At 35.4% G+C, this 72089-nt stretch overlaps 2 protein-coding genes and 2 pseudogenes across 5 annotated transcripts in view; 3 read left to right on the top strand and 1 right to left on the bottom strand.

Moving 5' to 3' along the window:
• LOC112745201 (UPF0481 protein At3g47200) overlaps positions 1–7259 on the top strand; it is a 10249-nt gene extending 2990 nt beyond the window's left edge. Inside the window, exons 2-3 of the mRNA XM_025794854.3 lie at positions 2159–2832; positions 6686–7259. Of these exons, the coding sequence (XP_025650639.2) occupies positions 2159–2832; positions 6686–6843 (832 nt within the window). The 3' untranslated portion in view covers positions 6844–7259. The remainder of the gene's footprint in view (positions 1–2158; positions 2833–6685) is intronic.
• Positions 7260–23745: 16486 nt separating this feature from the next.
• LOC140177021 (uncharacterized mitochondrial protein AtMg00810-like) lies at positions 23746–24978 on the top strand (annotated as a pseudogene).
• A 1365-nt stretch (positions 24979–26343) lies between these two features.
• On the bottom strand, positions 26344–30851 carry LOC112725882 (GTP cyclohydrolase 1-like; annotated as a pseudogene).
• An 18356-nt stretch (positions 30852–49207) lies between these two features.
• LOC112745154 (kinesin-like protein KIN-7O) lies at positions 49208–70671 on the top strand. Of its 4 annotated transcripts, none has more exons than XM_025794850.3 (33): positions 49208–49527; positions 49619–49708; positions 49820–49938; positions 52896–53009; positions 53099–53180; positions 53319–53386; positions 53468–53539; positions 53712–53857; positions 53938–54040; positions 54330–54410; positions 54718–54786; positions 54905–54964; positions 55039–55200; positions 56833–56889; positions 57971–58213; positions 58289–58357; positions 58440–58622; positions 59335–59439; positions 59920–59988; positions 60139–60288; positions 60423–60536; positions 60613–60699; positions 60790–60993; positions 61110–61274; positions 62363–62569; positions 62691–62780; positions 62863–63003; positions 63612–63709; positions 69349–69424; positions 69498–69647; positions 69721–69840; positions 69916–69987; positions 70144–70671. In XM_025794850.3, the coding sequence occupies exons 1-33, from the start codon at positions 49404–49406 to the stop codon at positions 70366–70368; spliced, it is 3915 nt and encodes a 1304-aa protein (XP_025650635.1). In that variant the 5' UTR covers positions 49208–49403; the 3' UTR covers positions 70369–70671. The 4 variants fall into 4 exon arrangements, with proteins under 4 accessions (XP_025650635.1, XP_025650636.1, XP_072074207.1 ...); XM_025794851.3 differs by having other exon boundaries at positions 49225–49527; positions 58292–58357; XM_072218106.1 differs by lacking the exon at positions 60790–60993 and having other exon boundaries at positions 49225–49527; positions 58292–58357.
• Positions 70672–72089: the final 1418 nt, after the last annotated feature.

Raw genomic sequence — 72089 nt, 5'->3', positions numbered from 1 at the left:
TTAAGTTGATGTCTATTTTAGTAATTTTTTATCTAAAAGTGATTTTGAATAGTATAATCCAAACAACATTTATTTTACTATAATCTATTTTGATATAAAGATTGCGAAACATAAATCACCTTAACACAAACTTACTTTTCATTAAAATCAAGTTTGCAAAATTAATTTTATGCAAACTTCAGTTTGTAAACTATAATCCAAATACACACGAAGTAATTTGAAATTTTAGAGCTCAGACCACTAACCTTGACTTAGAGAAAAACAACGCCGACCATAAAACATTAATCAATTTGTTTATAATAGAATAATATAACTTTTTAAAACATAATAATCAAATTTTTTTTCTAACAGTATAATCAAAATTTTCATGATGATTATGAGTATAAAAAATCAACTACCACCACTATATTTTTTATATTTTTATTCATGTTTTGACTGTGAATATAGATCTAGTTTGTCTTTATTATTTATGAAGTATAATTATAAATATGAAAAGTTTGATTATATTACTTATAGAATTTGATTATAAATAAATATATGGTCTTGACACATTTTAATACGTATTTAATTTATATATCGGTTATTGATTTTTTTATCCACTGTAGCATGTTGTTTTTCTAACAAATATAGATGAGATTAAATGTGTGAGACGATATGAGAGAATAAACCTACCAAAAAGCATTAGAAACAAATGTTAGTTTGATGAATCTCACATTAATAATTTTATGTACACACTAATCTTCGGGGAGGTGTTTGTTTAAAAGTATATATTTAGAGAATTATTCAGAGAAAAGATTACTTGGTATAATATACTCACACATTTGCTTCAAGATTTAAAAAAGTTATCACGTGCATCAATTATATATTGTTCTTAGGATTCAAATTTTTACAATTTGAAGTGAGATTTTATTCATATTAAGAGATTGAGCATAAAAACTTTTATATAAAAATACCAAATATGCCTTTAAGCAATGATTTTTTAATTAAAAATTAAATAACTAATATTAGTTCTAAGAATTTTTTTAATATTAAATAAACAATTTTATTACAATCGAATATTTTCCAAATACAGTATTAATTACTAAAAAATAAAATTCCTGAAAACAATTTTTCTAACTAAAAGAAAGAACTCTTTATAATTGGTAAATAATAGAGGGTTTAATCATGACCGAGAATTATGATGCTAATAGAGGCATATACATACAGTAAGTGAAATTGTTGTCATCTATTTCCAGTCAAAAGATCTGTACGTTTGTTTGACGTCCAAGTAAGAGATATTTTAGTTAGAATAAGTATTATGAGCAAACACTTTTCAACTAATAAAGTAGTTAATAATTGTTTATTAAAAAACTCCAAAATAAAAATAATAAAAGCATATAATAAAACTCAAGTAAGTTCTTGAATTTGAAACAAAATATAACCAATTTAGGGATATAATCAAATTTTTAGGATTAAACTCTACCATTCACCCTTCACCCTTCTCCCTTCTCCTCCTCTTTCTCTATTATTGTTGGATCCTATTAAAAAGATAATAAATTATTTGTACAATGTGTATAATGGATTATTAATTTATAAAATAAATATATTTTATATTATCTAGAATAATTATTTGAGTACTATGGATAATAAATATCTTCTCAAAAATTTAAACTGATTTTGAAGTTCACCAAAAATTCTAAAAATTTCAGTTAATGAAAAAAGATAACACTAATGGTTATATCTCTAATACTCCATAAACTTCTATTGTATATATTGTACAAATATTCTATTGACTCCTCATACTTTTCTTTATTATTATTGATATTGCTGTTGTTAGTAGCAGTGGCGGCAAACGGTACAGGAGAAGGTATAGGTATAGGTGTGATGGTACAGGTAGATGATGATAATATTGGTCATGACAATTGGGGTTGGGTTTAGAGAAGAAAATATATTACTCTAAACCACTTAACTTTAGCGATAAAACTGAACTTATTTTAAACGTTTAAGATAAAAAATTTAATCAAATTGAAAGTTAGCAATTAATATCTCTTTTAAATGTTATGAGATACTTTTTTGTTCGTACACCTAAACCTTTTGAAAAAGAAGATATCAAATTAAATATTATTAAATTGAGTTAATGTGATAAGCATGACCATTTTTTTTGTTTGAATGACTTTAGGAAAGAAGGTCCTCGTCCAAAACCAAACAGCGTCAACTTGCCACAACAAGAGAGCACCAAAGTGGTAATAACACCACCTGTGCATCTGCTTGATTATCTTCGCAAAACCATCGTGGAGGATGACGGTTGCCAGAAAAAATTATCCAAATCCGATGCTAGTGTTAAGCAGTGCATCATCACACACAGAAACATCCAGGAGCTAACAGCATCAGGGATTCATTTGAAGAAACTCGATTCTCGAAATCCGAAATATATCAAATTCTCTTCTGGAGGAATATTTTCTTTTCGTGGCATCCTAGAGCTTCCTGAGATCACCGTAGATGACACAACAGCGCCTACTTTCCTTAACTTGATAGCTTATGAGATGTGTCCTGATTTTCCAAATGATTATGGGATTAGTTCCTTTGTGGCCTTCCTTGACTCACTTATCGATCAACCTGAGGATGTCAAGAAACTGAGATCTGCTGGGATTATGCGTAACGCACTTGGTAGCGATGAGGAAGTCTCCAAGCTCTTTAATGCCTTAAGCCAAGACTTGGTAACTAGCATTGAGAGTTATTCTCATGTTAGTAAAGATATTGAGAGCCATTACAAAAACAAATGGTTGAGCTGGATGACTGAAATTTGGAATAACCATTTTAGCACTCCGGTGGCTATCATTGCCTTGTTAGCTGGTATTATTGCTCTTGTTCTCACTTTTATCCAAACATGGTACAGTGTTAAGCAAGGTTCTGACAACCAATCACAATAAAGTTAGAAGTTTAAAAATATATTTTATACAAAAATTTATTATGCTATTACATTCCGTTTAACTCTATTTGAATCAGTTAATCAGATTTGGTTCTCAGAACGTTGGTGTTAAATAGGAAACACTAATGAGCATATGACTTCATAAACAATAAATGTTATATGTATGTGTGTGATTCATTGTTTGTACGTTGTGGTGTTTTATACTTGGATCTAATAAATCTATTGATGTATGTTTGAGATTCGATAATGAATAAACATTGAAGATTTTATCAACTTCTAAAGGTTTCTTTCAGGTAAATGTATGTCCAAATTTAAGTGCATTTGTGGATTCTAATTGATTAAAATTACTATTATCTCCATAGTTTTCAGAACTAGACTAGATCAAATGTTAAAAATAAATTTGATGGTTAAAATTTAAGAATGAATAGAAACCACAGTTTGAATAAGTTGTTTATATTTAGTTTTAATTTAAATCATTTGTTTATTAGGATGTATTAAATTTAGACGTCAAAAAAAGTAGAAATACATATATAATTATTTCATAAATAACAACATACAAATACATTCAATACATTTCTCTTCATTTTATATTCTTCATCAGTGTGTGTGCCTTGTTCTTTTATTTTCCAACAAAGTGGTATCAAAGCCACTTATAATATGTCTTCGTCTAAAGGAACTACTTTATCTTTTCAATACACACAATTATCTAAGCTTAACTATGACAATTGGGCAGCCCGAATGAAAGCAATTCTCGGTGCTCAAGGAGTGTGAAAAATGGTTGAGAAAGGCTATGTAGAACCAGAAAATGTGGAGAAGCTAACAGAAGCTCAAAAGGACGAATTAGAAAATAAAAGAAAGAAAGATCAATGTGCACTTACTATCATTCATCAAGACTTGGATGATGATATGTTTGAGAAGATTGCTGATATAACTCACGCAAAGAAAACTTGGGTTACTCTTCAAAATTTCGTCATAGGAGTTGAAAAGGTGAAAAAGGTTCGTCTTCAATCTCTAAGGGCTGAGTTTGAGTCTCTAATGATGAAGGAGGCTGAATCCATTTCGGATTATTTCACCAAAGTTTTGACGGTAGTGTACCAAATGAAAAGGCTTGGAGAAAAATTAGAAGATATTCATGTTGTTGAGAAAATCCTTTGTTCTCTCAACTCAAAATTTTACCATGTGGTGGTAGCCATTGAGGAGTCTAAAGATTTGGATACGATGTCAATTGATCAGTTGAATGATTCCTTACGGGCCCATGAAGAAAGAATGGATAAAGGCAAGTAAGAATGTGTGGAGCATGTCTTGCAGGCGAAACTTTCGTGGAATACTAGAGGAGAAACCAACGAAAGTGGAAGACAAGGACGAGGTCGAGGCCGTGGACGAGGACGAGGACGTGGTTATGGAAGAGGAAGAGATGAGAAAAATTATTCTCAAGAGAAAAGAAATCAAAATTTTTCTCGAGGTCGTGGAAGAGGAAGAACAGTTGACAAAAGACACATTGAATGCTATTCATGTGGAAAGAATGGACATTATTTTTGGGAGTGTCAGACATCCAAAGAAGAAGAAAATAAACTTATTGTGGACAGTGAAGATGTTGAAGAACCAACATGATTCCTTACACTCAAGGAAGATTAGAATTCCGAAGATAGTCGTAGTATCTTGACAATAGAGCTAGCAACCATATGACAGGTGATAGGAGTAAATTTGTAGCACTCGACACCAACGTAAAAGGACACATTTGTTTTGGTGATGAATCAAAAATAGAGATCAATGAAAAATGGACGATTCTATTCGAGCTGAAGAATGGAAGTCATAAGATTCTTTCCAATGTTTATTACATCCCAAAGATGAAGATTAATATCTTGAGTATTGGGCAACTTATGGAGAATAGTTGCAAGATAGTCATGGAAGATCGCTATCTTTGGCTTAGAGATAAAAATAAAAATCTTATTGCTAAAGTTTCTGTGACAAGAAATTGTATGTTCTTGTTAAACATGAGAAGCGGTGGAGCTATATGTTTGAAGTCATGTATTGAAGATCCACCATAGATTTGGCATATGAGATATGGACATTTAAATTTTGGTGGGCTCAAGGAATTGGGAACAAAGAAGATGGTAAAAGAAATTCCAACAATTGATCATCCTTATCAGTTATGTGAAGCTTGCTTACTTGGAAAATATTCAAGAAAGAATTTTCCAAATCAGTCCAAATCAAGAGCTACCAAGCCATTTCAGCTTATCCACGCGGATGTTTATGGACCTATCAAGCCTTTGTCACTTGGTAAGAGCGCCTATTTTTTTCTTTTCATTGATGATTATTCAAGAAAAACATGGGTTTATTTCTTGAAGCAAAAGAGCGAAGCATTTGAAGTATTCAAGAAGTTTGAAGCCCTCGTTGAAAAAGAAGGTGGCTATGAGATAAAAGCTCTCAGAACTGACAGAGGTAGAGAATTCACTTCAAATGAATCCAAGATGTTTTGTGAAAATCATGGTATTCGACGTTTCCTAACTGTTCCTAGATTGCCTTAACAAAATGGGGTTACTAAAAGAAAGAATAGGACAATTCTAAATATGGCAAGAACGATGTTAAAAAGTAAGTCATTACCAAAAGAGTTATGGGGAGAAGCAGTTGCACGTGCGCAGTTTATCTCTCAAACCACTCACCTATCAAGAGTTTGAGAGATATAACACCTCAAGAAGCATGGAGTGGTTTGAAGCCTAATGTATCACATTTAATGGTATTTGGATCTATTGCATATGTCCAAATTCCTGAGCAAGAAAGATCAAAGCTTGATGATAGGAGCCAAAAGCTTGTATTTATTGGTTATTGATGCGTGAACATCTTGTCTATCTTTTCCTAGTGAAATTGTACTTAAATTGCTGAGTTTAATTAAGAATTAATTATATTTTAGCCACTATGGATGCTATTTTGAGCTTTGTGCAATACTGTTTATTCTAGGTAGCATTCAACTAGATTTGATGGAGTTTCTGCAGCACAAGAATCAAAGAAGATGGTTGCGAGGAGCAACGCGCATGCGTGCCTGACGCGTGCGCGTGATTTGGAAGTATCCATGGCGACGCGTACGCGTGACTGATGCGTACGCGTGATTTGAAGATTTGCTCAGCGACGCGTTCGCGTGACTGACGCGTCCGCATGACTTGCGAAGGAGACCAGCGACGCGTACGCATGACTGACGCGTACCGTGACGTGCGCGATCTGCAGAATTTACAGAAATCGCTGACGTGGATTTTGGGCCGCCTTTTTGAACCACTGTCCAGCCCAGAAAACACATATTAGAAGCTGCAAAATGGACAAATCAAGTGGTCCCCACCCATCAGCGGAAGACTTGTTAATTAATTCGAATTTAAATTCAAATCTGATTTTTAGGAAAAGATATTATTTTTAGATAATTAGATTTTAAATTTATTAGGATTAGTTATAAATAGGAACTCGGTACATTTAGACATAGTACATTTTTTACCAAAACCCTTATTTTTCCTCTCTGAACCATGAGCAACTAATCCTTCATTGTTAAGGTTAGGAGCTCTGTCTATTTTCATGGATTGATTCGTTTGATCTTTTTAATTTAATTCATGTCTTGATTTATATTTCAATAATTATTTTCTGATGAGCGGATAACTTATACGTTTTTTGGCATTATTTTTGGGTAGTTTTTAGTAGGATCTAGCCACTTTTAGGGATGTTTTCATTAGTTTTTATGCAAAATTCATATTTCTGGACTTTACTATGAGTTTGTATGTTTTTCTGTGATTTCAGGTATTTTCTGGCTAAAATTGAGGGACATGAGCAAAAATCTTATTCAGGCTGAAAAAGGACTGCTGATGCTGTTAGATTCTGACCTTATTGCACTTGAAATGGATTTTCTGGAGCTACAGAACTCCAAATGGCGCGCTCTCAATGGTGTTGGAAAGTAGACATTGAGAGCTTTCCAGAAATATATAATAGTTCATACTTTGTTCGAGTTTAGATGATGTAAACTGGCGTTCAACGCCAGTTCCATGCTGCATTCTGGAGTAAAACGCCAGAAACACGTCACAAACCAGAGTTAAATGCCAAAAACACGTTACAACTTGGCGTTTAACTCCAAGAGAAGCCTCTGCACGTGTAAAGCTCAAGCTCAGCCCAAGCACACACCAAAGTGGGTCCCGGAAGTAGATTTCTGCACTTAGACTTATTTTTGTAAACCCTAGTAACTAGTCTAGTATAAATAGGACATTTTACTATTGTATTAGACGTCTTTTGATTGATCTTTAGTCAGTGTATGTGATTTTAGACCTTCAGGGGGGCTGGCCATTCGGCCATTCCTGGACCATTACTTATGTATTTTCAACGGTGGAGTTTCTACACACCATAGATTAAGGTGTGGAGCTCTGCTGTACCTCGAGTTTTAATGTAAAGTACTACTATTTTCTATTCAATTCATACTTATTCTTATTCTAAGATATTACTCATACTTCAACCTGATGGACGTGATGATCCATGACACTCATCATCATCCGTCACTATGAACGCGTGCCTGACAACCACTTCCGTTATACAAGCGAAAGCTAGAGTGAATATCTCTTGGATTCCTTAACCAGAATCTTCGTGGTATAAGCTAAAACCCTTTGGCGGCCATTCTTGAGAATCCAGAAAGTCTAAACCTTGTCTGTGGTATTCCGAGTAGGATTCGGGGATTGAATGACTGTGACGAGCTTTAAACTCGCGATTGTTGGGCGTAGTGACAGACGCAAAAGAATCAATTGATTCTATTCCAACATGATCGAGTACCGACAGATGATTAGCCGTGCTGTGACAAGAGTATTTGGACCATTTTCACTGAGAGGATGGGAAGTAGCCGTTGACAATGGTGACGCCCTACATACAGCTTGCCATGGAAAGGGGTATGAAGGATTGAAGAAAGACAGTAGAAAAGCAGAGATTCAATAGGAACAAAGCAGCTCCATACACTTATCTGAAATTTCCACCAATGATTTACATAAGTATCTCTATCTCTATTTTATGCTTTATTTATTATTAATTTCGAAAACTCCATAACCATTTATTATCCACCTAACTGAGATTTACAAGATGACCATAGCTTGCTTCATACCAACAATCTCCGTGGGATCGACCCTTACTCACGTAAGGTATTACTTGGACGACCTAGTGCACTTGCTGGTTAGTTGTGCGAAGTTGTGACAAAGTGTGATTCACGTTTGAGAGCGCTACCAAGTCTTTGGCGCCATTGTTGATGATCACAATTTCATGCACCAAGTTTTTGGTGCCGTTGTCGGGGATTGTTTGAGTTTGGACAACTGACGGTTCATCTTGTTGCTCAGATTAGGTAATTTTCTTTTCAGAAAGTTTTCAAAAATCTTTCAAAATTTTTTTTCTTTTTCATTTTTCTAAGGATTATTTTCGAAAAAAAATTAATAAAATCATAAAAATCAAAAAAAATATTTTGTGTTTCTTGTTTGAGTCTAGAGTCAATTTTTAAGTTTGGTGTCAATTGCATGTTTTTAAAATTTATGCATTTTTTCGAAAAATTCATGCATGTGTTCTTCATGATCTTCAAGTTGTTCTTGACAAGTCTTCTTGTTTGATATTTAAATTTTCTTGTTTTGTGTTTTTTGTTGTTTTTCATATGCATTTTTGCATTCATAATGTCTAAGCATGAAAAATGTCTAAGTTTGGTATCTTGCATGTTTTCTTTTCTTGAAACTTTTTCAAAAATAAGTCTTGATGTTCATCTTGATCTTCAAAGTGTTCTTGGTGTTCATCTTGACATTCATAGTGTTCTTGCATGCATCATGCGTTTTGATCCAAATTTTCATGTTTTAGGTCATTTTTATGTTTTTCTCTCTCATCATTAAAAATTCAAAAGTCAAAAAAATATCTTCTCCTTTTTTCTCTCATAAATTTCAAAAATTTGAGTTGACTTAGTCAAAAATATTTAAAACTTAGCTATTTCTTATAAGTCAAGTCAAATTTTCAATTTTAAAAATCCTATCTTTTCAAAATCTTTTTCAAAAATCAAATCTTTTTCATTTTTCTTTTATGATTTTTGAAAATTTAAAATTATTTTTCAAAATCTTTTTCTTATCTTTATTTCAAAATTTCGAAAACTTTACTAACAATTAATGTGATTGATTCAAAAATTTTGAAGTTTGTTACTTTCTTGTTAAGAAAGGTTCAATCTTTAAATTCTAGAATCATATCTTTTAGTTTCTTGTTAGTCAAGTAATCAATTTTAATTTTAAAAATCAAATCTTTTTCAAAATATCTTTTTCAATCATATCTTTTTAATCATATCTTTTCAATCATATCTTTCTCAAAAAAAATTTTTTTTGATTTCAAAATATCTTTTCTAACTTCTTATCTTTTCAAAATTGATTTTCAAATCTTTTTCAACTAACTAATTGACTTTTTGTTTGTTTCTTATCTTTTTCAAAACCACCTAACTACTTTTCTCTCTCTAATTTTCGAAAATCATCTCCCTCTTTTTCAAAATTCTTTTAATTAACTAATTATTTCAAATTCTAATTTTGATTTTATTCCTTCTCTTAGTTTTTGAATTTTAACTTTAATTTAAAATAAAAACAAAAATATTTTTCTTTTATTTTAAGTTAATTTTCGAAAACCCCTCTCTCTCATCTCTTTCTATTTATTCATTCATTTACTAACACTTCTCTTCATCTTAAAATTTGAACCCACTCTTCCTCTCTGAGTTCGAATTTTCCTCTTTTCCTTCTTCTATTCTTTTCTTCTTCTACTAACATAAAGAAATCTCTCTACTGTGGTAAAGAGGATCCCTATTATTATTTTCTGTTCTCTTCTTTTTCATATGAGCAGGAACAAGGACAAGAATATTCTTGTTGAAGCAGATCCTAAACCTGAAAGGACTCTGAAGAGGAAACTAAGATAAGCTAAATTACAACAATCCAGAGACAACCTTACAGAAATTTTCGAAAAGGAAGATGAGATGGCAGCCGAAAATAATAACGCAAGGAGGATGCTTGGTGACTATACTACACCTACTTCCAAATTTGATGGAAGAAGCATCTCAATCTCTGCCATTGGTGCAAACAATTTTGAGCTGAAATCTCAACTAGTTTCTCTAATGCAACAGAACTGCAAGTTCCATGGACTTCCATCAGAAGATCCCTATCAATTTTTAACTGAATTCTTGCAGATCTGTGAGATTGTTAAGACTAATGGAGTAGATCTTGAAGTCTACAGGCTCATACTTTTCCCTTTTGCTGTAAGAGACAGAGCTAGAACATGGTTGGACTCACAACCTAAAGATAGCCTGGACTCTTGGGATAAGCTGGTCACGGCCTTCTTGGCTAAGTTCTTTCCTCCTCAAAAGCTGAGCAAGCTTAGAGTGGATGTTCAGACCTTCAAACAAAAAGATGGTGAATCCCTCTATCAAGCTTGGAAAAGATACAAGCAGATGACTAAAAGGTGTCCTTCTGACATGCTTTCAGAGTGGACCATTTTGGATATATTCTATTATGGTCTATCTGAATTCTCTAAGATGTCACTGGACCATTCTACAGGTGGATCCATTCACCTAAAGAAAACACCTGCAGAATCTCAAGAACTTATTGACATGGTTGCAAATAACCAATTCATGTACACTTCTGAGAGGAATTCTGTGAGTAATGGGACGCCTCAGAGGAAAAGAGTTCTTGAAATTGATGCTCTGAATACCATATTGGCTAAGAACAAAATGTTGACTCAGCAAGTCAACATAATTTCTCAAAGTCTGAATGGATGGCAAAATGCATCCAACAGTACTAAAGAGGCATCTTCTGAAGAAGAAGCTTATGATCCTGAGAACTTTGCAATGGCAGAGGTGAATTACATGGGTAAACCCTATGGGAACACCTATAATTCCTCATGAAGAAATCATCCAAATTTCTCATGGAAGGATCAACAAAAGCCTCAACAAGGCTTTAATAATGGTGGAAGATACAGGCTCAGCAATAGCAAGCCTTTTCCATCATCTTCTCAGCAACAGACAGAGAATTCTGAGCAGAGCTCCTCTAGCTTAGAAAATATATTCTCTGATCTATCTAAGGTCACTTTAAGTTTCACGAGTGAAACAATGTCCTCTATTAGAAATTTGGAGGCACAAGTGGGCCAGCTGAGCAAGAAAATCACTGAAACTCCTCCTAGTACTCTCCCAAGCAATACTAAAGAGAATCCAAAAAGAGAGTGCAATGCCATTGGCATAATCAAAATGGCCGAACCTAGAGAGGAAGGGGAGGACGTGAATCCCAATAAGGAAGACCTCATGGGGCGTCTCCCAGACAAGAAGGAGTTCCCTATTGAGGACCTAAAGAAACCTGAGGCTCATATAGAGACCATAAAGATTCCTTTAAACCTCCTTCTGCCATTCATGAGCTCTGAAAACTGTTCATCCTCTGAAGAGGATAAAGATGTAACTGGAGAGCAAGTTGCTCAATATCTAGGAGCTATCATGAAGCTGAATGCTAAGTTGTTTGGTAATGAGACTTGGGAAGATGCACCTCCCTTGCTCATTAGTGAACTAGATAAATGGGTTCAGCAAACTTTACCTTAAAAGAAACAAGATCCTGGTAAATTCTTAATACCCTGTACTATGGGCACCATGACCTTTGAGAAGGCTCTGTGTGACCTAGGGTCAGGTATAAATCTTATGCCACTCTCTGTAATGGAGAAACTGGGAATCTTTGAGGTACAAACTGTCACTTTCTCATTAGAGATGGCAGACAAGTCAATAAGACAAGCTTATGGAATGGTAGAGGACGTGTTAGTGAAGGTTAAAGGCCCTTTACATCCCTGCTGATTTCATAATCTTAGACACTAGGAAGGATAAGGATGAATCCATCATCTTTGGAAGACCCTTCCTAGCCACAGCAGGAGTTGTGATTGATGTTGACAGAGGAGAGCTAGTCCTTCAATTGAATGGAGACTACCTGGTGTTTAAAGCTCAAGGATCTTCCTCTACAACCATGGAGAGGAAGCATGAAAATCTTCTCTCAATACAGAGTCAAACAGAGCCCCCACAATCAAACTCTAAGTTTGGTGTTGGGAGACCACAACCAAACTCTAAGTTTGGTGTTGAACCCCACATTCAAACTCTAAGTTTGGTGTTGGAAGGTCCCAACAATGCTCTGAGAATATGTGAGGCTCCATGCGAGCCCACTGTCAAGCTATTGACATTAAAGAAGCGCTTATTGGGAGGCAACCCAATTTTTATTTTTCTATATTTTTATTATTCTTTTATGTTTTATTAGGTTCATGATCATGTGAAGTCACAAAACAATTACTAAAATTAAAAATAGAATAAAAAATAGTAGAAGAAATAGCACACCCTGGAGGAAGAGCTTACTGGCGTTTAAACGCCAGTAAGGAGCATCTGGCTGGCGTTCAACGCCAGAACAGAGCATGAATCTGGCGTTGAACGCCAGAAACAAGTAGCAGTCTGGCGTTTAAATGCCAGGATTACACCCTGAGGAGAGCTGGCGTTAAATGCCAGAAACAAGCATGGAACTAGCATTCAACGCCAGAAACATGCTGCAGACTGGCGTTGAACGCCCAAAACAAGCATAGAGCTGGCGTTTAACGCCAGAAACAAGCATCAATCTGGCGTTAAACACCAGGATTGCATGCAGAGGGCGTTTTACATGCCTAATTGGTGCAGGAATGATAAATTCTTGACACTTCAAGATCTGTGGACCTCACAGGATCTCCTCAAGATCTGTGGACCCCACAGGATCCCTACCTACCTCAACTCACCGTCTCTCTTCTTTCACACAATTCAATAACACTCTTCCCCAAATACCCTTCACCAATCACCTCAATCTCTCTTCCCCATCACCTCTTCACCACTCACATCCATCCTCTCTTCCCTAAAAACCCCACCTACCTTCAAAATTCAAAATCTCTTTCCCACCCAAACCCACCCTAAATGGCCGAAACAATACCCTCTCCCTCCACTATATAAACCCCTCCATCCTTCTTCATTCTCACACAACACAACCCTCTCTTCTCCCCCTTGGCCGAAAACAAATCTCTCCCTCTCTCCTCCATATTTTCTTCTTCTTCTTCTATTCTTTCTTTTCTTTGCTCGAGGGCGACCAACATTCTAAGTTTGGTGTGGTAAAAGCATAGCTTTTTTTGTTTTTCCATAACCATCTATGGCACCTAAGGTTGGAGAAACCTCTAGAAAGAGGAAATGGAAGACAAAAGCTTCCACCTCTGAGTCATGGGAGATGGAGAGATTCATCTCAAGGGTCCATCAAGACCACTTCTATGAAGTTGTGGCCAAGAAGGTGATCCCTGAGGTCCCTTTCATGCTCAAGAAAAATGAGTATCCAGAGATCCGACATGAGATCTAAAGAAGAGGTTGGGAAGTTCTTACCAATCCCATTCAACAAGTCAGAATCTTAATGGTTCAAGAGTTCTATGCTAATGCATGGATCACTAGGAACCATTATCAAAGTATGAACCCGAATCCAAAGAATTATCTTACAATGGTTCGGGGGAAATACTTAGATTTCAGTCCGGAAAATATAAGGTTGGCGTTCAACTTGCCTATAATGCAAGAACACGCATGCCCCTACACTAGAAGGGTCAACTTTGATCAAAGGTTGGACCAAGTCCTTATGGACATATGTGTGGAAGGAGCTCAATGGAAAAGAGGCTCAAAAGGCAAGCCAGTTCAATTAAGAAGACTAGACCTTAAGCTTCTGGCTAGAGGATGGTTGGAGTTCATCCAACGCTCCATCATCCCCACTAGCAACGGATCCGAAGTTACTGTGGATCGGTCCATCATGATCCATAGCATCATGATTGGAGAGGAAGTAGAAGTTCATGAAGTCATCTCTCTTGAATTCTACAAAGTAGCCGAAAAGTCCTCCACCATGGCAAGGCTAGCTTTTCCTCATCTTATTTGCCATATATGCTACTCAGCTAGAGTTGTCATAGAAGGAGACACCCTTATTGAAGAGGACAAGCCCATCACTAAGAAGAGGATGGAGCAAACAAGAGAGTCCATCCATGGATCTCAAGAGATGCATGAGGAAGCTCATCATCAAGAAATCCATGAGATGCCTCAAGGGATGCACTTTCCTCCAAACAACTATTGGGAACAACTCAACACTTCTCTAGAAGGATTGAGTCATGATATGAACCAATTAAGGGTGGAAAACCAAGAGCACTCCATCATTCTCCATGAGATTAGAGAAGATCAAAGAGCAATGAGGGAGGAGCAACAAAGGCAAGGAAGAGACATAGAAGAGCTCAAGGACATCATTGGTCCTTCAAGAAGAAGATGCCACCATCACTAAGGTGGACTCATTCCTTGTTCTTATTTCTCTATTTTTCGGTTTTTATGCTATATGTTTGTCTATGTTTGTGTCTCTACTTCATGATCATTAGTGTCTAGTGTCTATGTCTTAAGGCTATGAATAATTCCATGAATCCTTCACCTTTCTTAAATGAAAAATGTTTCTAATACAAAAGAATAAGATGTACATGAGTTTCGAATTCATCCTTAAAATTAGTTTAATTATATTGATGTGGTGACAATACTTTTTGTTTTCTGAATGAATGCTTGAACAGTGCATAGTTTTTATCTTGTTGTTTATGAATGTTAAAATTGTTGGCTCTTGAAAGAATGATGAAAAAGAGAAATGTTGTTGATGATCTGAAAAATCATAAAATTGATTCTTGAAGCAAGAAAGCAGTGAAGAACACAAGCTTGTGAAAAAAAGTGGCGAAAAAATATAAAAGAAAAAGAAAAAGCAAGCAGAAAAAGCCAATAGCCCTTAAAACCAAAAGGCAAGGGTAAAAAAGATCCAAGGCTTTGAGCATCAATGGATAGGAGGGCCCAAAGAAATAAATCCAGGCCTAAGCGGCTAAATCAAGCTGTCCCTAACCAAGTGCTTGTGGCATGTAGGTCCAAGTAAAAAAGCTTGAGACTGAGTGGTTAAAGTCGTGATTCAAAGCAAAAGAGTATGCTTAAGAGCTCTGGACACCTCTAACTGGGGACTTTAGCAAAGCTGAGTCACAATCTGAAAAGGTTCACCCAGTCATGTGTCTGTGTCATTTATGTATCCAATGGTAATACTGGAAAACAAAGTACTTAGGGCCACGGCCAAGACTCATAAAAGTAGCTGTGTTCAATAATCAACATACTTAACTAAGAGAATCAACAACACTATCTAAACTCTGAATTCCTATAGATGCCAATCATTCTAAACTTCAAAGGATAAAGTGAGATGCCAAAACTGTTCAGAAGCAAAAAGCTACAAGTCCCGCTCATCTAGTTAGAACTAATACTCATTGATGTTTTGAGATTTATAGTATATTCTCTTCTTTTTATCCTAATTGATTTTTAGTTGCTTGGGGACAAGCAACAATTTAAGTTTGGTGTTGTGATGAGTGGATAATTTATACGCTTTTTAGCATTGTTTTTAGGTAGTTTTTAGTAGGATCTAGCTACTTTTAGGGATGTTTTCATTAGTTTCTATGCAAAATTAACATTTCTGGACTTTACTATGAGTTTGTGTGTTTTTCTGTGATTTCAGGTATTTTCTAGCTGAAATTGAGGGACCTGAGCAAAAATCTGATTCAGGCTAAAAAAGGACTGTTGATGCTGTTGGACTCTGACCTCCCTGCACTCGAAATAGATTTTCTGGAGCTACAGAACTCTAAATGGCACGCTCTCAACGGCGTTGGAAAGTAGACATCGAGAGCTTTTCAGAATATATAATAGTTCATACTTTGTTCGATTTTAGACGATGTAAACTGGCATTCAATGCCAATTCCATGCTGCATTCTGGAGTAAAACGCCAGAAACATGTCACAAACCAGAGTTAAACGCCAAAAACACGTTACAACTTGGCGTTTAACTCCAAGAGAAGCCTCTGCATGTGTAAAGCTCAAGCTCAGCCCAAGCACACACCAAAGTGGGTCCCGGAAGTAGATTTCTGCACTTAGACTTATTTTTGTAAACCCTAGTAACTAGTCTAGTATAAATAGGACATTTTACTATTTATTAGACGTCTTTTGATTGATCTTTAGTCAGTGTATGCGATTTTAGACCTTCAGGGGGGCAGGCCATTCGGTCATGGCTGGACCATCACTTATGTATTTTCAACGGTGGAGTTTCTATACACCATAGATTAAGATGTGGAGCTTTGCTGTACCTCGAGTTTTAATGCAAAGTACTACTATTTTCTATTCAATTCATACTTATTCTTATTCTAAGATATTACTCGTACTTCAACCTGATAGATGTGATGATCCGTGACACTCATCATCATCCGTCCCTATGAACGCGTGCCTGACAACCACTTCCGTTCTACAAGCGAAAGCTAGAGTGAATATCTCTTGGATTCCTTAACCAGAATCTTCGTGGTATAAGCTAGAACCCTTTGGCGGCCATTCTTGAGAATCCGAAAAGTCTAAACCTTGTCTGTGGTATTCCAAATAGGATTCAGGGATTGAATGACTTTGATGAGCTTTAAACTCGCGATTGTTAGGCGTAGTGACAGGCGCAAAAGAATCAATGGATTATATTCCGACATGACCGAGAACCGATAGCTGATTAGGCGTGCTGTGACAAGAGCATTTGGACCATTTTCACTGAGAGGATGGGAAGTAGCCATTGACAATGGTGATGCCCTACATACAGCTTGCCATGAAAAGGAGTATGAAGGATTGAAGGAAGGCAGTAGAAAAGCAGAGATTCAACAGGAACAAAGCAACTCCATACATTTATTTGAAATTGCCACCAATGATTTACATAAGTATCTCTTTCTCTATTTTATGCTTTATTTATTATTAATTTTGAAAACTCCATAACCATTTATTATCCGCCTAACTGAGATTTACAAGATGACCATAACTTGCTTCATACCAACAATCTCCGTAGGATCGACCCTTACTCACGTAAGGTATTACTTGGACGACCCAGTGCACTTGCTGGTTAGTTGTGCGAAGTTGTGACAAAGTGTGATTCACGTTTGAGTGCGCTACCAAGTCTTTGGCGCCATTGTTGATGATCACAATTTCGTGCACCATTTTCGTTCTCTATTTTATGAATATGGGTGGAACGAAAGTATGACCCATGTTCTAATTGAGTTCTTGTAAAACTTGGAAAAGCTCTTTACTTCAACAACAACTTGAAAACATATTATACTGAATTTCTAATTGTTTGTATTTAACGGGATACGTGACATATAATCCCCTTATTTGTGGATAATTATGATTCTTTTGGCATTTAAACTAGAAATTGATTATCACCCTCTAATTGGAATTAATTGACCAAGGAGTTGGCAATTAATGAATTTTAGAGGAGACTAGGAAGGTCTAAGGAATTAGGGTCTAGTCACATATAGTTTGCTATGAAATTAAATCTTGCATGATTAAATTAATTAGTAATAAAAGTTAATCCAGAAAAATAGATAACTCTGAAACCTTAACTGTTCTCTCAAATATTTTATTCCTAACTCATTACTGCTTGCTTTCTGAAATTCTTAAAGTACTGTTTAATGCTCTTTGAATATCTCAAAACCATTTTCTGCTTGCCTAACTAATCCTATCAAATGCTATTGTTGCTTGATCCATCAATCCTCATGGGATCGACCCTTACTCACGTAAGGTATTACTTGGGACGACCCGGTGCACTTGCCGGTTAGTTGTGGATTGTAAAATACTGCACCAAATTTTTGGCGCCGTTACCGAAAATTGATAGTGATTAACAACTATTAGTTATTTGATTGCTTATATTAGGCGTTTTAGTTTTAATTTTGTTTAACTTTTGTTTTATTATTTTTGAAAAAATATAAATAAATAAATAAAAATAATTTTCTCTCTTATTTTCCGTGAACCTCCCCTCCCCCTATTTCGTTTTAAATTTTTTTTATTACTTGATTTTCGAAAAAAAATATTTTAATTAAATTTTAAATTTTTGAAAAAAATTCTTTTTCTTTACGTTTATATTTTTTGTTTCCGTTACACTTCCTTTTTTTTCTCCCCTCCCCTGTTACGTTTTTCTTTTTCTTTTATTATAAAAAAATAAAAAAATATTTTAAATAAATAAATAACACTAATATCTTTCTTAATTTTTGAAATTAAGTTTGGTATTACCTATTTATTATTTATTTATTTATTTATTTATTTATTTATTTATTTTATTCAATATTTTAATCTCTTTACACAAGTTACTTCACTGGGAATTCTCTGCACTCTGATGTAGAGATTCCCATTCTTTCTTGTTTTCTGGTTGTTTATGCACAGGAACAGAGACGAAGGACATCTCTTAGACTTTGATCCTGAACCTGAAAGGACTTTCAGGCGGCGTTTACAACAAACAAGACTTTACAAGGTTGCAGAATCCACTATGGATCTGAATAATACTGATAATACCAATGCGGCAAACCCGAATGGGAATGAACAAAGGAGAGTACTTGGCTCTTTCTCTGCTCCTACTGCAGATCTGTATGGAAAGAGCATTGTGGTGCCTCTTATTGCTGCGAACAACTTTGAGTTGAAGCCTCAACTGGTCACTCTGGTGCAACAAAACTGCCAGTATCACGGTCTTTCCCACGAAGACCCAAATCAATTTATCTCTAGTTTTCTACAAATTTGTGATACTGTGAAGACAAATGGAGTAAACCCATATGTGTACAAACTCATGCTCTTGTCGTTTTCTCTGAGGGATGGAGCAAAACTTTGGCTAGATTCTCAACCCAAGGAGAGTTTGGACACTTAAAACAAAGTGGTTACTGAGTTTCTCACTAAATTTTCCCACCAAAGAAGCTGACTAAGCTTAAGGTGGAGGCTCAGACCTTCAGGCAGAAGGATGGTGAGACTCTGTATGAAGCTTAGGAGAGATACAAGCTACTGATTAGGCAATGCCTTCCAGACATGTTCTCCAAATGGACTCAACTAGATATTTTTTATGAAGGCTTGGGTGAAATGTCCAAGATGTGCTTAGACAATTCTGCAGGAGGTTCATTGCACAAAAAGAAGACACCGGAGGAGACTATTGAGCTGATTGAATTGGTTGCAAGTAACCAAAATTTATACTCCTCTAACAGGAATCCTGTGAATTCTGAAACCCCTCAGAAGAGAGGCGTGTTGGAAATAGATGCTGTTAATGCTCTTCTTGCTCAGAACAAGCTGATGTCTCAGCAAATAAATCTACTTACTCAACAGATGGGTGGCATGCAAGTCTCAGCTATCAACACCCAAAATCTACCATAGGAAGTCTCCTATGACATGGCAGGTAATTTTGTACAAAATGATAATTATGATTATACTCAACCTTCTTTTGAACAGGTGAATTATGATTATACTCAACCTTCAAAAATCCCTTCGCAACAATCAATAAAATTTCTCCTGACATCAAACCTAAGTTTGGTGTTGGGAATGCATCATCTACCAAGGAGGAGGTTCCCAAAAAGAAGAAAGTACCCAGAGGATGGAGAAACAAAAAGATCCCTACTGAAGGTTTTTCCCTAGGAATGAAGGTGGTGTTGAACAGCAATCCAGCATGGGTTTATACAGTAATCAGAATCCTCTCTCTGGAGCATATTGAGCTACGTTATTGAGACACAGGAAAGAAGTTCAAAGTAAGGGGTGAAGAGCTAAGCCCCTATGATCCCCCTCCTTAGAGGAGCTGACCGTCAAGCTAGTGACGATAAAGAAGCGCATGTCAGGAGGCAACCCGATAATTTCGTATCCTTAGCTATTTCTATTTTTCATAGTAGTAGTTTCCTACTTGTTAGATTTATATTAAGTTCTTACTAATTTTCTGATCATGCAGCTATTTTATCACAGGAACCGAACACCTCAAGCTAAAAAAAAAAGAGAAAGAGCACACGACGTGCAATCGTCACTGACGTGAACGCGTCAACCATGTGTGCGTGAAAAACAATAATTGACAAAGAGTTGCGTAGAAATGGCACTGGACTCATGCTTGGCGCACAAACATGACCACGCGTACGCGTACCCCATGCGTGCATGTTGTTTGCACTTATCGCCATCCACGCGTACGCGTCATTGACGCGTACGCGTGACCTGCAAAATCGACGTAAAGGAGTGTTTGGGCAGAGAGTTGCACTGGCTTGGGGTAGAAAGTGTGCTAAAAGCACCAATTTGGGCACGCGGACGCGTGACTGACGCGTCCGAGTCAGTTGCACATATGGCCATCCACGTGAGCGCATGCATGACGTGAACACGTCGTTTGAAAATTTAACTCCCAAGCCATGCGAACAGAGAGTCGCGCGGGTGCTTGGCTGGCTTCGTGCGAATTGCACAAAAACTATGGCACGCAGACGCGTGCCTGATGCGAATGCGTCATTCAAGAAAATTTGCGACCTCGCGTACGCATGCAGCGTCACCTTCGCCGCACAACTACACTTGTTCGCCGCACAGTTTTCACTTTCTCCTCTCTCTCTCTCTCCCAATCCTAATTCTCTCTTGTCCTTTTATCTTTATATTCTTCTTTCCTCTCACTCTTTATTTTTATTTTCAGTCCTTCTTTGCTTGAGGACAAGCAAATCTTTAAGTTTGGTGTTGATGACGCTGCGCTTATGGGTTTTCTGACACAAAAGGGAGGCGAATCATCTTCACTGAAGAACACAACCTGAAGAATAAAGTGACCGCTAGGATAACAAGGTGGTTGAGTTCCTTTCATTTTTATTCCTCCCCTCTTTTTTCTATGTTATGTTCCGTCTTTCTGCTATTTTGCTTTGTTTTTTGCATGATCTTCTTTTAGTTAGAATCTTAGGACTAGTTTTTTTTATTTAATTGCTTTAATGCTGAAAAGTTTTTTCATGTACTACTCACTGAACTTGAATCTAAAAAGAAAAGAAAAAAAAGTGATATATTTCATGAGAAATTGAGTTAATTTTAAGAGTAGTCTTATTTACTTAAATGTGGTGGTATTTTCTGTGATTTTTGAATGCATGATATGAACAGTGCCTATTTGAATTTGAATCAAGGGGTGTTGATGTATAAGGAACAGGAATTTAGAGAATTATTATGACTTCTCTGAAATAAACAAAAAATTTAATCCTTGAAGCAAACGAAACAAAAAAAAAGAAAAAAATAGATAATAATTAATAAATAAAAGCAAGGTCCAAGGCTCTAAGCATCAATGACTAGGGAGGTCAGACATGATTAAAAGCTCAAAGAGTTGTTTTCCTAGTCATATGCTTGTGGTGCGATTGTGTCAAGTAATCCTTGAGATAGAACACTTAGAGTCGAGACCAAGTGCGTTTAACAGAGTATGCCAAAGGCTTTGAGCACCACTGTCTGGGAGTAACTGAAAGAAAAATTAGGACTCAAAGAGAGTCCCCTAGTTAAGTGCTTGTGGTGTTTCTGTGTCAAGTAATCCTTGAGACAAAAAATTTAAAGTCACGGCTAGGCTCAAGGTGCAAAGCACCAAAGAAAAATAAATTAAAGTAAATTTTGCTGTGTTCAAGGATTAAACTGAAATATAAAGATCAGAGAATTCATAATATTATCCGGATTCTAATTCCGAATGACATTAACATTCTTCTGATTCAAAGGAGAGTGAGATGCCAAACCTATTCAGGATTGCAGTTGTAAACCCCACTATAAGAAGAGACACGAGCTTAATGAAACTCTCATTCTCGTGCAAATTCACATCATAAGCTTATATTAGTTTTGGTTGCTTGAGGATAAGCAACAGTTTAAGTTTGGTGTTGTGATGCGTGAGCATCTTGTCCATCTTTTCCTAGTGAAATTGCAATTAAATTGCTGAGTTTAATTAAGAACTAATTATATTTTAGCCACTATGGATGCTATTTGGAGTTTTGTGCAATACTGTTTATTCTAGGTAGCATTCGGCTAGATTTGATGGAGTTTCAGCAGCACAAGAATCAAAGGAGATGGCTGCGAGGAGCGACGCACATGCGTGCCTGACGCGTGCGCATGATCTGGAAGTATCCATGGCGACGCGTACGTGTGACTGACGCGTATGCGTGATTTGAAGATTTGCTCAGCGACGCGTTCGCGTGACTGACGCGTCCGCGTGACTTGCGAAGGAGACCAACGACGCGTACGCATGACTGACGTGTACGCGTGACGTGCGTGATCTGCAGAATTTACAGAAGTTGCTGACGTGGATTTTGGGCTGCCTTTTTGAACCAGTTTCCAGCCCAAAAAACACATATTAGAAGCTGCAGAATGGACAAATTAAGTGGTCCCTACCCATCAGCGAAAGACTTGTTAATTAATTCAAATCTAATTTTTAGGAAAAGATATTATTTTTAGATAATTAGATTTTAAATTTATTAGGATTAGTTATAAATAGGAACTCGGTACATTTAACATAGTATATTTTTTACCAAAACCCTTATTTTTCCTCTCTGAACCATGAGCAACTAATCCTTCATTGTTAAGGTTAGGAGCTCTGTCTATTTTCATGGATTGATTCGTTTGATCTTTTTAATTTAATGCATGTCTTGATTTATATTTCAATAATTATTTTCGTTCTCTATTTTATGAATATGGGTGGAACGGAAGTATGACCCATGTTCTAATTGAGTTCTTGTAAAACTTGGAAAAGCTCTTTACTTGAACAACAACTTGAAAACATATTATACTGAATTTCTAATTGTTTGTATTTAACGGGATACGTGACATATAATCCCCTTATTTGTGGATAATTAGGATTCTTTTGGCATATAAACTAGAAATTGATCATCACCCTCTAATTGGAATTAATTGACCAAGGAATTGGTAATTAATGAATTTTAGAGGAGACTAGGAAGGTTTAAGGAATTAGGGTTTAGTCACATATAGTTTGCTATGAAATTAAATCTTGCATGATTAAATTAATTAGTAATAAAAGTTAATCCGAAAAAATAGATAACTCTGAAACTTTAACTGTTCTCTCAAATATTTTATTCCTAACTCATTGCTGCTTGCTTTCTGAAATTCTTAAAAGTACTATTTAATGCTCTTTGAATATCTCAAAACTATTTTCTGCTTGCCTAACTAATCCTATCAAATGCTATTATTGCTTGATCCATCTATCCTCGTGGGATCGACCCTTACTCACGTAAGGTATTACTTGGGACGACCCAGTGCACTTGCCGGTTAGTTTGTGGGTTGTAAAATACCGCACCAGTTATCAGGAGAATACTAAAGGCTACAAATTCTACAATCCCATCAATAATAAAGTAATTGTAAGCAAAGATGTTGAGTTTGAAGAAAATACAAAGTGGGACTGGAGTACACAAAATGAAGCCACTTATGATTTTCTGCCTTACTTTTAGGAAAAAGAAGCCCCGATGCAAGAAGTGCAACGCAAAATCGATCCTTCAACACCAACATTAACCCCACTAGCTTCATCATCGTCATCTCCATCCTCTAGTTCAAGCAAATACCCTCACAGATATCGAAGTCTCCCTGATTTTTATAAGCAAACAGAAATGCTAGAGGATGGAAATTTACTGTGTTTACTCTCTAATGATGAGCCTTTAAGTTTTAAAGAACCTGTCAAAGATGAGAAATGGATACAAGCTATGGAGGAAGAAATTCAAGCAATTGAGAAGAACAACACTTGGAAACTTGCATCACTTCCAAGTAGTCATCAGGCTATTGGAGTCAAATGGGTTTACAAAGTTAAGAGAAATTCTAAAAGTGATGTAGAATGGTATAAGGCAAGACTCGTTGCAAAAGGGTATAAGTAGAAGCAAGGAGTAGATTATGATGAGGTGTTTGCTCTAGTTGCTCGCTTGGAAACAATAAGGCTATTGTTGTCACTTGCATCACAGAATAACTGGAAAATCCACCAAATGGATGTGAAGTCTACTTTTCTGAACGGTAATCTTCTGGAAGAAGTTTATATTGAACAACCATTAGATTTTGTTGTTAAGGATTGTGAAGATAATGTGTTAAGGCTTAAAAAAGCCTTGTATGGACTGAAACAAGCTCCAAGAGCTTGGAATGATCTTCTTGATACGTATTTTCAAAATAATGGTTTCACTAGGTGCATTCATGAATATGCACTCTATGTGAAAGAGGAAAGAGGAAATTTGTTATTTGTTTGTATCTATGTGGATGATCTTATATTCACTGGAAACAATCAAATAATGTTTAAGAAAGTAATGGCTCAAGAATTTGAGATGAGTGATATGGGACTAATATCTTATTATCTAGGAATTGAAGTGAAACAAATGGAGGATGGAATTTTCATCTCACAAGAGGCTTATGCAAGAGTGCTATTGAAGAAACTTAACTGCTAGACTGCAATTCTACCAATACACCTATGGAGTGTGGAGTCAAACTTTCCAAAGAGGAAGAAGGTGTAAGAAAAATTGATCAAACATTATTCAGAAGTCTCGTGAGGAGTTTAAGGTATTTGACCTGTACCAGACCTGACATTTTATTTTCAGTTGGGTTAGTTAGTCGTTACATGGAGAATCCAACAGAAACCCATATGAAGGCAGCCAAGAGAATTCTTCGCTATCTTAGAGGCACTCTTGAATATGGCGTGTTTTATTCAATTTCAGATGAATTCAAATTAATGGGCTATTGTGATAGTGATTATGCTGGGATATTGACGACAGGAAGAGTACTATTGGATTTGTTTTCTTTCTAGGAAATAATGTAATTTCTTGGTGTTCAAAAAAATAACCTATAGTTACTCTTTCAACTTGTGAAGCTGAATATATTGCTACCACTATCTATGCATGTCATGCAATTTGGCTGAAGATACTAATAAAGGAACTTCATTTTGAGCAAGCTGAATCCACCAAGATCATGATGGACAATAAATCAGCGATTGCCCTAGCAAAGAATCCAGTGTTTCATGACAGAAGCAAGCACATAGAAACAAAGTATCATTTCATTCGACAATGTATTGAGAACATGCATGTGGAGGTGAGTATGTGAAATCACTTGATCAAATTATTGACATTTTCACAAAACCTCTGAACTATGATGCTTTTCCAAAGTCAAGGATTATGATTGGAGTTGAAAAATTATCAAGTTTAAGGGAGAATGTTAAAAATAAACTTGATGGTTAGAATTTAAGAATGAATAGAAACCACAGTTTGAATAAGTTGTCTATATTTAGTTTTAATTTAAACCATTTGTTTATTAGGATGTATTAAGTTTAGACGTCAAAGAAAAGTATAAATACATATGTAATTATTTCATAAATAACAACACACAAATACATTCAATATATTCCTCTTCATTTTATATTCTTCGTGAGTGTGTGTGCCTTGTTCTTTTATTTTCCAAAATCAACAATTCGACTAGAAGCTAATAAACTATCCTGATGACTTGTTTTGTTCATTATAAAATTGAATAAGCAATTAAACTGGTTAATGTGATCAAAACCCATTGAACATTGTTTGGTTTATGCCAAACTAGTCCTAATTTGGGTCATTAACCTGTGCATGCCCACGAACGTGATAGACACCATTTATTATTATTTTTAAATTTATTATTACCATATTTTTATAAAAAAATTGAATTATTATATTTTGTAAATATCTAAATATTATTTTTTTTTCAAAAATAAAGTACAATATGATGTGGATAGATTCGAACCTAGATGCTCATATAGTTAAGTTAGAAAAACAAAAATAACTAACTAATTGGACATAGAATATCATATACAATAATACTACTAATTGTTTTATAAAATATTTGGGAACCATGACCCCATTACCCCAATGAAGCTCCGCCCCTGTTACTGTGGTTCTACTAATTCTCATTCTTCCTTATCTAACTTTCAACTAATTGACACCATTTTTAGAATAATTATGATCAGGTTAACACAAGTAGATGCCATCTACCTAATGTCTATGTCCATTCCACCATCACAATGTCCTAGACTCCTAGCACACTTGCAATCTCTGTCATTTGCGTGCACAATAAATAAGTCTAGATCGTTCATTTGTGAACTTTGAGAAAATAATCAAAATTTGTAAAAATATTCTAGCTATATAACATTAAGAAAAAATTTCAAGGTACAAACATGAATAACATTCTAGCCTTCTAGGAGCACAGTCTAATAGTATGAAAACCTGGAAGGAAAATAATCAAAATTTCAGGGTACAAACACGAATAACATTCTAGAAGCACAGTCTGCCAGTATGAAAATCTGGAAGAATCTCTTCAAATCTTCTCTAGGGATTTAGGGTACAAGTATAGCATAAGATACTATTTAGAATGATCAAGATCTGACAGCTAAAATCAGACAACTTCTGAATATAAATCTGTCACAGAAGCAAAATGAGAGCAGTTTCAAAATTTTCTAAGAAAATTCATTAAATGATCTCTTCTGAATTCATCCATGTCTTGCCTACTGCACTGCTGACATTGAAACTTTCAAATATGCAAATATTGAGTGGAACTAATGCAAATTATTTAAAGCGAACTCAAGCAAGCATTATTGCCCTACAGGATGCATGGCTTGGAATAGTCTTCAAGAATGAAGCCCTTGTAATTACATCGGTTGCAAAACGCCCTAAGACCGCAATGGTAGACGTGTTACTTCCAAACTTTTCAATTTCTCGGGAAATCATACACATGTGACTTGCCTCAGCAACTACTATCACATCTCCACCTAACAGTGGAGAAATTGCTTCTGCTATCTGCCTTGTTAGCCTTTCTTGAACTTGAAGTTTAAAACCATAAAAATGAATTATTGATTGCAAATGAGATCTTCCAATAGGATTAAATCCATCAGAGATGAAGTAACCAATGTGAACAACAGCATGAAATGGAAGCAAATGAAGCTCACATTGTGCCTAGAAGGGTACGTTGAGTTCGGCGTAAACTCTCTTGCTATTTAAGTCAACTTCCCCGTTAGTGCTCAAAGGATCTCTCCTACCACAAAGAAAATTATTCACCTTCAAATCCGGTTTACTTTGGACGTTCCGGATCCACTCCACAAACCGTCTGGGGGTCTCTGCGAGCTCCTTCCTTAATGGATCCTCTCCCAACGACGTAATAATTGAAGCTGCTGCAGCAACCATTCCAGGATTGGCCGGTTCAATTTCGGAGGAAACTTTGATAGAAAGCGAAGGACACCAACATGAGTCAGATGATATACTAAACTTAAGTTTTTCCATGTCAGTACCTCTAAGCCTAAGAAGGCCAAGAAAATATGCCCAGTCATTTGACTTTTTGTCCACAAAAACTTCAGAACCCAAAGAAACAAGTGTCTTTAACCATCCTTGGTGGTGTGGGTCAAGAATGTGCAACTCTACGTTCAGAAAGTGGACATGAGTACATTAAAGTACAACAGCAACACCTGCAGGTTGTATCTGCTGATGCAAAACAGAACAAATCTCATCTGCCAGACGCTGAGGCTCTTGGAGCCATTTCACAAATATGCCAGCAACACGACAAAATTTGCTTAAACCAAGAACTCTTTGACCAGAAGGGACATAACTGACGTGACATTTAACTTGGAATGGGAGCAAGCAAGATTCACAATAGGAAAAATGGTCAAGATCTCGAACAATCACTAGTCCACCTGCTCTCCTGGCATGACCAACTTTATTATCCAAACCAGCTTCAGGGAACAGTACATCTTGAACAATGTCCTTCACCTTTTGTTTGTAACCTATAAGATCACCTTATGATTAAAAAAAGTAGCATTCAAGAAACTATGGTTATTTACCTTTTTTTTAAGTAGTATTCATGAATATTAAGCAGAAAATGGAAAATTGTAAAGCAGTTGGGAAAGGAGCCAAAAATGAAGGAACAAAACCGTTGACAAATAAAACAATGGATTTTTTTTAAAGAAATAAAATAAACATTTTATTTACCAAAATAAACAATTTGTAGCGTTTTCTTCGGATCTCTTATTTTATACATATCTCGTTTACAGGCACAAGACAACGTGGCCATATAACGTTTGTACATGTATTGTGTAAAACCCTTATCTCGTTTACAGTGTAAACGAGATAAAAATAGAAGAGGCATATATATATATAACGTTTGTACATGCATTTCAACCGTAGCATCGATTAAAAGCTTTTCACTTCTATTTCTTGGTTTTTTCTCCCACTTTTACCCTTTTCTAATCATATTTCTGAATTACTTAAAACATATGACGCGCGTTCATAATCACGATGCAGATATTAACCGACTGAACGCGACTTGTCACATTGTAGGGGCAGGCAATTTTGAGATTGGTGTTGTTTTTCATTTTATGTTTATGTTAAAGTATAGATTTGTTGTCATACTTAGGGTACTTTTATAGTATGCAGTATATATTAGGCGAATGAATATATGGCTTAAGAATGGTTTAAATGCTAGGGTATGATGTTAGGTATGCTTTAAAATAAATTTGTTAATTAAATGTTTGTTTAGTTTTTTTAATCTAAATTATTATTAAGCATATGTTTATTAATTTAGTTATTAATTTAGATTATTAACAATTTTTAATAAACTTAATTAAGTAGCAAAATATTTTATGTTTCTATTTACTAAATATTTAAGTAAATAATTTTTTAAATTTTTTTTATTTAAACTAAGTTATTAAGTTGATGGTATACTTGTTGGTTATTTAAATAAATGTTTCACTTAGTCTAACTTAATTATTTTACTAAATATTTTTATTATTTAAATAAACTTTTTTATTTAAATAAATTTATGATTTAAAAGTTTGTAGTTATTTGTTAAAATAGCTTACAATTAATTCGTTATTTAATGTTTGTCAATAAAATATTTTACGTTAAAATTCTTATAGTTTTATAGGTTTATGCATTCTTGATTCAGTTTTTTTATTATTTACCAGGGTTGGGCCTACTTTATCCTAAAAGAGTGAATCACTCCCACCACCGAATACCATTGTCTCGTATCTGAGAGTCTAAGACTTATACCACATAAACACATGAACTTTGCAAACATAAACCCTAAACCAAAGACATACAAAGTAACAACCGTAAATTAAGCCTCGTCTGTCTATTGGTTTGGTCAACCTCTTCGGGTATGACTGGTTTACCTGTATAGACCACACCTTTTATTTTTAGTGTTCACCATCATCCATCTCCTTACGAAATCTGGTGGAAATAGGTCTGTCAGTAGCATAGTGGATTCTTCTCCTCGTCCTTCTCTTGCATTGCGTCCAGATCTAACATAACGTAGTGACTGGGTACGAATGACAAGACCAAAATTGAGTGCAGGACAGGTAGAAGAGATACCGACATGATGCCTCAACCGAGGGTCTCTAGTACAAACTCCTCTTCATTATAATCCTTAGAAGAACTGCTCTTGTTGCTATCCACAACATACTCCTCAACGTAGTCCGCACCGTCAACGTCCATGTCTTCCACTGAACTAGCAACGTGAAGCGATTTTGGTGCGAGAAGTAAGTCATCTTGGACGAAGTTTAACAAGCCAGATCTACCACCACCGACGTCATCAACTTCCGCAGAAAGCTTCATCACTTGTTTCGCCATGATTCTCCCATGGATGACCAACATTAGGCGCATGTGCTCGTCGCCATGGAGTCAAAATAAACGAAATCGAAAAATTCCATTTTCCATCTATACTAGCAGCCTATACCCTACCGGCATACCCTTCTGATCTATTTTATCCCGCTTCTACCGACGCTACTCAATATCAGACTCTTCAACTCGGACAAAGAACTTACTGCTGGGTACGCAACATAATGAGATTCTCACACTCAAATATCACTCTATTATTACTATTTTTCATACGACAATTCGGATACACACTTACAATCAAAATATTCGCTACTACTAGACATTTTGACTTATTTTCGAAAAAAATAGGTAGAGAAGAAATAGTGAAATATTTGTGGAGAATACAAAAGGTTGCACATCCTTTTATAGCTATTAAAAATTTGTCTTTACGTATACCGTTTATAGTGTAAACGTCATAATTATTCACGTATCTTGTTTATAGTATAAACAAAATAAAATTATACGTATCTCATCCACTGTAAATGATATATACACTTTATTTCTATGTCGCCTTATCTTGTTTACCGTGTAAACAAGATAAGAAATATGATGCATTTTGGTCAAAACACTACAAATAATTTATTTTGGTAAATAAAATATTTATTTTATTTATTTAAAAAATCCATAAACAATGTATACTTTGATAGGAAAAGTCTTCCCTATGTCCCTATCACACAAATGCATAGAAAAGGAGCAAAACGACAAATGCATCCAATAACTGCCTCAATGGGATTAAGTACATGAACAGACAAAAATCTACAGTAAATTCTCACTATGGTGAAAATAGATCTTCTCTAGTTTTTTTAACACTTGAGGAAATGAAATGTGATCTTTCACCATTAATTTTATAAGTGGGCCAAAAATAAATATGAAAAAGAGAACAATGAAGAGTGAGAGATCACAGTTGACACCATCCAGTTTTTTCTGTATTGGAGAGAATCCACTCTCCACTATGATTTTCTTTTTGGAAAAAGAAAATATTGAGATAAAAGACACGAGATCATCTTAGGCATTAATTAGTATTCTGTAGTATTTCTCCCCAAGTCACTTCCTTAAATTTTATCCATTTCATGTAGCAAAAGACACAGTTTGTAAAATATTTGCAAGATTCCCTTTAAGGAATAACAGATTTTGTTTTTTTTTTTTTGGTTGATAGTTTTCTAATGATACCTATAACTGAAACCAAATAGTAAGTTAAAAATCATGCCAGTGAAGAAAGTTGTGGAGGAAAGTTCACCTCTGGTTCCTTCGCGAAGTGCCTTGGCAACACGAAACGGTGTTTTTCTAATACCTTCCCTGTTTATATCTTCCCCAAGACCCTGAAGCAAAACCTTCATGGCATCTTCAATGGAAGTAGATCCATCTCCAAAATCCACTTCACAACACCCACTACTCACTCCATTTCCAAGCTCACCATCGAAACGACCATCATTCAAATAGTTCATTATTGTAGTTGATATGGTCATGATTTTATATGCCCTTTTTTGGCATAGCTCTTTTTTCAGGTTTGTGTTATTATTCAACCTTCTTTATTTTAAGTGGTATATCCTAAGACAATATTATATTTTTCTTCATTATGAAGACAATGTTATGATTTATACATGTTGCAAAGATTACCAATTTGCATTATTTAGCAACTCATTTGTCATAATCAACAAAGGCATATTGAATTAAATAAGCAATTTCAAAAAACTAGTTTTATTAGAAAATTCAAGACATAATTATATATAAATACATTCTTGCTCAAAAGTCTAACCAGAACAACATAATATAATTCCACTTATAGGTTTACTTGGACATTTATATGATACAAAGTAAGCCACTAATTACAATGGTCACAATCAATCCAATAAACATGAAAAGTATTAGCATTTTTATTAATCTAACTTCAGCTTCCAAGCTACTCAATTTTTGTGCTACATTCACTCTCCATTCATCATAGTCATTCTCAACTTTTAGTCAATTTCTGGATCTGTCTTTGCACCACGTTCTGCTACTACTTCATGTTGGAAATTCATGGTTTTCTTAATCCCAAGACCATCCATGTTAAATCATTAAAAAAGAGAGCTAAGAGTATGAAATCATACCTAAATTCGTAAAGAAAATTAAAAGGGTTTTGTTATTTGATCTTCCTCAACCAAAACCTTATGTATGTCTGATAGGGCTGAATCACAACTCTTTTGATGGGAAAAATGTTATGAAAGCAACTTTGATGTGTTAGGGACAAAATCTCTGAAGTCACTATTTATATTTGAGTGTGGCACCTATTGAATCCTAAAGTCCAAATAAAATAGTATTTCTGGTTGTATTCTTATTTAATTCCAAATCAAAAGTAATAATGACTTATTCAATTCAGTATTTATGATAATAAATGAGATCACTGTTATATAAATGATTTAGTGTGAAATAATTTTATTTATGGTTATAATTGATATATGTATTGCCCATAAATAGATCAGAAAATTAATAATTTTCTAACTTCACACTCATTATAATCAACCCACCTAAAGTAATTGCAGTGATTTCTCTTCTGCAACTTTTGAAAAAATAAAATGAAGACCCCATAAAAGTAGAGAACACGATGGATAATCATAAATTTTTTTATAAAAATAACTTACCCAATATCTTGCACAAATATAGAACAATCTATTTGAGTTCTTTATTGACCCAAATTTCTTAATTAAAGTCTTGAGCCCACAAAAATAGGTTTGGGCCTTATTCTTCCTCTTTTGCATTGAATAACTGGAACCATGGCTACCATGTGATTGAGAAGGCAAGCCACCACTAAGACCTCCATTTCATAACCCCATTATGATGATGACCTATTTAGGAGGAAGACTTATTTATGGCTGAGATTATGATTAAAGTTCTTGCATTGAGGGACTGATTTGAATTACTTTAACGTATTTATCTTGTCTACATCAATAGGTTACTATTAGAAGTATACTGTTAGGACTATGCCACACTGTTAGTTAAAGATCTACGTCAGCAAGCGTTAATCACGTCAGCTACTAAGATGACGAAAAGACTAACACGACCAAGTCTGTTATCTATCGGGGACTACTTTTATAAATTTAATTATTTGGGGATAAAAATAAAGATTGAAGCATCTTTCAGGGATGAATTTGATTATTAACTCATCACTCCCAATTTTAGCTACATTTGGCTTCGAAATGGGTAGGACGGTAATAAACTTTTGTTATAGATGAATGCATGTGGTTATAGGTTTATTATATATGGATATGTGTGATTATATATGGTCAAATATTCTATAACTATTGATATGTGATGAGCGGATAATTTATACGCTTTTTGGCATTGTTTTCAGTATGTTTTTAGTATGTTTTAGTTAGTTTTTAGTATATTTTTATTAGTTTTTAGTTAAAATTCACTTTTCTGGACTTTACTATGAGTTTGTGTGTTTTTCTGTGATTTTAGGTATTTTCTGGCTGAAATTGAGGGACCTGAGCAAAAATCTGATTCAGAGACTAAAAAGGACTGCAGATGCTGTTGGATTCTAACCTCCCTGCACTCGAAGTGAATTCTCTGGAGCTACAGAAGTCCAATTGGCGCGCTCTCAACGGCGTTGGAAAGTAGACATCCTGGGCTTTCCAGCAATGTATAATAGTCCATACTTTGCCCAAGATTTGATGGCCCAAACCGGCGTTCCAAATCAGCTCAAAACTACCCAGCGTTAAACGCCAGAACTGGCACAAGAATGGGAGTTAAACGCCCAAACTGGCACAAAAGCTGGCGTTTAACTCCAAGAGAAGTCTCTACACGAAAATGCTTCAATGCTCAGCCCAAGCACACACCAAGTGGGCCCGGAAGTGGATTTTTATGTCATTTACTCATCTTTGTAAACCTTAGGCTACTAGTTCTTTATAAATAAGACCTTTTGCTATTGTATTTTCATCTTGGTAGCTATCTTTATTCTTATGCTATCTTAGATCATTGGGAGGCTGGCCTCACGGCCATGCCTAGACCTTGTTCTTATGTATTTTCAACGGTGGAGTTTCTACACACCATAGATTAAGGTGTGGAGCTCTGCTGTACCTCGAGTATTAATGCAATTACTATTGTTCTTCTATTCAATTCAACTTATTCTTGTTATAAGATATCACTTGTTCTTCAACTTGATGAATGTGATGATCCGTGACACTCATCATCATTCTCACCTATGAATGTGTGCCTGACAACCACCTCCGTTCTACCTTAGATTGAGTGGATATCTCTTGGATCCCTTAATCGGAATCTTCGTGGTATAAGCTAGAACTGATGGCGGCATTCAAGAGAATCCGGAAGGTCTAAACCTTGTCTGTGGTATTCTGAGTAGGATTCAATGATTGAATGACTGTGACGAGCTTCAAACTCGCGATTGTGGGGCGTTAGTGACAGACGCAAAAGAATCACTGGATTCTATTCCGACATGATCGAGAACCGACAGCTGAATAGCCGTGCCGTGACAGGGTGTGTTGAACATTTTCACTGAGAGGATGGGAGGTAGCCACTGACAACGGTGAAACCCTACATACAGCTTGCCATGGAGAGGAGTAAGAAGGATTGGATGAAGACAGTAGGAAAGCAGAGAGACGGAAGGGACAAAGCATCTTCATACGCTTATCTGAAATTCCTACCAATGAATTACATAAGTATCTCTATCTTTATCTTTATGTTTTATTCATCATTCATAACCATTTGAGTTTTCCTGACTAAGATTTACAAGATGACCATAGCTTGCTTCATACCAACAATCTCTGTGGGATCGACCCTTACTTGCGTAAGGTTTATTACTTGGACGACCCAGTACACTTGTTGGTTAGTAGTGCGAAGTTGTGATAAAGAGTTGAGATTGCAATTGTGCGTACCATGTTGATGGCGCCATTGATGATCACAATTTCGTGCACCAATATGTTTACTAGAATTTGTCCTACACTTGCTAAAATTTTTGTTCATGTTGCTTGATTTTGGTTATATAGTACAATTTAAGATTTGAAGTATAGTGCTGATACATAAGCTTGAATTACTTGAATATAGCTAAACTATGAAAATGGTTGAGTTTGGAGGTTTGTCTTGGAGTTTATAATAACTGTAGCTTTTGCAAAATTATAAATTTGGGTGGCTAATGGTTAAATTGAATTTAGGCTTGAGCTTGGATTATGTAAGATGTAAACTCTGATAAATTAATAAATTATTAGCTAATAAGTTAATTATTATTCAAATAAATTAGAAAATCAAATTTTTATAATCTAGAGAAGTAAAAATATTTAAAATACAAATTTCAACACTAATTTTAAAGATTTTGGCCTAAAACCGGAGTAATGGTCCGAACTGATTGGACCAGACTCAAACCAGATCCAAGGCCCAACATATAAAATACTAAAATCAGCTTTCTTCCCTTTCATTCCTTGAGCCACGCTGAAGAGAAGAGAATCACACCAAGAACCTTATCCCCAAATATTCTCCAATTTCAATTCCACAAATCTTTCAATCTGGAGCTCCGATCGCCGAACCGTTTGTGACTACGCGACCACCGTGTCGAACTCTCCAAACCCATCCAAACAAAGTGGTAAGAAGTTTGAATTTTCTCACCCATCCCTTTCTCCTTTCAATTTCAAAATTTTGGTTTATGGGCATTGAAAATGATGGTGTTTTGATGTTTTAGAATTGAACTAGCTTGAGAAAATTGTTGGGTTTTGTCTAATTAATCCATGATAAGGTAAGGAAACTATTAAACCTTGTGAATTCTTAGATTAGTAAAACCCATGTTAATTATATTGATATTATATGAATTAGATTGAGTTTTATGTTGAATTAGAGTCTAATTGGTGGTTTGGAATGAAATTTTGGTGGTTGAGCTTGTTGAATAGATATTTCGAGACTTGAAGCTTGTAGAGGAGAGGACTTTTGAGGTGTTTCGGGATTGGGGAGGAATCAGCCAAGGCATGGTTTTGGTTTTTTGTAGTTAATATATAATGTTACATGAAAACTTAAGTTAGTTAACTGTAAGATAAGTTGAATTATATGAATTGTCAAGGATGAGTGATTATTGTTGGAAATTGTTGAATGGATTGGATAAATTTGTATGTTGGTATGTTGTGGAATGAATGGAAAGTGTGTGAATATGGTTAGGGGCATGTGGTGATGTTTTGGGTGGTAAAATAATGGATTTGAATTGAAGATTTTGGAAAATTTGAGGTTTGGTATTTTTAGGTAAAAATTAATTTTTGACCAACTTCAGTGGGCCACAACTTGGCCTTCGAATCGTCAAATTATTTAAGACTTCTCTTGAACGAAAAATATATCCGTGAAGTTTACAATGTGAAGAACGGACTAAAAATGATTTTTAGCAAAAAAGTTATGCGCGTTCGAAGTTAGGTTTGTAAAATTGATTTCTGCAGACTTAACAGCTTTTTGGAAAAACACAAGGCATACGTATGCGGAAACATGCATGCGTACGCGAGAATTTTCTTTGTTCAACATACTTGCGTACGCATGAGGTGGATGCGTACATGACTTTGTCAATTTTTACACTCATGCAAACGCAAGAATGGAAAATTTTTAACGTATGCGTACACGGCGATGTTCTCGCGTATGCGGGCCAACCCCTCTGCTTACAACACTCGCATACGCAAGGGTGGTTTGTGTACATGACTATGGCAAATTTTGACCCCATGCATATGCGGGTGGCATGTGTACGCATGACCATCCTATTTTGTAAAAATTAATTTTTTGAGTTTTTAACCATTCTTCTAGTTTTTTAAACCGTTGAAAATTTTGTTTAATGTCCAATAGCTAGGTTTTAGGCTACGGAATAGGAGTAAGTGTATTGAGGAAGCTAGATTTGGTATCAAAGGAGAGTTGAGAAGTGAATGATTGATTTGATGAGATATTAAAAGTAATGAATGAGACATGATAGAGAATGTTGTTGACATTGATGAATTATGATTGAAATATTCATGTGACTTATATATTTGAACTATCTGAGACACGAAGTTTCCTGGGTGAATGCAGTGGCTTGTCATCACTTGTTCCAGGTTGAGACTCGATACTCTGTTAACTCTCTGTCACAAGATTTGATCGGACACTTTAACTCTCCGGGTTCCTCCATGGGTATATATATATATATATATATATATATATATATATATATATATATATATATATTTGACTTGAAAATTTTTTCCATGGATATTTTTGAGCTTGGGGATGCGTGAACAGAGGGTCTTCCAAGGTTAACTACCACACATGTCGGGTTTAGTTATATAACTGACAGATGAGATTCATCATCCATAGAACAGACATAGGAGTTAGATTAGAACTAGAATCCCTTGGATAGAGTACCGAATTTATAGTTTATTATAATCTTTAAGTTAAAATTAGAGTGTCAGAGCTTTAGGAAGCCTCTAACTTTTTTGGAAACTTGTATATTATCTATCTGGACATCTTTACCATACTAAGAATCTCCGGTTCTCATTCCATACATATTCTACTATTTTTTTTCAGATGTAGGTTGAGAAGCACATCATTGAGCATTTTGGAGGCTCTTTGGAAGCAAAGAACTCTTTTGGGACTTGGAATGTTATATATATATATATATATATATATATATATATATATATATATATATATATATATATATATATATATATATGTAGATTCTCCGCCCTATGTTTTGTGTAAGTCCCTCCTAGAGGTTAACAATGGAGAAATATAAGGATGATAGGCAAAAGAACACTCGTCATAGCCCGCGGAGTTTAGGCCGACTGGTGACATACAAATAATACAGAAATTTTGAAAATTTAAACAGCAACATATGCCTCTCAAATTTAGCCTATAAGGCAACCAAAATAACAAATACAAAACATAGAAACAGTCTACAACAAAAATATCCAAAATACACAAAAGAGATATCAAAATATCATCCACTCTGTCACCATCTAGCAACTCACTGTCTTCCAAACTTATAATAGAAACTCATCAATTTAATTTACTAACTCATCTCTAATAGTTTTAGGGCCTAATTACTATATAGAAATCTTAATGGTAATTAAAGAAGTTTAGAAAGCTAGAGAATTCTTGAAAAAGTGAAGAAAATAAGTTTTCAGCAAAACAGGATTTGTGCGTACGCTCAACCCTGTTGTGCGTATGCACACGTCAAAGAAAACGCATCCGCGTACGCATGCCAATGTGCCACGTACGCATGCCAATGTGCCGCATACGCATCCAAGTAAAATTGGACCATGCCACATACGCATTCATGTGCTGCGTACACAAAAATGCTGGACAGAGACCATTACCCGCGTCGCGTGCGTGTACCGCATACACAAGCCTTAGCAGACTTAAGTAAATTTTAAAGCTGTAAAATTTCAAAATTTTGCACCGAACTTCCAATGTTCATAAGATCCTCTACAAAACTTCGTTTTCTTTAAACTTTATTTCATTTTAAAGCTCTTGAAATCATCTTTAATTTAAAACAAAAATAATTCAACAATGTCTTACAAAACCATGCAACATTCTCTAGTTTCCAAAACTTCCAAAACCCAATCAATCTAAACCTGCTCAATTTCATCAAAATACTACCACAAACTACAAATTACCATTTCATTGTGCTTCAATCATTTTCATACCTATTTTACTAAATCTTTCTATCTCTTTTCACTATAATTCAACAAGACCTACAACTTCCAAATAAAAAAATCAATATTAACAAATTTACACAGTCCAACCATTCATATACCTCATTCATCATATATCATCTTCAATCCTCATAAGTTACATCATTCAATACCAATATCAATACTTAACATCATTCATTAACAATAACATCATAATCTCATTAAAATCATTACATCCATCAAAATCATCATACATTATCAATCCAACAATTATCAACAACCAATTCAATCCTATCCTAAGGTCCACTAGACTAAATGTCATGAAACATTACATATTACATAGAGAAAATTGAAACCATACCTTGGCTGATTCTCAATATGCACAAAAGTCACCAATGGATCATAACCAAGCTCAATCAAGCCAGCAACTCAACTCCTCTTGCTCCCAATATCACAATTATCAAGCTATACACAATTAACTCATAAATATCAATACTTAGCATTTCTAAATACACAATTTTACAAGGGTTGAGAGTAATCTTACCTTACCCACAGTAGATTGAAACAAAATCCAATAATAACCCGCTACTAGATCACACCTAAACAACCAAAATTACAAAATCTATTAAAAAACCAAATGTAAAATTACAAATTTGTTCGGGCTGAAAATTGGAGTATGGATTTCAAAAGCTTACCAAATTTGTTTATCTAGAATTGAAGAGCTCGTTAAGAATTTCGCGTGGCTGTAAATGGCTTGTCAATCGTAGCCCTGTAACTCAAGTTATGAGCTTGGGAAGATGAATGTGAATAGTAACAATGGGGTTCCCTTTCTTCCTTTCTTCACTCACTGTGTTCTCTCTCTTTGGATGAAGGAAATGAGCTGAAATGCTCATTTAAATGTGTTATAAGAGTTGGACACAACTTGGGTCCAGTCCAATCTATTAGCGTTTTTGTTCTATTTGGCCTAACTTTGGGTCAAACCTTTAGAATTAGCACCTGATTTTTAACTTTAATTATTTTCTTAAGTTTTTCTAAGGTTTTTATTATTCTCACGCAGTACCGGACAGACTTAAACCGTACTGCTGGCTAATTTATCGGTACACATTTTTACGTAATTTTTCGTAGAAAATTACATTTTCCAACTTGGAAAATTCTACTAATACAAATTTCACATCCAAATTTTAAAATTAAGACTTCTAGATTTTTGACCTATTTTTGAGAAATTAATTTATTATTATTTTACGTTAATTAACTGGTTAATTATTTTCAATTCTTACATTCTCCCATCCATCCTAATTAGGAATTTTGTTCCCAAAATTTGAGTCGTCCAAATACCAATGATGGTAGCTCATCTCTACCTTAGATTTGAGCTCCCACACGGTTTTCTCTACTCTGTATTGGCTCCACATGACTTTATTCATCATAATCCTACCGTGTTGATGTCCCTACACACCTTCTGTCGCGTCACTCTAATTATTTATCATTAAGAATTTGACTTTTTCAGCTACGCCCGCCAAAACTTCCATTTCCCACTAGTTACTCTAACAAAACTCTAAGCTCTTTCAGTCCTAATGACGAATTTCCAATAGATAGAACTAAGCTACCCTTAGGTCCAAGCAACATATTATACCCAAAGTATACGCTTACCTCTCATCGGAAGATCCGATGCCGTCGCATCACATGCATCCAAAGCAAACATCCGGCCTCGTTGCTGATTCTGACTCGCATCCTAGTTCCTTCCACGATGGCAATCTTTGGCAATTTGTCCAGGCAGTCCACAGTTAAAGCATATACCTCTTCCTCTCGTCTGGCGAAACTAATCAAAGTTTGCTCCTCTAAAGTTGCCTTGCCCCTGAGGATGCTTAAGAGCATGTCCATCCTTCTTGAAGTTTTGTCCCTTCGGTTGGAGGAATTTTCCACTGCATCGGTCGTTATGGAGTATCCCTTGCCAAAGTTGTAAGAGCCGCGATTAATTAACCGCTTAATTAAATTAAATTAATTACCCAAAATAGGATCCAAAAATTTAGAATGTTAATTAGAAAATTCAAATATGATTTTTGGACTCAGTAGATTTTTCTGAGTTGGAAAATGTAATTTTCTACAGAAAATTGTGTAAAAATGTGTACCGATAAATTAGCCGGCAGTACCGACTTAAATTTATTTGGTATTGTGTGAGAGCAGTAAAAACTATAGAAAATCTTTTAAGAATAATTAAATTTGAATACTAGGTTCTAATTTTAAAGGTTTGGCCCAAAATTGAGCCAAACGGGCCAAAAATACTAACGGGTATGACCAGACCCAAGTTGGGCCTAAGCCCAACATATATAACTACTTAAATGAACCCTATTTAGCCCATTCATCACTTAAACAACACAAACACAACTGAAAGGAAAGAGGAGAGAGGTGAGAGCTTTTCCAAAACTATTGGGTGAGGTAAAAATGTATTGAACCCTTGTAGATTTATGATTTTGGTAAACCTTAGGTATTAATTATAATGAATTAATTGTGTATAGCTTGGAATTTATAATTATTGGAGCTTTTGGATTGTGTATGATGGCTTGATTGAACTTGGAAACTTGTGAAAGCTTGGTTGAGGTCAAATTTTAGTGTTTGGTGCATATTGAGAATCGGCCAAGGTATGGTTTCGATTTTCTCTATGTAATATGTAATATTTCTGGACACTTAGACTAGTGGAATTTAGGATAGGATTGGATTAATTGTTGATAATTGTTGAAATGAGGTTGTTGTGCATAAATGGTGTTGATTTTTTAGTTAATGTTGCATGATGATGAATTATTGATGTTGAGCTATGGTTGGTGGTGGATGACTATTATGATGATGATGGGTGGTAAGTGATGATTTTATGTATGAGGAATTGATGTGCGATGTTGTTGCATATTGTTTGAGAGATTAATAAATTGAATGATGATTAGGTGTGAAAATGATGAAAATGTGAATTGTAGGTTGTGGAATAAATTGAAAAATATATGAATGTAATTTAGATACATTAGGACTGGTTTGGATGAAGAGCAATTGGTTTGAATTGAGAGATTTGGTGAAATTGGATTTTTAAGATTTTTGGTAAAAATGGATTTTGGGCCAACTTTGGCGGATCATATCTTAAGCTATAATTTTTGAAATTGATTTATATAATTAAAGATAATTCAAAGAGCTTTAAAACGGTATATATTTTGTGGAAATTGGAATTTTGTAGAAAAATATATGATCGTTGGAAGCTGGTGTCAAAAATCTTATTTTTGTGATGTTACAAAAATTGTGAGTTCATGTTTGTGACGCACGCACACTATTGTGCGCATGCTCTGAGCAGGGGCCATATTTTTACTTGTGCGTCGGCACACCTGTGGGCACACGCACACCCTGTAAAATTTTAAAAACGTGCGTACGCACAGACCGCTGCGTACGCACACACAGGGATATGCCTACTGTTGAGAGTATTCACACACTCTGGTGCGCACACACACCCCTGTGAATTTTGCAAGTTGTGTGTACGCACAACATCATGCGTAAGCACACGCTGGGAAGTGCTTTCTATTGAGGGCGTTCGCACGTATCCATGCGTGCACATAGAATGGAAAATTTTACTTTGTGTGCATATGCACACCTTTGTGCGTATGCAAACTGTCCCGTTTTTCAATGAAAACCTTGTTTTTAACCGTTTTATCTTCTCGGCGAGCTTGTGAACTTCCGTAAAGCTTATCTAAGGCGTCTTAACATGTTTTATGTCTTTGAAACATAAAGAAATATCATAAGTGAGTTAACTAGATATTTTTTGGTATAAAGTTTAGAAGACGGAGCCTTGGGATTCTGAAGTATTGAGGGTGGATTAGTTGAGTGAAGTGGTGGAGTACTGTAAAGATGATTGGTATGATGAAATTGTAGAGTTATGTATTTGATGATGCTTGAGACGAGTCTAGGACTCGGAGTGGAATGATGGCCTTACTGAGTACTGAAAATGATTTCTAAAAACCACCGAAATACTATTTTATACTGAGATTTTTGAGATGCTATGTGCCTGGCAAGGACGGTTGGTTAATCCCGCTTGTCGAGGTCGCGGCAACGGCATAACGATGGTTGGTTTATCCCGCTTACGTTGAGATGTGAGGTCTATGGCAGAGTATCCCGCTCGCATCCTTTCGGATCACAAGAGTGTTCCTAGCACTATATCCGCGGGTAGGGGTGGCAAACAGGCCTAAACCCGCCGGGTTGGCCGGCATAACTAATGTGCGAAAAACGATCCGACACAAAACTCACCGGCAAGTGCACCGGGTCGCATCAAGTAATAAAACTCATGGGAGTGAGGTCGATCCCACATGGATTGAAGGATTGAGCAATTTTAGCTTAGTGGTTGATTTAGTCAAGCAAACAAGAGTTGAGTAGTGTGATTTGTGATTGACAGAAGCTAAATTGCATGAAATGTAAAGGGAGAGGGGTAATTGACAAGAATTTAAAGTGCAGAAAAATTAAAAGAGCTGAATCTTAAAGGGCAAGTAATGTAAATTGCAGAAACTTAAATTGCAAGAAATCTAAATTGCTTGAATCTCAAATGGGTTAGGGATGTGGGATTGCAGAGATTAAACAAGGAAAATAAAATGCAACAAACAGAGTGGAAGATGAATTCAATTGAACCAGATCTCAAACAGGAATGAAAATAAGCTTGGTGTAGCAATTAAACAAGGAAATTAAAATTTAAAAACATAGATCTCAGGACTCAAGAGACTAGATAGCCAAGTCTAGATCTCACTGCCTTCCTAGATCCAAATTCAGAATTCAATTGCAAGAGAATTAAAGATCCAGCAGTGAAATAAAGGAATTCAAATATCAATTTCTCAATTGCCGTAACTCAAAGCAAAGAAAGATCTCAAGGTGAGATTGAGACAGAATTTTCTCAATTCTCAACACCCAAGACTCAAGCAAGTATGCAGGAAATGAAAACAAGAAAACCCAGAGGAAGAGAATGCAATTCTTCTTCCCAGAAACTCTAACAGCAACGAAAACTGAAAATTAAATCAAACTCTCTCAAAGGAAAAGGCTCTCTAAAAATTCTCCAAAGAAAACCCCGTAAAACTTAAATTCTAAACTATTTATACACTCAGCACTCTCTTCTAATGATCTTCAAACCTTGAATTGGGCCCTTGCTCTTGATGGAATTAGGTTGACAAAAGCCTCTGTTGATTGCTCTTGGTGTTGGGAAGAAATTCGTTTGTAGCTTGGGCCTTGGGGATTTACGTTTGAGTCAACGTTTGAGGCAAACGTTGACTCAAACGTCTTCGTGTGCCAATTATGCAGCTCGGCCAACTTGCTGCCATCCACGTTTGAGCCAGCGTTTGAGGTCAAACGTGAGCTCAAACGTGGCTTCTCCCATACTACTCCTTTGGCCAACGTTTGGCCTAACGTTTGAGGCAAACGTTGGCACAAACGTGGCTCATCCAATGCATCAAACAGAGGTGCTCTTCTTTGCTTTTATGGCGCCAACGTTTGACCTCACGTTTGAGGCAAACGCTGGCAAACGTTGGCCCCTTCCCCTGATTCATCTTCAGCCAACGTTTGCCTCAACGTTTGAGGCAAACATTGGCGCAAACGTGGGCGACATCCAGGGTGTTTTTCAGCTGCTACTCATGTTTGAGTTAACGTTTGAGGCAAACGTGAGCTCAAACGTGAATCCCTTCTTTCCATGCCCATTCTTGCAACCTTCTTCCAAGCTTTATTCCACCTATCATCAATCAACAATTGCATCAAAGCTATGCTATAATCATGAGAGTTATTCTTCTTCTTGTCATATAAGCAATTATGGCACAAAAACTCATGAAAATGCATCAATTCATCCATGGTTGATTGAATCTAAGGAAACATGAAATTCCACCCAATTGGCTTACTTGTGGCTCAAGAAAGTGCATAAAAGCCAATGAAAATCAAAGAAAAAGAGTAGTAAAACTAGGCTAAAATGACTTTTCATCAGTAACCCGCCAAAAAAGGCGGCCTGGGTTAGAAAATTGGGGCCGCCAAATAGCAAAATCCCGCTTAACCTGCACCGCTTAAACCGCGGGCTTTGGCAGGGCGGGGCAGGCTTCCCCGCCGGGCTTAGTATTTTTTAGTAAGGGGTATTTTTATAATTTTTTTTACCAAAACCCAACTTCTCCCAACCCAACTTACAAGAGAATGAAGATGAAAATTGAGCGTTTTGGATTATGATTATTTTGTTTTAGAGACAATATTTATAATTATGTTTTGGATTATGTTTTTTTTGCTTTGGAAACAATATTTATGATTATGTTTTGGATAAAAACTTGGTTTATAATTATGTTTATTAGATATTTATAATTACAAAGATTTTAATGTTTGTGTATATAAAAATTATAATTTGTTTATGCTTTTAGAAATTATAATAGTTAAAAATAAAAAATAAAAGAGATTTTTTTATGCCTTTATATATATTATTTAATAGTTAAAAGTAAAAAAAGAGAGAATATTTGGCGGGCTTGGCCCGCCAGCCTGCCAGCCCGCCGTTAGGCGGGATAGGCTGGGATTCTGGGACCGCCTCACTAGGCGGGACGAGGCGCGCCAGCCCGCCTAAGGGCAGGCTTCTGGCGGGGCGGGGCGGGCTTCCCCACTTGCCACCCCTATCCGTGGGTAGTGTGCCCGGCACTATATCCATAGGGGGATCCCACTTATATTTGTGACTTAAAGGCAACATTCCCATGAAAATGTGTCAGGTTGGCAGTTAAACCGACAATGTGATATCACAGCCAAATAGGATAGGCATTCATCATGTGCATATTCTATATGTTTGTTTGCTTTGCTGACTTGCATTGTTTGCCTAATTGTATAATATGCTTAATTGTGTCTTGCCTTACCTTCTATACATGCTAATTACTTGTGCTTTACTTGTATTAGTTACTTGTATTTTCTGCTGGATTGAGGAGGTTCGGAAGACGGTGGCGATGGGATCTCATGGAGGCTAGGCTGGTGAAGGCTATGAGATAGCGATGAACTGATAGTTTAAAAATCCCCTAAGTTAGTTGATCTGTTTAAGGATTTGTTTATCTATTTTATAAGCTTGAATATTTATGATTGATATGAAGTTCTAGGATTGCCTCTAGCGTCCCAAAATCTTATATCTTACATTACTGAGCACTGTTATCGTACTGAGAACTTCCGGTTCTCATACCATATTCTATTGTTATTTTTTAGATGCAGGTCATAACCCACCTCGGTGAGTTGCAAGACGATGACAGAGCGGAGAATCTTGATTATCTTTTGGAGTTTTTTAGGTTGAGGGGAAGAATTCGGCATTGCTTCCTCGGACGGAACGACTTCTGGTTGAGGGGACTCTACCAAGGGCTCCCCCGAAGTCTTCATATTGGACATGTTAATGTCCCCTTCTTAGAGAGGAGGGACAATCTTCCTATCAACCACGACCATATCCAGGTTAAAAGGAGAAAGGTCCAAATCGGGAGCAATAACCTGAAATTGAGACTTCAGGTTCTCAAATATTTCCTCTGTACCCTCAGCAACTGACTCCTCCAAGTCAGCATAATCATCCTTAAGTTGCCTCACCTCCTCTTTCAGATCCAAGTTTTCTCCAAAAACTCAAGTGTAGATTTCTTCAGCCTTTTTCATTAACCCCTCGGCCATAGCACAAGTGGCTGTGGACTGTCTTTCCTTCTCCCGAGTTTTAAGGAGGTTGGTTTTCAGTTTGGATTTCTCTTCCTTCCATTCCTTTTTTGCTTCACAGAGAGAGGCCGCCTCGGCCTGTAAGGCCTCCAAAGAATGTTGAGTAGCATTCAAATGAGCTTTCTCTAACTCTTCAAGACTTGGAGGTGGTTTTTGATAGAAACATCATCCATAGCAATGAAGCTATGAGGAAGGATATGTTTCTGACAAAACCTCACTCCGTCAAAACCAGTGTCGTAAATATTGAAACCGCCCGATTCCGAAGTCTTTCGCTTTTTGAAACTCGGCTCCGAGAAAGGGGGAATAAGAGGAGGAGGAGGAGGAAGGGGCGTTACCAACTTGGAATGAGAAGAGGTACCCAAGTCTGATTTTGTCGGAGAAGGAACCTCCCTGACTCCTGTAGCTGTGCAGCTCGAGCTCTGGCATTCCTCTTTACCTCCTGAATTTTTTGGCAAGATTTCGAGCCACTCTTCATTTTTTTTTGCATGAGAACATGGAGGATCAGAAACAAGTCGTAGCAACAAACAAGTATTTACAAATATTAACAAAAACTACCTGACTCAGTACGAACATAACTCGGCTTTTCGAGAAGGAACTTCTTCGTATCAAGGTTTGGAGCCCGCCCCCAAGCTTCTCGAAAGAATTCAACTACGGCTTCCTCGACCTCATCCAAATATATCATATTATAGTTATCGACAGGAGCTGCCTCTACCCAATATAGTTGAAAATAGCGTTCATTATTTTCATTTAAGAAGAACGGATGGTGTCCCTTAGCAGCACGAACTTTGAAAAAGAAGTTTTTGAAGTCATGAAATGAATCATCAAATATGGAGAATACCTTCTGTTCCGACGGTTACCTGAAACAGAGAAGTCTCGGGTGAGATCTTCTGGTGTGATTGAAGCTACTGTGTCTGACTTGTTTGGAGCTTGAGATGCTGCTGGACCTTGATTACCGGGGGGGGGGGGGAATGGTACCTGCAAGAGACTCCGAAGCTTAAGTCAGCACGGGCTTTAAGCAGGTTTTTTGTAGAATTGGAGTATTAGTTATACCTGGGTGCTCTAGTGTATTTATAGTAGTGCTCGGTGATCTTCCTTTGAGATAAGTTGGTTATCTTATCTTATCTTTTATGGAGGAGATCTTTATCTTTTGGTCAACCGCCTTCTAGTAGGCGGTGGTTCTTCTATTTTGGGCCTTTCTTGGGCCTCTGTGGTGGTTGTCCGAACTCTTTGTGAAGAGGTCGGCGGTGGGCCAACCTTTCATGAGGTCGGTCCCTTTGTCTTCATCGAACTCGACCTTATAGCTTGGACCGGTCTATGAATACCTTCCGACCTTGAGTAGTCCAGAAGGAAACCCATTGTTGTTTATTCGAAATGGAATTGAAAGGTTTTGAAAGATGAAATAAGAAGAAAAAGATCTTCAAGGAAATCGAAAATTCAAGCTCATGGCTAACAAGTTGGTAGATTTTCATAAACCCCAAAAAATTCAGGTGAAGTTTGGAAGGAGCCACTTTGCACTAGGACAAAACCTCAATTTCAAAGTCGAAAAATGAAAAAACTATCCCAAGTCGAGTGAAAAGATAGTTGGACATAAAAAGAAAATGGGGTTCCGACATGGCAACTCGGCTAAAGCTAACTCGGTCTTCTGGGTCATGGGCCACTATCTCATATTTCACCTCATTATCTCTAGAACTACAAATCCTATGGTGTCTACGAAAATCGTCTATAAAAACATTATCTACTATAGGAACTGCGGAAAGAACCGAAGAATCTACCCATTTCAACAGATCCTCAGGGACCTTTAGACAACATTTTTGAGATAGTTAAACGAGACATATAGAAGAGTTATACCTACATTACAAAATAAAAATTATCACTGCAAGTTGAAAGCAAGGAAAACTCCCTTCCATAGATAAAAATAATCAACAACCACAAAAGGAGTATCTTTTAAGAAAATAAAAATGACATTGTTCTTAAAAAAGCCACAACAATCTCATTTAGGGGCATCCTAACACATAAAGGGGACCACTGACAGTATCATAACAACGAGAAATAAACCAACTAACAAAGAAGTGCAACAAAATTAACTTCCATGAAACTACCAACAAGCAAAGATTTTACATTCAAAGGTTTTCTAATAAATAAGGAAACACTACATAGAACGAAAAAACTAACCTCTATTTTCTTCAAAGAAACCAAAAGCTGATACAGGTGCGGCAGAGCAACAGATGATTCTTCGTTCTTTAGAGTTCTTTGGAAAAAGGAATGAAGCTCCAATACAAGAAGATGAAAGAAAATGAAAAAGCTTAAGGAAGAAAGAAGAGCGCAAAATTCACAGAGGAAGAAGAAACGAAATAGAAGAGAGAAAACGAGGAAGGGATATTTATAAGACCCAAGGGGCGAAATTGTCAAAACCCCTTCCCTCATTTAAAGAACGTACACGGTTACAAATGTAACTACATCCCACCGGTTGGCATTCTAAAATGACATCGGATTTCCGACTTGAAAATGGAGATATGAAAAACCCGATGTGATAGCTCTACCTCTCGGCACTTGTCCGACTTCATGCATACCTGAATCTGACTTAAGAAAAGATCGGACTCAAGTAGGGGCACTGTTCATACCTGGTCCAAAAGCAGAGAAAGCTCAAAAGACAGTTACCATAAACTCTACAAAGTAATAACTCTCCCCTAAAGGAGTTATAAATAACCCCTAATATCTCACATCCACTTTTAGAAGAGAGATCTCAACAACTCCTAGATAAAGGAACGGTTATCCACCATCAATAGTGAACTACTTCAACGGTGATTATTGGCTCATCACCTATAAATACACTAACACTCTCAGGTATACTTACGATCCAATACACTATAAACCTGCTTATACTCTTGTTGACTTAGGCATCAGAGTGTTTTGTAGGTACCACCCCTCATCTCCTTACAAAAAACTCGGACGACGACTACTTGACACGGGCTAAGTCGGAAACCACCTCACTAAGAGCTTGGACCTCACATTCAAGCCCAAACACAATCCAATTTCTGGTAACCCTCAAAACAAGTGTAATTATAAAGTTGATTTGGCATTTGAATTTTAGATAAGCTAATTAAATTGCGATTTTGCTTTCGTTGTAATTATGCTATTTTTGATTATTATTTAAGTTGAGAAAATATTTTATATTAAAATAGTGACTAATTTATTGTCTATTTTTATTTTTATATTATTAATTAAGTCTAAAATTGATGTTAATTGTTATTAATGTATTTGCGAAGATATAAATTTTAATTTTTTTTATTTTTTTATAATTTCGTATTTTTTTTATTTATAACTGAGTCCATCAATTCAACTAATAATTCACTAATTAAATTATTGACTAACCAATTCGATTTTAATATCTATCATTTTAAGAATATTTTTGTCATCATACAAAAAAAACAGAATATTAATAAAAAATATTTTATTTGCGAAGAATTAGAGACAATTTTAGAAATTTACCCAAACTTTAAAATTGAAAGGCGAGGGCTAGGATTCTTCAGTAAGGAATAAACCCGCCCGTTCTCTCTTCCTTACATCCTCATCTTTCTTCCTCTTGGCGCGTGCCTCTCTCTTTCTCTCTTTTTGAATTTGCAGCACACTTGAGAGCTCCGTTGCTGATTCCTTTGCCTGCATCGGAGAGGGAAGAAACACTTGAGAATGGAGAGGATTCATGTGAGTGTCCGTGCAAGACCCCTCTCCCTTGAGGATGCCAAGACTAGCCCTTGGAGAATCTCTGGCAATTCAATTTTCATTTCCAATCACTCCTCCAAGTTTGAATTTGGTGCTCCCTCCTCTCTTCATTCCATTTTCACTTTCTTTTCTTTTCTTTACTTCTCTATTTCTAACTTTTTGAATATTTTTCTGCTCCACAGATAAAATCTTTAGTGAACACTGCAAGACCGTGGAAGTATATGAAACTCGTATTAAAGAAATCGTCGCTGCTGCAGTTCGCGGATTCAATGGTTTAGGGTTTCCTCTACTCTAATTGTTTTGCATTTTAGCTTTTTAGTCTTTAGTTTTCACATTTTCTTTGTTAGTTTGCGATTTTTTAACTTGTGGTTTGTGATGTGAAGGCACCATTTTTGCTTATGGGCAAACAAATAGCGGGAAGACTCATACGATGCGGGGCTCAAAAACAGAGCCAGGAGTGATTCCTCAAGCTGTGCATGATTTGTTTCGGATGATTCAAAAGGTTAGCGGTCTGCTCCTCATTGAGTCAGGTTATGTTGCTTGTGCACATTAGATGTGCAAATTATACTAAGTGGTTACCTTGTTAGAATATAGTTGCATGTTGAAATTTTGTTATAGGTAAGCATTTATGGGTAGTGCAGTAAATTTTGTTATATGCTGAAAAGCTTACATTTGGAGACTGCTTTGGCGACTAAGTCTGCTGACCGTTCTTTTGAGGGAACGTGAGCATTTAGAAGCTTAACCTGCATCACTTTCTCTCAAACAAAGAACAAGATTACCTCCATGTGTTTTGTCGTGGAGTGTAAAACCTGTTTGTGAAACATGACAGTGCTGAGGACCTGAGGTTATAATAGATTCATGGTACACAACCAGCCTGATTGTAGGAACTTTTGGCTCTTCCTGCAGTGATTGCCCCTACATAATATCAGCTGTTAGATCAATTAGGCTTCTGAATTCAGCCTCTATGCTACTAGAACTTGCCACATGGAGTTGTTTCTTGGTCCACAAAGAGATGAGAAATTGGTCCAAGAAAGACAAGCTCCTAAAGTTGACCTATGATCGTCAACATCTGATGCTCAATTAGCATCACAATAACCTTTTAGGTGGTTAGGCCCAAATTCTCCGTGGCAGGTTTTAGCTACAGCCATGATGTAGAGACCCAGCCAAGTATTGTAGCATCCTTTTCACAAGCCTTCTAATGAATATCAACGGGGAGGCTATGACTTGGCAACCTTTGTTGACACTGAAAGAAATTTCAGTTTGGTTAAACGGCATGTTGAACAGCCCCAAAAATGGAGCTATAGAGGGTGACATTCGGCATATTGCTGGAATGGTTAGACCTGAAACCATAGGAGGGCAATCCTTTTGCCTTCTCCATATTGCTGTGCTGTGGTAGATCTCTCAGTTGTTTATACAGAGATACAAATAGTGTTCCATCCTGCAGCATGTGCACATATATCTCTAGAAAATACTGCATAGGTACCACGTCCTTCAGAGAAAATCCAGTATCAGCTTTGCTGGTTAAATGCCGAATATACTGACGAGACTAGCCAAAACATAGGTAACTTGGGACTTGTGGTTGCATGAACACTTATGGACAACAGTTGCTTCTCACAACCAATTTGTGTTACACTGTTGCCAAGCCATAGCCTGAGGGGCTTGTTAAAGGCCATATAGTGCTTTGTGGATCTTACATTCTGATTTGAGCGATTGTTGTATGAAGACTTCCTCAGTTAGAACTTAGAACACTTTTTATTTAAGCATTGCTCACATCCAATTGCTTAAGCACTCACCCTTTGGTCAAGACAAGTGTAAGAACAACATGGGTAGTTGCTGGTTTTATCGTTGCTGAGAAAGTTTCAGAATAATCAAAACCAACTTGCTGATGAAAAATATGGGCACAATAATCAAAACCAACATCTGGGTTTTGCTTTACTCAAAAAACCGATTTGTAACGAAGCAATGAAATGGTCAAGGTTTCACTTACACAAGTTCAGTGTGAGTTAGAAGTTCAGTGAGTAAAGGGAGGGTGAAAATGTATTAGGTATTAGGAGAAGGTGAAGTCGGTAATAGTCCACGGACCTTAGATCAAGTAATAACTCAATGAGAGGATGAGCGTGGACGTGGAGGGAACAAGGATGAGGATGATGATAGTACATGTCACTGGAAGAAGAGAGTGGGAGTACTGGCTGTTGCAAAGTCTGAAGATGAAATAGGGGTTTCTGGAATAGTTTGAGCTGGTGTGGAATCAGGATTGCAGGATTGGTGGATGTAGATGAGGGTTTAGTGGGGCTGCTGTTATGTGAAGGGGTGGGCATAGGTGATGTTGGTAACAAGGGGAATTCTGTTCAGTTAGAGGAGATGGAAGGGCTTGCTTTGAGGGGAAGGTGAAGGGCAGGGAACACATGCAGGTGGATTCAGAAGTGTAAAAAAAGGAATTAGAGTGAGATGAGAGGAAGAAGTATAGAGGATGCTCTTTGAAGTAAAACTTAGTCTCATGAAACAATACTTTCAGAGATGATCAAGCAGCCATTCAAGTACAGGCAACTAAAACCTCTATGATGGGAACTGTATAGTAGGAAATTGCATTCATGAAAATAAAATTTATGTTTGTCATATGGTGTTAAGAATGGAAAACACGCACACACAAAAGTGAGTGTAATAAGGTTTCTTGTTAAAACGAGTCTCAAAAGGTGAGGAAGAGTGAGGTTCAGACGGGGGAATTTTTTCTAATGACATATGTAGTTGTGGCCACTGCATCATCCCAATTGCAGGGGCATAGATGCATGAGCAAGGAAGGCGAGGTCAGGTTAGAGAGATGGTGATGCTTGCACTCAACAACACCATTTTCTTCATGTGTCAGAACAAATTAACCTCTAAGAGACACTTTGCTACTAGAACTAGTTAGAAAAAGCTTGAAATTCACCCCCCTAATTAGACTGAACAGCCTTAATTTTGAAACCTAGCTGCAGTTCTACAGCAGCTTTGATTTGCAAAAATTCTGGAAATGCTTCAGATTTAGTTCAGAAAATATACTCATGTAAAACAACAAAAGGCATCAATAAATGCAATATAATATCTGTATTCTCAGGTAATGGTCCCCACAAGCCAATGAATACTAATTCTAGAGGATATTTGCAAGTATTGAGAGAAGAAGAAGAAGGAAGAAGATGTGCTTTGCGAAGATAGGACACAGAACAATTTTCAGACGTTCTATTAGAACATCTTTTGTGCTATTATCTAACTACATACCAGTAAATCAATAAAGTAGTTTTAGCTATTAACATTACTACCGTGGAAGTTTAACATAATTATGTATCAATACATCATTAGAAGATAGCATAAGAATTTGTATAGAAATGTGAACTCTGTCTTTTGCTTCCTCATTCCCATAATACATGTAATGATTATAATAGTAACGAACTAATGATAATTAAATTTTCTTTTAAAATGTTTTAGGATATAGATCGAGAGTTTTTGCTTAGGATGTCATACCTGGAGATTTACAATGAAGATATCAATGATTTATTGGCTCCTGAGCATCGTAAACTTCAGATTCATGAAAATCTAGAGGTTGTTGTCACTTCTTATTGTGATGTTTGTTTATTTTGGTTTTGTATTTGGATACCTTAATATTTTAATTCATTTATGTAAACTTACAGCGAGGAATATATGTAGCTGGGTTGCGCGAAGAGATTGTCGCCTCTCCTGAGCATGTGCTTGATCTCATGCAGTTTGGAGAATGTAATTTTGATTTTTATTTTCATTTTCTCTCATGTTTTACCTCTTAACTCCTATTTTTGGCTTTCATTATAAGTGAATTCGGATTTCTTAACTCCCTTTGGTTAGTGTTGTTCCTTATATTTGTTTTATGTGTACCAGCTCATAGACACATTGGGGATACAAATATGAATTTATACAGCAGTAGATCTCATACTATTTTTCGCATGGTAATCTGTTTTCTTTTGTTCTCCCTTTTTTCCCCTATAAAAGAAATACTTATGGTTGTCCTTCCCTCATTGGTTCAACAGATAATTGAGAGTAGGGATAGAAGAGAAGATGAAGGCAATGGAAGTTGTGATGCTGTTCGTGTATCAGTGTTGGTATGTTACCACTGCAGGCAACAATGGTTTCTGTTTTCTTTTATTTTAATACTTTGTATGTCACTGGTTATGATTCACACATGTGTCTTCCTTCCAACCCCTCTTCTTTCTAACAAATTAATCTGTGTACTGTAAACTCTCTCGTATTTAATAATTATTTTCTCATATCTAGAATCTAGTGGATCTTGCTGGTTCAGAACGTGTTGCAAAAACTGGAGCAGAAGGTGTTCGGCTCAAGGAGGGTTCTCATATAAACAAAAGCTTATTGACTTTGGGAACTGTCATTAAAAAATTGAGTGAAGGTGCTGAGAGTCAAGGGTAAGTGTATGCTATTACATATTTTTTTTCTACTTTCCTTTTTTCAATGATCTACAAAGAAAGTATAATATTCCGTGCAGTGGTCATGTTCCTTACCGAGATAGCAAGCTTACACGAATTCTGCAACCTTCACTAGGTGGAAATGCTAACACAGCTATGATATGCAATGTTACACTTGCACAAGTAAGATTTGCCTGTATTTCTTTCAATGTTTTATATGCACAACTCTTTCCTTTCGCAATTACATGTCTTTTGTGGATTACCTAATTTAATGTTACTACTTAGTTGACGTGCATGTTCGTGTGTACTTTTGATTTTTGATATACTTTGGTAAATATCTCTTGTAAAAGTAGAATAACTAGGAAAAGCACAAGATCTCTTTACAATATTTTTTTTTCCTCTATGGAAGAATCTCATTTTTTCCTTTAATATTATTTCGTCTAGTTATATCAGCATATTTGTTGTGTGGCAGATACATACAGATGAAACTAAAAGTAGCCTCCAATTTGCAAGTAGAGCATTGCGTGTCACAAATTGCGCTCAAGTGAATGAGGTTCCTTCTTATTTTAATCACTCTTTTGTTTTGATTTTTTTCCTTTCTTTGAAGTCTTATACCAAATTAGTCTCTTGTTTCTATGTTATTGTTATCTTTCTTTCTCGTGTCTCTTCCATCGTTAGCTTGTAATAGTTATATTTTAGAAAGTAATTTTGTTGTATCATCCCTTAAATACAAGTCAATTATTGGTGCAACCACATCATTGTTGGAAGTTGTAGTGCAGCTTAGTTTCTGTTTGCCACTTGTCCTGTGTTGTATGGTTTTCTTAAGTCTTTCATGAAGTGATGTTTGGTTTTCACTGCAGATTTTGACAGATGCTGCCTTGTTAAAGCGTCAAAAGAAAGAGATTGAAGAGCTTCGTGCTAAATTAATGGTTGATCCATTATACTATCGTTCTGTTTTATATTTGATTCTATGTTTTGTTTTTGTTTGATATAAATTGAATAGTAAAAATGTTTTCTAACCGTTGCTAAACTATGGTTGTTTTTCAGAGTTCTCATTCAGAGCATCTGGAAGAGGAGATTTTGAACCTTCGGAATACATTATTACAAGTGTGTGAATTTTCCTTTTTTGTTTATTATTGCCAAATGCTTGTTTATTCAGTATGTCATACTTTCTTTGCCAGACTGAATTGGAAAGGGAACGCATAGCTTTGGAATTGGAGGAGGAAAAGAAAAATCAAGCTGAATGGCAGAAAAGAATAAAGGAGCAAGCAAAGAAAATTGAAAATTTAAGCTCAATGGTTCTGTTTTCAAAGAGGGATGAGACATGTGAAATTATTAAGAAGGTATTCTTGGTTACATTTCATAATATACCTTTTATTTGCCCTGCAGGTGTTATTTACTGCTTTATTTTTTGCCATAATGATTTTTTAATTTTGTTTATCTAGTTTGTTTCCTAGGTCATTAAAATAGGCTTACTTTCTTTTGGATATGTTTATATACAACCCGTACAGGGTTAGTTGTTTGTAGTGATATGTAGTGTTGACCCCAGAAGAGGACATAAGTTCGTTTCATATTTTTGTAAGTAGAAATATAACCTGTGTCTTGCTTTAGTCAAATAAACTAGTCTTGTGATGGTTCATGTAGGCCAAAATTATGGGAAAACACCCTATTGTGTCACAAAGTATTATAGATAGGATTTTATACCTCGTTGAAGTTTATATTGTTTGCTTAAGGAGCAATAGTTTCTTTACTTCAATGGAGATGCAAGCCATCAACATTCTGCAAAAGATAATTCGAAGCTTTAATACTGCGTGTCTTTATAGTTGGCATTCAGCTTTCTTGATAATGATAAATGTTCCAATGGAACACGGCTGTGCAATTCTCTGCAGATTTTTATTTTTATTTTTTTTCTTACTTTTTCCTTTTTGACCTTTTCCCATTTGTTTATGAAATCCATGGCATAGCAAATCATGTAAGGAGTCAACTTTGCGTTTCAGTGTATGTTAGACAAAGGTTATGATGTTCACTGTAATTATTAGGCTAGTGTCAAGGTAATGGTGTAATGGAGCTGGAAATTATATGGATAGGATGCTTTTATGAGTATATTATGCTTCGTTTGGGGATTTAGATGTCAGGCTACTCACGTGCTTTTGCTTGACAGCATAAGGTTTGGGTGAGATGGTTCTTATCATGGTATTGGATTTTGTACGAGCCTGGTATATGTTCGATTCTTGTTGCCCATGTTCTACCATTCTTTTATATTAAAAGCCAGAATTTCTCATGCAATAAAGTGTGTATATGCAATGTCCATGCAACCTCTTGCTTGAGGTGTTATGTTTGCTATAAATCCATTCACATGCCTTTTCTTGACAGCTTAACTATATGGAAGAAATGGTTCTCGAAAAGAATTAAAAGTTATCCTTAAATTAAGGGCTACAAGAAAACTATTTTGGGCTCTTTGACAAATAATCAAAGAGGAAACAAGGATGTGCAGAGAATGTTAAAGTCTGAAACTTATGGAGACAATCATCACTTCATCAGATATTGGGGGAAGTGTGAAACTACTTCATCCACTCGTTCAATCAAACTACTCATCCTGGAATGAGAGTGTGGTCTTGATGTCACTGGAACTTGTAATCTTATTGAGTTGTAGCTCAGAGCTGGACCACAAATTCAGTAAACTTCACTGCAAATCTAAAATACTGGCAGACATAGTTAAGAACAATATTATTGAACAATCAGCTGCTTCTAGAGTAGTCGTCACCAATCTAGTCTAGTGAAGAATTATAACTAATTTCATCCTGCATGAAGAACTGCTTTCCTAGTTTTATCTTCCATTCTTTTTTATTTTTAAGTTCACATTTGCTGCCTACCTAATCATATTTATTTACCTTTTTCTTTCTTTTGGTTGGTATTAGCTCAGATAACTCATTTGCTTATATCTGTTGATGTAAGTTACTATGCATGCTTTGCAGGACAAGAGACGGGATACATGGTGTCTAGGAAAACTATCAAGGGAGAATCCAAGAGATGTAACGTATTTTATGCTAAAGATAATTTCATTAGTTCATATCATAGGGGACTTATTTTATGCGTATTGGGAATTTTTTAGTCTGTTTATGGGGCCTTTTAAATGATTTGAATTGCTCTATACATCATTTATCTGTTGAGGTAGAGTATAGTATTTTTTTCTTTTGCCATTGAAACAAAGTATACTAATTTATGGTAGGATTTTGCTAAGATTCTGAAGTGTTCAAGGATTTTACTAGTGAGCATCTGTTTGCTTATAAAATTTCTTGTAGGCAACATGTGTGATTTACTGATTGACTGTCTCAGTTAGTATCTTGATTATCTATGCATAGTTCCCCTAGAGCTGCATATCTCTATTCCTATAAACTTCAGGTGAAACGAGTGTATATGCATTCAATACACAATATGCTGTTTTAAGTATTTGGCTTTGGTCCATCAAGATTTGGTTTTTCATCATCAATATCATTCTCACGTGTTATTCATTGCTACCAAGTGTGACCTCATTGAAGGCACAACAAAATAGTAATGCTATAAGGAACTGATTGGAAAAAAGACCAAATGAATCAAATTTAGCAAATGCATGATGCTGTGTAGATGGTATTGGTGTTTTGAGGGAATCTGTGGGTAGTCAATGGCCAATCTGAAGAGTTGCCAATCTGAAGAGTTGTTCTGCCTTATCTGATTTTTGCATTTGGTTCAAAGATCAGTCTGGTAATTCAAGGGGTTACCTTGGGGAAAGAGTCAGTAGGATATCAAATGACTTAACTTGTTAATGCTAGATCTTAGTCTGACTTTATGTGCTCTTTTTTGCATTTAATTCCTTTCTTGTTCTCTCTTAACATAAATCATTACAAGTTCTATTCATTTCTTGACATGTTTGTAGGTATAGATAGGATTTTTATTTATTTTTTTTTATCTTTTTATCGCTTCAAATTTTTAGATAAGTTGGTATTCATATGTTAGAAATCAGAAAAATTACTTTCATTTTTGCTTAAGGTTGTTTCTTCCCCCTCCTAATATATTGTATGACACTTACGTTTGTTCTATACTTGTGATAATAACTAATTTATTTCTGCAATTCAGGCCCGCTCTAGCATCCAATCAAATGCTTCTACTGTAAAACCTGGAGGACAGAGGCAATGCATTGGACCACTTGTTCCTTTTGACGAACTTATGATTGAGGATGCTTTTGTGGAGCAGTCTTCTAACCAAGAGGACAATAAAAATGGTGATATGAATGAGGACTGCAATCTGCCTAACCCAAGTGCTTTATTGCATGTAACAAGCAGGAAAAAGATTCCATCACGGAAAAGAAGTTTATCCATGGTTTGTAATATTGCTCACCAATATTCCCTTGTGATCAACTTTCAATAGTTTTATGCTAACATCTTGCAAATATAGCAGGAGGATGATGAGTTTCTAAAGTTACAGGAAGAATATGAGAATTTGCTTTTAAGATTTGAAACTCAGGTTTTGCTTATCCTTCTTGATTTCACTGACTGTGAGCCAGAAGTTGCTAGACCCTAAACTTGGCCATGTTTTGTTACTGCAGAGAACTGCAAGTGAGATAGAAATAAAGTCATTGAGAAAACAGCTAGTTGAGGCAAATTCTCTTCAATGTACAGAACCTATTGGCTGTTTAAATAGTGCAAATGGTGTTAACTGGAATGAGAATAAAGATGTGAATTTCCAAGAGTCAGAAGCTATTCTTGTCATCAAGAGACTTGAAGAACAGGTTTTCCTCTCTCTCTCTCTCTCTCTCTCTCTCTCTCTCTCTCTCTCTCTCTCTCTCTCTCTCTCTCTCTCTCTCCAACATTCTATCAGAGTGTTGGATTTTAGCACATTTGTAACATGTCATAGGAAACTAAAATATGCATTAGGAAATGGCTTAGTATTATTACATATTGTTGGAAACAAATCATGCATATATTGTCCAGTGTCTTTGTAGACATTATTGCTTCTATCTATGCAGTGTGAACATTGAGATTATTTCTACCAATTTGATATTTCTCTCGTCTTACACAGTTACACCTCTTTTATCTTCGTACAAATTCAAACTAGCATTAGAGTAGTGTCATCCATTTTCTCTATTGCTTGTGAGTTGTTATTCTTCTGCAAAGTCCTACAATTGAAACTCATTTGTCATTCATGCCATACCTTCTAATACATTCTAAATATTTCTACAAATGTCTTTGGAAATAGCTTAATATTTATTACATGTGCTTGAAACCATGCTGCATTTATTCTCCGGTGGCTATAGCTGTACACAATGTTGCTACTATCTAAGTTACATTTGCATTTTGAGTCCAAACATTTCTACCAATTTGGTATCTATCTACTGTTACACTCTTCTTTCATTTATTTTTAAAATTTAACTCTTTTAATATTGATGAAATTGTACTCAAGTATATATATTGACTTCCTATTTTTATCCTAATAACTTGAAGATTAAGGTTTTGCAAATGGAAAAGTTATCAAGCCAACAAAACCTGGACAATGTTGTTGATCTAGCAACTGAGCAGAATTTATGTGATCGGAAGAAATTCGACGAGGTGATCATATTTAAGTTTCAGCTTAAGACAAAAATAGATCTATGCATAATTCGCATTTCAAGCCCAAAAGAGAGGATCTTCCTTTTTTTTTTTTTTTTGGGGGGGGGGGGTTAGAAATAGTTTCATGACATGGTATGTGAATTTCTATAACTGAAAAAAGTAGAGTTCAATATTTATTACCCCAAAGAATTTTAGCATAAGGCAAAACAGATCCATGCGGATTCATGTTTCAAACCCAAAATAAAGAGATTCTTGTGTAAGGGGGTGTGTTAGATAAATTACTATTTATGTGTTTTTACCTTTCAAATTTTTGGGATAACTGGTTGTATGACATTAGGTGAATATATATTCTTTTCTGTGCATGAAGTTGATTAAAATATGTTGATGTATTTTGGCTACTCATTAATTATCCTTGAACTTGCTGTTTATTCTATTTCCTGACATATATTTTATTATTCCTTTATTTCCCTGGTTTCTTAGTTGTATGAAGAGCTTAGTAAAGTACAGAAGGCAGCTCAAGTTGCTAACAAACAACTTGCTTGTGAAACTGTGAGTAAAGTTAATGTTTGCATTTCATGTTTTATGCACACAGAATGTTGCTTACTAAAAAAGTCATGATTATTTTCAAGATTAAGTTTATATGACTATGGTATATTTTGTGTCATGCCCAAGATAATTGATTCCCAAAGCTTTATGTAGGGTGAAAATTTGAACTTTGTGATCAATCTTTCAATGGAAGTTCAAGAAATATTTTCAGATGTACAAAATGCAAAAGAAGCTGTTCAAAGTGCATTGTTGATGGTGGATGACACCACTAAAAGTTTCTTTGCTCTCTGCAATGTGTTTAATGTAAGTACTATTGAGTATATATTTGTAACAAAAATGAAGTTCACTGTGTAATTTTGTATGATGTCTCTAGCTGCTGTCTTTGATGTATGTGTGATGTTAAGATTGTTGTTTTCATATGTTTGTCTTTATTGCAGGATTTTAAAACCTCAATATCTCAGCATGTTGCAGAACTAAGTGTAATCTTGAGTAACTACAACCAGTTGAATTCTTGCTCAAGACAACAAATTTCTGAGCTTGAGAATGAGAAGGTAAAATTATCTAAACGTCTATAGCTATTTCTAGTTGTATCTGTAATTCCTAGACGGGCTAATACTTTTGCTGCAGATTCTTCTAGACAACCAATTAGCTGATCTTCAAAAGCAACTTCAGCATTCAAAAGTGGATTTTGAGAATTCCCGAAGTTCTTTAATGGTGGGTCCTCTCTTGATGTTGATATCCATGTTATCCCATTATATTTGAATGTGCAGCGCAGCTAATAGGTAGCACTAAATCTCTATTCAGAAATGCATTGAACAACAGGAATTGGAAAATGCAGACCTGATTTCACTTATCCATACACTTGAAAAAGAAATATCAGTTTTAACATCATCTTCATTGGTCAAGGAAAAGGAAACATTCAGAAAAGATCTTGAGAAAATAAAATCCAAGTTGAAAGAAACTGAGTCTAAGCTTAAGATTGCAGTACAAGAGAAAACAAAACTTGAGGTTCATTTTTTTTGTTATTATATTCAAAATTTTCTTGGTTTCCTTGCAATTGACTTGTTAAGTTCATGTATTTTATTCTCTATTCTCAATTTTCTAACATATCATATCTGCCTAAGGGTGAGAAAGCCTCTGTCGAACGTGAGCTTAAACGGTTGCATGGTCAGAATTCTCTTCTTGAACGAGACATTAATAAACGTGATTCACTTGTTGGCAGAAGACATGAGGTGTTTGATCCCAAAAGACCAAAGAGTCTTGCTTCTTCTCTTGAGCAAACATTACAGGTTTGGACATTCTCTTGCATCTTCTTTTGCAGTTATTGTTACTAGCAAATTTAAATCCTGGTTCAAAGGTCAAAGAGCTTTAAGCTAAGGAGATCCCTTATCCTCTTCATTTCATCTCAGTGGTCAACACTCTTAGTTTTAGTTTAGTTTTTGACTATTGGCTAGTTAAAGGTCTTAAAGGTGGTATGGAGCCTAGGATGATAGGATGCTGGTTCTTTAGCCTTTCATTTTCGGTTTAGCTGCTGCTATGTTTTCATTTTTGATTGAAGAAAGAGAAAATGAAACTAGTTTTTTCCATTCTAATCAACTTTTGAAGTTTTCTGCAATTCTGTAGGTGTTAGAAGCAAAGAAAACAATATGATTTCACCATTTCCGTCACAAGATATTGAAATACTCAGTACCGAGTAGAAACAAGGTGGCTTTCTTTGTAGTGATTAACAAAAAATCATATCAAGTGACATGAAAATAGATAACAAACTAAACTATACCCTAATACGTAGCAGATTGTAGAAGTGTTTAATACTGCAATCTTGCAGTAGATTGCCCTATGCATTTGAATGATATATAATCTTTTCGTTTTTCACTCTGAAGGATATAATATTGTTTGAATGATCAAAATCCCATAAGCTTTACTTTTTCTTTTGACAGGCATAAGCTTTACAATCTTAGAGTGAGTTGAGGAAGTGTCTAGAAGAGTTTAGAAGTGGTTAGAAATGGTCAAGGCATATTCAACTGATATGTTAAGACAATGCCAGCTAGGATAGATTCCCCTAACTAACTTTAAGTGTGTAAAGACTCTCCTGCCCTTCTTCACTAGCTATCTGAAACACACTCCTCTCATGTATATAAGAGCAGATTCAGTGCTTCGATGAATCACTTTCAGTATGAGCAATTCATATTTCTCTCTCTAACTTCCTCTCTCTTTCTCTACATTCTATCTTACTTCTCTCAGTTTCTCAAACTCTATTATTTCTGATTTCTTGGTGTACAGTATATAAACATGTTGGTCTAATCTCTGATGATAAAGAGGTTCTCCAATCTCCTCAGGAATGCATTTCGTTTGATCTAATATAAATGTCACTGTGCAGGAAGAGCTCAAAAAGATGGACGCTTTTGCATTTGAAGCAGAATCAAGAATCACTTCTTTGGAAGAAGAACTTACAGCTGCATTGAAAGAGAAAGAAGAGGTAAAATTTAGCAATGAGGATTTAACTTCACAGCTGGAAGGCTTGATGGAAAAGCTGAATGAATCAAACTCTGAACTGTACAATTTAAAGGAAGAGATTTCTGTTCTTGTAAGATTATCTGTCAAGTTCTTCTAAAGTTTCTTCTTTAAAATCACTTGTTGGGTGTGTTTACTAGATATTATTTCTCATTCAAACTGTAAAACTTGGCATCTTATTCTTGTCCACTCAGAGACAAATGTTGGAGGAATCTGATCAAAGCCAAGAAAAATTGAGAAGTTCTATCAAAGTATTGTTGGAAGAAAAGGAGGAGCTGGCAATGGTTGGCAACTGCAACTATTCTTTATTTTGATTGTGATTCTACCTAATCAACATTATTTCACCGAGTTTTGCAAATCTTGCAGCAACTCACAGATTCCCTTTTGGAAATAGAGGAGGAAAGGGCAATATGGTCTGCAAAGGAAAAGGCTGTACTTCTAGCCATAGAAGAACAAACAAGAAAGAACAACATGCAAATTACATCATTGTCAAAAGAGTTATCAGAAGTAAGATTCTTGGATATGCTATTGTACAAACCTTGATTTGTTTCTTTTAAGTTTCTTACACGGTTTTTCCTTTACTTAGTTTACTTTTCTGTAAAGGAAACCATTTGATGGATAGGAGGATAAGCAATCCTCTTTACAATAATAAGATCAAAGAAGATGAAAAACTGTCAATAAAGTAGAGTATTCTAGTCTCTCAATATATTGAAGGGAGAAACTCTTCATGTGGTTTGCATCAAATAAAGGCCAAACATACAATTCTATTTTATCTCTCAAAACTAACTTGTTTGAGAATCATTATCAAAAGGTGCAGGAGCCATGCTTAAAAATACATCAAATAAGGTATACGTAGCGTACCACCACAAAGACTAAGGTTGTATAGTGCACACCAAATACTCATCAAAGATACCAAATGGAGTATCCCACAAATATTTTCTAAATGGCATAATGTATATTGTGATACAATTGATTGTCTATTAAGAAAACAATGAGCGGAATAAGAGTCAGTATAGAAAGTCGGTGGATTTTCTAAGTTGTTTGATAGTTGAAGTTTCTTTTTAATTGCCATTTTTCATGACATCTAAAATTGATAAAAATTTTATAAATGTCAGGTAAGAAATGAACTAGCTTCCTGTAGAGAAGAATGTCAGACACTGCAAAAAAGGTTAACTACTTCAGATGAAAGTGGACGTCTCATGGAAAATATCAGGTTTGTTTAGCTTATTTAATTTTCCCCCCCACTCTTCTCCCCTTCATCTTTTTAAGGATTTTTGTTGTTATATGTAACCCTGTCTCCTAGAAGTGTTTCTGAATATTTTATTTACGTTCAACCATACTAAATTCGGAAAGGAGCTTGTGATTAAGCTTTCTTGAAATACATATGCTTTCCTCAATTTGACTATAGACATAGTATTATCTAAAGTTAGCCTCTATTATTAATGTAACTTTCTGTTGACTAGATCAAATCAAAATTAGATTCCTAATTCCTTTCATGAATCTTTTATGTAAATAGAATTAATTATAAATCTTTTCCTTTTTTGGTTTAGCTTAATTTTAGGAATTTTATGATTAGAAATCTTTCCTTTATTTTAGCTTAATTATAAATCTAGTACTCCTAGTGGTTCTTTGGCTCAAACAGGTAATTTTAGTATTCCTATGTCCCTTAACTGCACCTCAAACTTGAATGCACCATGGATTGTCGATTCAGGTGTATCTGACCATATGACCAGCCTCTTCCCTTTATTTAAAACTTATTCTCCTTGCTTTGAAAATAAAAAAATTAGAGTTGCTGATGATAGTTTTTCATCTATTGCTAGAAAAGGTATAATTAAACTGTCCAAAAACATTGACCTAAGAAATGTCCTACATGTACCAAAGTTTTCTTGTAATCTTCTCTCTATTAGTAAAATCTGCAAGGATTCCAATTGTGCTATGACATTCTTTGACACTCATGGTATTTTTCAAGACCGGACCTCGGGGAAGATGATTGACAGTGCTAAGATGATGGATGAGCTTTATCATTTTGAGGGTATTTCGGAGGATAAAATAGCTCAAGGATTTAGTGGTATAAGTTCTATGCCTATAAAACACCAAATAATTCTCTGGCACAACAGACTAGGACAACCTAGTTTTCCATATTCAAACATTTGTTTCCAAGTTTGTTTAAGAATATTGATTCTTTCTTACTAAAATGTTAAAGTTGTATTCGTTCAAAGAGTCATAAAACTCCTTATTATTCTCAACCTTATCATGCATCTAAACCTTTCCACTTGATTCATAGTGATGTAGGGGGGTCCATCGAAAATAACAACTCAATTTGAAAAAAAATGGTTTGTAACTTTTATCGATAACTACACACGACTATGTTGGATCTATCTCATGCATGAAAGATCTGAGGTTTCTAAAATTTTTCAGTATTTCTCAATAATGGTAGAAAACAATTTGACACAAATTTCAATATAAAGAAGTGATAATGGTACTGAATACTTTAATAAAAATCTTGGTGAATTTCTTCAAAAAAAAAGGTATTCAACATCAATCTACATGCCCCAATACACCCCAACAAAATGACATTGCTAAAAGGAAGAATAAACATCTTCTTGAAGTAGCACGTGCTATTATGTTTGGGGGTAATGTTCCAAAGTACTTTTGGGGAGATGCTGTCCTAACAGCAGCCTATCTCATAAATCGAATGTCCACACGTGTGTTAAATTACTATACACCGTTGGATACTTTCAAAAAGAATTTTTCAGTATGTAGGTTGCATTCTGACTTACCTTTAAAAGTATTTGGTTGCATTGTGTTTTTACATACACCTTCATATCGGAGTAAACTTGATCCAAGGGCAGAAAAATGCATTTTTATTGGCTATTCCCCAAGTCAAAAGGGTTATAAATGTTTCAATCTACACACCAAGAAATTTCATGTAAGCATGGATGTTACTTTTTTGGAACATGAAACCTTTTTTCAAAAAAATTCTCTTCAAGGGGAGAGTCTAAGGGAAGAAATTTTTTTGCATGAACCTTTATCCACTCCTATCTTACATATTGAGAATACAACTTTCACTAATCAAGTAAATTCTGAAACAATTGCAAAACAAGATGTGGAAACCAATTCTGAAATTGAGTCAGAATCAGTTGAAATCCAAACAGGAAAAGAAATCCCACAATCAGAAAAGGAGTTTCGGTGTTATGTTCGGAAATATCCCAAGAAGACTAGAGACCAACCCATCATCTCTATACCAACCCAATCTGAAAACCCGGAAGATGGCCCAACTGTAGTACTTCAGGAACTTTCAGGTAAATCTGAAATGGTCACTTCTAATAATAACTTGCCAATAGCCCTTAGAAAAGAAACTAGAACCTGCACCAAAAAGGTACTCAAAACCAGCACCAACCATCCTATTTCCAATTATGTCTCTTACCAAAATTTCTCTAAAAAACATCGAGCTTTTACTTCTAATCTTACAAATCTGTTTGAGCCTAGGAACATAGAGGAAGCACTAGATAATTCCAACTGAAAATTAGCAGTGATGGAAGAGTGGCATGCACTCAAGAAGAATGAAACTTGGGGGATTGTAGATCTGCCACAGAATACAAAATTGGTTGGCTGCAGGTGGGTTTTTACCATCAAGTGCAATGCTGATGGAAGCATAGAGAGGTATAAGGCTAGGTTAGTAGCTAGGGGATATACACAAACCTATGGAGTAGACTATCGAAAGACTTTTGCTCTAGTTGCCAAACTCAATTCTGTGCGGATTCTCTTATCTCTTGCTGTGAATTATAATTGGCATTTACATCAATTAGATATAAAGAATGCTTTCCTGAATGGGGAGCTAGAGGAAGAGGTGTTCATGAAACTTCCATCTGGATTTGAGGCTAAACTAGGGAGGAATAAAGTGTGCAAACTAAAGAAATCTCTCTATGGATTGAAACAATCCCCAAGAGCTTGGTTTGAACGACTTGGAATGGTAGTGAAGGGACTTGGTTATACTCAAAGCCAAGCTGACCATACACTTTTCTATAAACATTCAGTAGCTAATAAAACTGCCATCTTAATTGTATATGTAGATGACATTATTCTGACAGGTGATGATTTTTTGGAGTTAAAAGACTTGAAGGAGAAGCTTGCCAAAGCATTTGAAATCAAAGAACTTGGCTCATTAAAATACTTCCTTGGAATTGAATTTGCAAGGTCTAAGGAAGGCATTTTTATGAACCAACGAAAATACATCCTAGATCTTTTAAAAGAGACGGGATTACTTGGTTGTAAAGCTGCTGAAACACCTATAGAGCCTAACTTAAAATTGAAGCCAGCTGAACCAGAAAATGTAATGGACAAAGGGAGATATCAGTGGTTGGTAGAGAAGCTAATCTATTTATCCCATACACGCTCGGATATAGCCTTTGCTGTGAGCATGGTAAGCCAGTTTATGCATTCACCTGGTCAAGAACACATGGACGCTATCTTTAAAATCCTAAGGTACTTGAAAGGGTCGCCTGGGAAAGGTTTACTCTACAAAAAGCATGGACATCTTCAAGTAGAAGCTTATACAGATGCGGATTGGGTTGGGAATGTCATAGATAGAAGGTCAACATCTGGGTATTGTACTTTTGTTGGTGGAAACCTGGATAGTTGGAGGAGTAAAAAACAGAGTGTTGTGGCACGAAGTAGTGCAGAAGCTGAGTTTAGAGCAGTGGCTCATGGAATATGTAAAGCACCATGGGTAGAGAAAATCCTACAAATCTGCAGTTTTCATTTCTCATAATCCAGTGTTGCATGATAGAACTAAACATGTTGAAGTTGACAAGCATTTTATCAGGGAAAAGATTGAGAGAGGACAGATTTGCATCTCATATGTTCCAACCACAGAACAATTAGCAGATGTTCTAACTAAAGGATTACCCAATAAGACTTTTGATAGCATAATAAGCAAGCTGTCAATGAATGATATCTTCAAGCCAGCTTGAGGGGGAGTGTTGACTAGATCAAATCAAAATCAGATTCCTAATTCCTTTCATGAATCTTTTATGTAGATAGAATTAATTATAAATCTTTTCCTTTTTTTGGTTTAGCTTAATTTTAGGAATTTTATGATTAGAAATCTTTTTTTTATTTTAGGCTAGTATTTTTTCCTTATTTCCTATTTTTTAGTTATTTCTATTTTTGTAATTTTCCTATAAAGAGACTAATTTCCTGTACATTTGATAATATAATATATTTAAACACTTCAACTCTTTTGTGCTGCCATTGGCATTAATCAGGTTGATTCTACTTACCCAAAATGATTTAAGCAGTACCTACTATGCTAGAAGGGTTAGTACTTCATGGGGCCTTAAAAGTTTATTCTAGAAAATTTCAAAAGGCAATTGAATATTAATGATTTTCGACCTATTAGTTAGGTATTAAATCTTTATAAGTCATAATGAAAGATGTTGCTGCCAGATTGTGCAAATTCTTTCTTGATGCCATTTCTTGAAATCAAAGTTCATTTACGGTAGGTAGCGAATCTAGATTTGGCTGTCATTACAAATGAGATGACAGAAAATGTTAGATCCTGGATAAAACGTAGTTTTGATTGAAGAAGAAATGTAATTAAGAAAATAAAATGATAATAGAGAGAGCGTAAAGGACAAGAGATCTTCAATGCCATAAGATAGGAAAATACAAAAAGTATCAAAGGAGCAAAGAGCAAGACATTTGCTGCTAAGTAGGATTAGATGCCTGACATCTATAAAGCTCATAATATTTATAGATAAATCTTTTGTTTGTTTTGCTTTTGTTTAGCGTAGCCCTTCCTAATCCCCAATTTGTATTATCCTTCTCCTCATCTTAAAGATTTTTTTTTTTATCTAACATGTTTATGAAGATATGTTTAGGTTAACACTAATCTTCTTAGAAAGGCTTTTCCCCCAACTCTTTTGCTTACGACTTTGCATCTATCTGTCAATTTTCCCCCACTCTGGTCTCTGGTTAAGATCACTTGGGGCTTCCAATTTTTCAAGTTTTTATGATAGAAATGTTGTTCAGTTAAAATCTCTTGAACCTTTATTTGATTCTATTCATTTTTATGACACCCCTGTACTCAAGAACTTGGACTCTATCCCTGCTCCCAATGGATTTTTTTCTTTTATAATCATTTTAAGCTCATGCATTCCTCTCCTAAAAGAGAAGATTTGATTTCTACTTCACAAAACATTTACATATCTGAAGTACCATTGAAGTAACACAATTGACTGCTCCGAAAGTGCAAACCTCTCGCTGCTTTGTCCTTGTATACATAATTAAGAGTTTTGGCTGTTGTAAAGAAGCAAAGTTCTTGTGGGAATCTTCCATTTGATATATCTGGTTGTAAAAAAGTTTATAACTTGTAAGCATTTCTTTTTCAACCATAACTTTTTTGGTATAGAGTTACTCCTGCAACATCTCTTTGTTGCTTTGCTCATGATCTCACCAATGGTTTTTCTTTATCAGATATGCAAAAGGATTTGTTTATTTAACTGTATATTTTATCCTCTGGTTTTAATTGTTTACTTTGGTTCTCTGTCAAGACTCAAGATGCATTCTCCACTTTAGTAATGATTTCCTTCTCATGGACTTCATTTGGCTCTATTACACTTTGTATTACCCTATGTTTTTTTCTTTTTCCTATTAAATTTACATTCTGCTTTTGCCAGTCATGCTTTCGTTTTTGGGGTCATGGTTGTATTGGGTAGTTTTTAATCGTTACTTGCAAATTAGAGATGCTTCAGTTGTTTTTCTTTTCTTTTATTCTTTCTTTTTTTGTTGTTTCGATTATGATTGCCCATGAGCTTCAATTGCCAAATAAATTGTTAACGATGGCTGCAGAGAAACAACTTTGGAGTTAGACCAGCTAGAAAATCACACTGAAACAATCAATGCTGAGAGCAAACAATCACGAGAAGTAAGAATGTTTGATAATCATTTCATAGCCGATTTTCAATGCATAGCTGTCACTAAATTGACATGAATTGCAGGGTCCAAAAGCCAATTCAGAGATGCCGTGGCCAGAGCTGCGTGGCAGTCTTGAGAAAGATAACGCTGATGATAATCTAAGTGAGCTTTATGTCCTTGATAAAGGCGTTGATCTCTCAAGTCAAAGCCGAGAACTTTCGAATGAGTTTCAGGTTTTCTTCATTGTCACAACTCATAGATGCATATACAGAAAATTGTCAATATATAACTTATGACTATGGACAGAAACTCAAGAACGAACTTGCTGTTGCAATAAGCGAAAGGGATAAATTGGCATGTCAGATGGAAGACCAACAGAAACATGTTACAGAAATGGAATTTCTGCAAAAGCATTGCCAAGCTCAGGTAAACTGAAGAGGTTTATCATTTGGTAATTACCTTATCAATCTCTGATTTCTGAAATCACATTATGCTTCTCAGTTGTCAACAGTAAAGAACCAGGTTGAGGAACTTAGTCAAAAAGTTTCTTGCTATGAAGCAAAAATGCACGCGGTGAGTGATATACTAGATCCTGCTTTAACTATCTGTATATATCTCACTTCATTGCAGTCCTAATTTTCAGGGAAAAAGAATTCTGTGGTAATTTTAGATCTTACCTAAATGATCTCAACATCATTGACATTTTTTCCATTCGAATCTTCTGAACAGGATAAAGTAACTAACAACAAAGAGACGACCAAACTTCGAATGATGCTGCGTGGAACAAAGGCAAGGCTAGATGCTATCCTCACTCGATATAGAGAAGCAGTAGATGAATCAGATTTAATGCATAGGAAGTTTGAGGAGGCAGCAGCAAAACTGAAGGACAAGTTGGCTACAAAGGGAATAGAGGTCCTCAATCTAAAGAAGCAACTAGCTGCAAAAGGAATGTAAAAAATATTTGTATAGAATTTTGTACAGAAACCATGCGTTTCTTATAAAATATATAAATGACTAGAATGAGATCCGCGCGATGCGCGGGGCGGTAAATTAATGATAGTATATAATAAATATTAAAAATTATTATGTTTTATAGAATTAAATTAAATACGTGTAAACTAAAGTTAAATTTAAAATGTGTTTTATTTAAAATAATTTGTAGTACAAAAGATTTGGATATTGGAGTTGTACAAAGTGATGTTTTTATTTGGTGATTTAATTTTTGTATATGTTTTAGTTATGAACTTAGTCTTCTTATGTGGTGTTCGTCATTCTTTTTCTTTATTGGTTGTTGTTAGAGTTATTGCTTTCTTCTTTCTGTCGTAAGTTCTTGTGAATGCATGTTTTTTTTATGAATTATTGAGTTGTATGCATTTTCTATTGTGTTATTTGTTCCATCTTTGCATATATGTTCTTTTTTAAAGATGTATTTTGAATTTGTATGATTTTTTTTTCCTTAATATTTTGATGGGTATGTGATTTTCATATGATGATATTAGTGTTGGCAAAGTTGATTTCTATAATTAATGAATAATTTAAATTAGAAATAAAAAAGATGTCTTGAATAAGTAAATTTTTTTTGGAGTATTATCTGTTTTATTTATTGTAATGGGTGTTGAGGTTCAGTGTTTTTAGTTAGAACAAATGTCTTAGTAATAGTGTATTGTTGAGAACTTTCTTTGAGATTAAAATCATTTACTTTGATTTTAAATCTAAGTGTGAGGTTGCACAAATTTTTCAATTGGAGTGGTGTTTTAATGTCATTACTTTTCTGGAGTGTCATTAGATTTGAAGCAATTGTGTCCAACAAATTTTTTTTCGCCATCAAATAGTACAAAAATTGTTATAGTACTTTGATCTGAAACTTTTAATTGAATTATGAACCTAAAATAATTATTAGGTTAGTAACTAATAATTTGATAGATGAGATTATGAAAAGTATATAGAATTACCTTATTGTTGGATATTGTGGTGTTTGATTACATGTGCCACAAATGTAGTTGTCTCATTTTCATCTATATAATCATTTCTAAGAAAAGATGCCCCTCTTCATTTGTGAGTGTTAATATTTTTTATAGATGAACCACGCGAATTTTGATAAACTAATTGTCTGTTTGTTTGGTGATATTGTCTAAAGAATGATGTTTCAATGATTAAGTTTGAGATGTTGTATAGTTTAGAAATAAATTTTTTGTGCTAAATTTAATGTTATTTGAAGGAATAGTGATAAGAGATTTATATAAGTAGGTCAACTAGTATGGAATTTGAATATTTGTAACGTAAAATTTATTATGATTAATAATATTATTATGACATTTATAAGACGGATGTTTATTATATTTAATGAGTTATTGATAGAAATTAATAAATTAATTATTGGGGTTATAAATTTATTGTATTGTTTATAACAGTAAGATATAATAAATATAGGAATATGGATTCAATGTCTTTGTAGATTATAAATTTGATTAGACTATTAATTTTTAATTACATTTCTAATTATTGGTGTTTTTTAAGTTTTTTGTATATTTTATTTTTTTTGTTGATTTGGAAATAATAGTTAATTTGGTAAAAATTGAGTGGTTGATTCTAAAATTTTGTTAAATAAGCGATGTTGCTGATATGACATTAGTAGGAGGAAAAATATATTTTAAAAGTAATATAGATAAATTTAT

This window comes from Arachis hypogaea, chromosome 2, assembly GCF_003086295.3.
Source record: "Arachis hypogaea cultivar Tifrunner chromosome 2, arahy.Tifrunner.gnm2.J5K5, whole genome shotgun sequence".
NCBI classification, from domain to species: Eukaryota; Viridiplantae; Streptophyta; class Magnoliopsida; order Fabales; family Fabaceae; genus Arachis; species Arachis hypogaea.
This window is presented reverse-complemented; position numbering and strand designations above follow the sequence as displayed.

What these genes read in the sequence shown, in the direction of transcription:
- LOC112745154 (XM_025794850.3), top strand. Translation starts at nt 49,404, where the DNA reads ATGGAGAGGATTCATGTGAGTGTCCGTGCAAGACCCCTCTCCCTTGAG. An exon ending in AGCTTCGTGCTAAATTAATG is followed by an intron (nt 54,787 to 54,904) that starts GTTGATCCATTA and finishes GTTGTTTTTCAG; the next exon opens with AGTTCTCATTCAGAGCATCT. An exon ending in CTCTTGAGCAAACATTACAG is followed by an intron (nt 61,275 to 62,362) that starts GTTTGGACATTC and finishes GTCACTGTGCAG; the next exon opens with GAAGAGCTCAAAAAGATGGA.